The 72089-nt window shown below is 40.3% G+C and overlaps 3 protein-coding genes across 6 annotated transcripts; 1 reads left to right on the forward strand and 2 right to left on the reverse strand.

Annotated features, from left to right (window-relative positions):
* Positions 1-1849: 1849 nt before the first annotated feature.
* LOC127390143 (rho GTPase-activating protein 24-like) lies at positions 1850-3509 on the forward strand. Its single transcript, XM_051631374.1, has 2 exons — positions 1850-2005; positions 3215-3509. Exons 1-2 carry the CDS (start codon positions 1860-1862, stop codon positions 3420-3422), a joined length of 354 nt encoding a protein of 117 aa, XP_051487334.1. The 5' UTR covers positions 1850-1859; the 3' UTR covers positions 3423-3509.
* A 1550-nt stretch (positions 3510-5059) lies between these two features.
* Positions 5060-33941, reverse strand: MAPK9 (mitogen-activated protein kinase 9). 4 transcript variants are annotated; one of them, XM_051631367.1, is made up of 12 exons: positions 33843-33941; positions 29363-29537; positions 24936-25065; positions 23701-23759; positions 22553-22691; positions 20806-20971; positions 19488-19559; positions 15114-15296; positions 14288-14412; positions 13686-13749; positions 12743-12814; positions 5060-12020 (listed from the first exon to the last, which is right to left on the reverse strand). In XM_051631367.1, exons 2-12 carry the CDS (start codon positions 29482-29484, stop codon positions 11878-11880), a joined length of 1275 nt encoding a protein of 424 aa, XP_051487327.1. In that variant the 5' UTR covers positions 29485-29537; positions 33843-33941; the 3' UTR covers positions 5060-11877. The 4 variants fall into 4 exon arrangements, with proteins under 4 accessions (XP_051487327.1, XP_051487331.1, XP_051487328.1 ...); XM_051631371.1 differs by having other exon boundaries at positions 5060-12025; XM_051631368.1 differs by lacking the exon at positions 19488-19559 and adding an exon at positions 19788-19859.
* A 1542-nt stretch (positions 33942-35483) lies between these two features.
* GFPT2 (glutamine-fructose-6-phosphate transaminase 2) lies at positions 35484-52841 on the reverse strand. Its single transcript, XM_051631362.1, has 19 exons — positions 52782-52841; positions 47816-47923; positions 47091-47189; positions 46284-46409; positions 45651-45709; positions 45038-45172; positions 43825-43886; positions 42349-42428; positions 41943-42060; positions 41090-41253; positions 40492-40587; positions 40288-40385; positions 39844-39964; positions 39378-39535; positions 39127-39241; positions 38390-38517; positions 37515-37682; positions 36929-37090; positions 35484-36343 (listed from the first exon to the last, which is right to left on the reverse strand). Exons 1-19 carry the CDS (start codon positions 52786-52788, stop codon positions 36299-36301), a joined length of 2049 nt encoding a protein of 682 aa, XP_051487322.1. The 5' UTR covers positions 52789-52841; the 3' UTR covers positions 35484-36298.
* Positions 52842-72089: the final 19248 nt, after the last annotated feature.

Consider the following 72089-nt stretch of genomic DNA (forward strand, 5'->3'; position numbering starts at 1 on the left):
CAGCTCTCCAAATTTCCTGTATCCTGTTGATGTCCTTAATTTCACCCACATCACATTGCTGCAATCCTGTAACCACAAAAGGGAGCAGGAAGGTAGGACTCCTCCCGGTCCACCCGCTCTCAAACAGGACCCCTGGGCTGTCCTGCTTCTCCATCCTACCTTAGCAAAGGTGACAGACCTGCCCCCTACCAGCCTCCTGACAGGCAGCAATGCTGGGATCACTTCCTCACCAGACGAGTGGAGGTGCCTGTAGGAATCAGGGCCAGAGACATTCCCGGTTGTGCAGCAGCAGCTGCTGGTCAGCACAGCTGCTTCTCTCTCCTTAGCAATGGGGAGAAAACAGATTAATAAATGAAACCAAATCCAGTTCATCAGAAACAACAACCATCTGTTAACAGGCACAGAACTTATGTAAAGCACTGGCACTAATACTCCAGGAATATAATTTTCTGGAGGAAAAGTTGAGGTGAGCAGCAACTGCAGTGATACAGCATATCATCCTCAGAAGGCAAAAGCTTTATTTTTTATTTCATATTATCCTATCTTCCTTTAGATTTCTAAAGCATTCACCTACCTGCCTGCTCATTCCTAAAGATTCTTCTGACTGGAGTGTAGGTCCATGCAGGGATCTGTCTCAATAACTTCCCAGCCCCAACTTCTGCAAGGAACACATCACAGCCCTGTCAGGTGTGCAGAGTGGAAGCCAAGAGTGGTTTGTATGTAGAAGACCAGTAAAACAATTTTGTTGCACCATGAGACTGAACTGGTGGAATCAGGGAGAAGAAACAACTTCTTTTTTATTTTAAACCATCTCTTATTTTTGAGATGCTCATTAGAACTGCAGCAGTTTGCTCTTCCTTCAGTTGTAATCAAGTTATTTCTGAACTGTGCTTGATTTTCTTGTGAGAACAGGCAGCTAAAATAAACACTCCACATTTTCTCACATCAAATAGTTTTTCCAAGAGGAACTGAAATATAGCTGACGAGTGGCCTATTTTTCCTTAACCTTCAGTTTCTTGTCCTTAAACCATGGTGATGGGAGGATCTGGCCTCCCTCTCTTGCAGCAGGGGGCTGGGCTCCCTCCGAAGCAGACCCAGCAGATGCACCAGGGATGAGGCAGCAACCCCAGCCAAGATGACATTCATGCCATTTGTCTCATGCCTGACTGGCCGGATACAGGGCAGCAGCAGAGATGGAACTTGTCTCTTGTCTGATGCGTGCAAAGGGGAACACAAGGAGCCCTGTTCTTGCAGCGAAGCAGGGACCCTGCCCCCCCCCCCAGCCCAGGCCTGGGCTAGTGCTGCAGCTCTCAACTCTTCAGCCCAGGGATGAAACTAGTTAAGGGTGGACAGGTATAAAACGGGCCACCCACAGGTGTCAGTCAAACTACACTGAACAGATCGAGGGTAGGAAATCAGGAGCAGTTCCTGGGATGAGGAGGAACCAGCCATGACAAGACAGGCAGCGGGCGGGCGCGGCGGCTCCGGAGCTCAACCCGCTGCCTCCAAAAAGCAAAGCTGAAACAAGATCCGGGCTGAAACAAGTCCAGCAAAATGGACTATTTCCAACTATTTCAAAAAGCTTCAAACAGCTGTGGGAAGAAAACTCTCACAGTCCCTGACAAGGCAGAGCCAGACAGACCCGAAAACAAGGTCTCCTCTAAAACAGAAAAGGCATTGAGTCTCTGACAGCAGCCAGAGGGCCCAGGGGTGCCGGCTGGGCATGCTCACCAGGATCCTACTGCTCAACCATGTTTGATGAAAATCCTCCTTCAAGACTTTTGACAAGACATGCCCACCCAGAAGACCCTCAAGAAACCAGCGCAGCTCTAAGTCCTGTTTTGGGGGATCAGGAAAACATGGGCCACATCCCAGTGGACAACAGCACCAGCTCCGCTCCCTCCAGTGCCTCGGCAGCAGAACCAACCTCCCCCCAGCACCACCTGGCCCAGCTGAGGGTGCTGATGTCCCGGCAGAAGGCAGAGTATGAATCCAAAATTGCAAGGTAAAGGATTTTTACAACTCTGAGGCTGCAGGGAAGGCATCTCTTCCTACTGTACACACCTCCTGCAGGGTCCTCACCTGCGACTAGGGTCTGTGGATGCTGCTGCCTGATACCACTGTGAATGTCACCCAGGATCCAGCATTACAGGACTGGCAATTAGCTAATTACTGAATAATCAGCTGTTATTCAGGTATTTTAAATAATTTTCATGTGAGATGCTTGAGAAACTCCAGAGCATCTCTAATTTTTTTTGCAGGGATGTGCACAGCTCTTGAAAAGCTCTGGTTTATTGTGTGTTTTTCTCCTTTGCCTTAATCCAGTATTAAACTTTTCTCTGTGGAAAAACATGCAGCCTTCTCAGCAAGTCATTATTCTTTACAAATTGCAAGTCATGAATTTTAACAACTTGGAGGGAAGTGTTCATAAGTATTCTCCCGATTTCTAAGATTAGAAATTCAATAGAGATTTAGCCACAGCTTGCCATCAAGGGAAAAAAGCAGATATATTTCCAGGCTCTACCTTTCAAATACTGCTGCTTTTCTCATGTCGTTGAAAGGAAAGAACATTTTAAATACAATATTGTTCATCAGTTACAAGTATGTTGTGCAAATTGACTATTTGACTAAATCATAAAATACCTCAACATGGATCAGGTGCAACAGATGGCAAGTGGGTAATGCTGAGTTACACTTTACCTTGAACACTATGTAAAGAAAAAGAATCATTTGATCTTTAATTTCTGGAAGTATTCACTAATTTCTTCTGTGTAAAAAAAGCTCTTCCTAGGTTTTGGGTCTTTTTTCTTTTTAATCTCTTTTCTGTATTCTGCTGATGTTTTTCCTTGCGGTTCAAGGGAACTGAAATATAAGCAGAATCTTCACTGTTTCCTAAAATATTTTGCATTGCCATTTGCTGTTGGACTGTAGTGTTCCACTACGAAAAAACCCAACCCCAAAACAGACTCCTTTGGCCATCTGGTTATTTATATTATTTCAAATTTGGGTAACTAAATATGGCAGCTTTTAATATGTAACATCATACATTGGAAAAATATTGGGGATGCCAATACTTGTATTGATGGGAACATATGTGAAGACCAGCTTTAAAAAAGCCTATAGCTTGATTAGGAAAGGGGCAGCGGGGGGGGGGGGGGGGGGGGGGGGGGGGGGGCGGAAATCCTGTAATTTACAGTGTGTGTCTTTCCAACAGCTTGGAGCAGAGGAACAGGGAACTGCAGCTGGAGATTAAGGACATGCATTCGAAACTGGGACAGCAGAGAAGGTGGCACAGGCTGGCAGAGATGAAAATGCAAAATGCAGAGAGAGCAAAGGAAGATGCAGAGAGGAGAAATGAAATGCTCCAAAAAGAAATGGAAGAGTTTTTTGAAACCTTTGGGGAAATTAACAGATGGAAATAAACAGGACGGTGTTCAGTTTGAAGTTGAGCTAAACTGTAGGAGGGAGAAAGGCCCCATCCCCATTTCAGCACAGACTCCCACTGCAGAGGTGAAATAAACCCAACAGTAAAAGCTAGGCTATTGTAAAGGGAGCACTTGATACAAACTTGTTGGAATCCCTGAACTCCAGGAGCTCTGCACCACCCTGCTAATGCCCACGATGCTTTCTCTTACCACTGGAAGTCTGACAATTTGCACCACCAACTCCCAGGCCAGCCTATGCAGTGTGCTGGGGGAGCACTCTGGTGTTTTCTGGCCAGCCTTGTGCTGAGGCACTAAGTGCCTAAGTGGTTTTAATTATGGGGTGTCATGCTTGCTGAAGTCTCTTTAACCAGTCACCCCAGACATTCCATAAGTATTACACGAGCTTCAGAGAATGCTGAGCTCACACCTGCATCCCAAAGTCAGCTGTTTCAGTTAGAGACAGAGAAACAGCAAAAAAACACATTTCCATCTCTCACATATGTCCCTGTGTCTGGGATCCAGAGCTGATGTGTAACTCCTGTCCTCTTACTGAAGGGATATTCATTCCCAGAGGAGGAGGAGGTCTCTTACAAGGCCATTTGCTTCTCCAGATTATAATTAGCTTCCCTACAGCACTCCCATAAAAACACATTAGTCTTAACCCCATCACTGGTAGACTCCCACCCTGCCATCTCTCAGAGCTACTGCTCTGCACATGAGAGATGTGTTATGGCACAGTCACCAGGGAAGAACTTTAACAACAGCATCTGTATTATTAAACCTGTACTGAATTAAAACTTAAACATTGTATGATAAAAGCATGTGGTTGATTATTTGCTCTTCAGCAAGATTAAATGTGACCATCTACTTGGTAACTTGTATCTCACTAAACCAGCTCCTAACAGGTAAGCAGAAACTGCACAGATGTTCTTCTTGTTCCCCAGAGAGGAGTGAGCAGCTTGCTTTAAGATCAAAGAAGTGAATCAAAATCCCAGAGTTTTATCCCACAGGGTCCATGGAGTGAGGCAGCCCTGCCCTACTATTCCATGCCCAGGGCAATGCCACAGGCCCTTCCTTCATGAGTGCCTGCTGGCCAACCCCTTCCATTTCAAGGTAGCTGTACCTCTGTCTTGCGCAGTGAGAACAAAATGAAACACACTGTGCACAAAGCGAAGAGAAAATTCTTCCAAAGGCCTTTTACACACATACATACACACCTGTGCCTACACCAGTATCTTACCTGAAACATGCAAGGAAGCCTGACAACCTGGTTGTGATACTGCTAAAGCACAAAGATGGGAATACACACCTGTCAGTATTACTAGGCAAGCTTCTCTAATTAAAAAAAACAAAACACCCACATTTCAAAATACACTTGGCAGTAAAACCAAGGGCTGTTGCTGTGTCGAAATGTTCCAGCTGATCAGGAGAAAGCAGCTCCAACCATCTCTTAGAGCTGCTCTTGAATAATTTTTCACACTAATACTTACATTTTGGTTACCTGGAAGCTAAAGTGGTAACTGAAACTTTAAGTTAATTAAGAGCATCTGTCATTTTGGTTACATGTCATTTCACTTCAACACATGAAGAATCAAGAAAAAGAAAACACAAGTAAATAAGACAGACTGCTCAAATCATTTAAGTATACATATTTATTTATAATTTTACAGTGGCTTTAGTGCTGTTTTACGATAAGGTTTTTAAAGAAAAAAACCCAAAAGCTTCAGAATGAGGCTTTACTGGCACTTCAGAACTAGTTATTGACAGTTTTCTTTATGAAATTCTAGTTTCCTTAAAGAAAATCAATTCAAAACAAGGAAGCATGACTGCTGTCCATAAAAAAAAACAAACCAACAAACAAACCAAAAAAACCCAATTTTCTAATCATCCTGAAAACAAAGTCCAGCATCAGACAAAATAGCCACTGCATTGAAAGGAACATGTTCCTATTGCACAAGCATCAAGAATGAGATATGACAATCAAAGCCTAATTTCATAGGCAGAAGAGGCCACATGTATCTATATAATTAGATTTCAAAGCACATCTTTCTTCTGAAATTATATACCATACTGTAATATTAAGGCCATAAAATCAGAACACTGTAACAAGTGGTAGGGCTTGATGCTACTTTTTGTGACATTTGGTAAACAGGCAGGAAAGAGGGCCAAAACAAGACATGGAAAGCATTCTGAAAGGAGTTAAAACTTGAAGGCATTTCAAAACAAACCTAATTTTTGGAGGGGGTTTATTTGGATTTCATAACAAATCACTCAAGGAGTCAATTATCCTCCTTCATGGCATATGTTCTGGAGTGCACTATAGACTATATCCTCTGGAATTAACATTTGAATTGGTATGAAAACAGTTCATTTATTTCTATTTGTAATTACTTCTTTAAAATAGATGAAAACTTTATAATCTTTATAAATTATCTAAATGATCAGGTAAGGCTTCACAGGTATCTGTGATTTGCTCTTACTTAGGTATCTTGACTACATTAAACTGCTAAAACCACCTAGGGAGCCCAACATGTCATGTCATTTAAATGAAGAGATAGTTACATCTTGTTATCTTTTCTAATTGTGTTCATTTGATTAGTGTATCACAGACCTGAAAGCAATAGCTCCTAAGAAGCTGTAACTATCATGGAAATTTAAATATTTTGCTTTAAGAAAATCTGGGAATCTGATGAAGCTGAAAATGCACATTAGTCATTTTATAAAGTTTGGCTTGCCACCATTTAAGAAAATATAGTTATCAAAAACAGACAAATACACTGCTAACCATCTGTTACATTTTCTTTTAAAAAAAATTAGCACCAATTTAAGTATCTGAATTCATAGAAAAGCTAGTGATATACTTGGTTTTGTTCAAAAAAGTTTTTCCCCATCAGAAGACAATACAATAACATGGTCACGGATATTAAATTAACTTTGATATCAGTAACAAATACAACTTATAGTTCAGGTAGTGAACAAAAAATGTTGTTCTTACTCGACTAGTTTCTCTTCTGCTTTTGTTTTCCTAAGAAACTATGGAGCACTGACCTGAGAAACAAATACACAGGTACTTGCTTATGTACACCCTGGGAGGCCTCAGGGGTTTGGACTAGGATTTTGGAGCAGGGACAGTGTCTTCCTGTGGTCTTTATTCACTAAGCATCTATTTCAGTGGAGTCAATGAGCAGATATTCCGGCCTTACCACAGCACACAGACACAGCCACCTTAGGATGCATAGTCAAAAATTAGTAAAATGATTTTTGTTTGAGAAAAAGAATCCTAGTGCTCACAGCTAGCTGATCTAGCTAGAGGAACAAACATTGCTGTATATATACTAGATGGCTAGGTAGGCACAATCTATTCAGTTCAGCCTACTGGCATTTGACTACAAGGTGTTCCTCAAATCATCCCTCACCATGTGTTAAACTTCAGCCCATAAAAAACAATTTCTCATTTCAAATCTCTGAAAACAGGTTGATATTTAAAGGGTAGCAGAATAGTAAAGGCTGCAACCAAAATTTAAACATTTTTCAAAGTCATTCCTTTTTACACCACATACTGATTCTATTTAGAAGAATCCTAAAGTGCTTCAAACCCAGCAATTGATAAAGTTGATTTCTTTTGTGCAAAACTGCAAGCACCTTTTCAAAAAACAAGCAGCAGCATCAGGATTAAAAACTTACATAGTCAGCTGTATTTTCTCTATTTTGTTTTGAATTCTTGGACCAAAATAATTTGCTGTATTTTCAAAACCAAATTGTAGAAGAGTGTATTTGAATAGTTCAATTTTATACTGGACTTGTTACACTGTTTGAAATAGTGGACCCAGGAAAAATTATACCCAACAAAGCAACACTGTGGGATTGAAATCCAACAACTAAAGTTTTAGCTACAAAAATAGTGATTTTTATAGAACACAAACAGAAATGATGGTTCTCTCTCCACTTTCCTCCACCACTAAGATGAGAAAAGATGGTTTACTTAAAACGTTAGTTTAGCTCCAGATATTTTTAGCATGCAGAGCGGGCAAGAAAGAAAACTGATTGGGTAAGTTGTGTAATAAGCTTTTAGAACATCATTATCACTCATGTAATAGACAGCTTGAGATATATGTAAAAATGAGCCAGAATACACCTTTTCCTGACATATTTCAACATGTTAAAAAAATAATCAAAGACACTCTGAAAAATCAAAGAATTCACTAGATTCATCTACAGGAACTCAAGTCCAAATTCTGCATCTGGGTGCAGGTGCCCCTGGATCAAAACCAGTTTTGAGCAGGAATTACACATCCCAGGAAAGAATTTAGCTCCCAGTATATGGTATCACGAAGTTTAGCATCAAGCCCTGATAGAATCCATGTGACATATGTAGAATATACAGACAAAGGCTGCTCAGCATTTACCCCCCACCACACTTAAAGTACTTCCATCTCCTGTGGGACCATCCCAACAGCACCCCCAAACTGGGGACTCCGACCAACACTGTGCTCAGTAAAGATTTGTCTGCACTTGGTCATCTGGGCTTCCAGCACACACCAAACTAGGACTGCACTTCTGTCAAAAGAAGGGTCATCCCCTTCCTCCTTGGGTGTCAGTTGTATTTTGAATGTCTAAGTCAGTAAAAGGAAAATTGCCTTCATCCTGGCTCAAACCAGGACAGTCCCACTTCATTCACAAGATGATAATTTTAAGCCAAATAATATCAGATCTAAAAAGGAAACTGATTTAGCATTTAAGGTCCTTCCTTTAGGAAAGAAAAATTACTTCTTTTTTAAACATTAATTCTGAATAAACACATCTGCTCTGTTAGGACTTGAAAAAGACAAAGAAAACCTCAAGAGCCCTCTGGTTCCTAACAGGTTTTGAAATTTACCAACCAATTAGTTAATTTCTAGCTAAGGTTGAGTTTATTTTTACTATTTTGACAAGGAAATGCAAACCGTTACTGGAAACATTACAAAACTTCAAAGGCTGTTTGCAAACACCAGTTTCCAGCCATTGGACTAGTTTATTTTGTATGATCCATGCAGACAAAGCCTTATTTTTGACATTCATTTCTCATCTTTTTCAATAGAAAACTAGACTGGTCATATCACCAGTATTTCCTCAGAGCTCACTTACAGGCTGCTTATCCAGATCTCAGAACACCAAGCTTCTAAGATTTCTTTTTGAGGAAAAATGGTGCAAGCACAGATGAAATGAGCTGTTTAAAACATACTCCATTTCTGCAATGCCATTCAGCTACTCAGTGTTCATATATTTAACATAATGTTTCTGGTAGATAGTCTGATTGATAGCCATAGATCCCTCTTGGTTTTTTTCAGGTGAGCAGTTAAGATGACAGATTGTATCTATGTTGACCACCCCTTATTTTTAGTTGTATTTCATAAATTGTCTATGTATACTGCAGTAGTGTTAACACTATACAAAGTCTCTCATCAAGAAAAAGTAACATTCATGTTTACAAAATTGAGTAGGTTTTTTAATATATGTGTAAACACACTCACAGATTCTTAATCTTTAAATACATATAAATATTTACAAATGCCAAAGTGCAAAAAAAAAAAAAAGGTCAATTGCTTCACTTGACATACATTATTTTAGTATTAGGAATAAAAGGGATTATATTGCACACCAAACTCTCTAATCATGTGCATTTTGTGTTCCATAACTGATGAGGTTTTCATGGCATTGGAACCATTTGACAAAGGTGGCACTGAACTTCACCTGCAGCCAGGAATGCAGCTGCAGGAACACAATCTGCATGCAGGGTGGTGACAGTGTGCACTGACACAGGGTGGGGACTCCAACAGGTACCTCTTCTGCAGGCATTTCACTGACTCCCACCTGCAGAAGGGCCTTCCTTCAGCCCCATGCTCATTTCAGGTTATTAACAAACTGGGTTTGAATTCTACCGGAATCAAAATCCACAATATTCACAGATATTTCATGTGTGCTTTGAAGCAGCAACATTTCTGTAAGGCTTTGAAGCTTCAATGTATGCCACAGCAAGACAACATGAAAAAAATTAAGATACCAGACAGCTTTTCCTACAAAGAGGTTTACAAATAAGCTCAGTTAATCTCAGGGGTTTTTTTTGTTGCAAGAGAACAGACTCAAGCTAACAGTTTGTACTGGGAGAAGGTCAGATACCAGTTCATACCCTGGAGACAGGGCAGTTGTGTTAAAAAATAACATTTAAAGACAATTTGAATCACAGAATAATTTAGAAGAGACCTGGAGGTCATCTGATCCAAGCCCCCCTTGTTCTGAGCAGCCCAAGTCCAACAGGAAAAACTCAACTCTGTGAATATCCAAAACACATGAGAAAAGTCATCTTTTTGCACTAAGTCTTCTAAAGCAGTAACTGTTAAAATGAAGACAGCACAGTGCAACTTCAGTTGAAGCAGATGAAAATCTTGAAAAACGAAACCCAGCAGACTCCTACCATAGTGAATCACTAATGTGCATTTTGAATAGGTGTCTTCAGTTATTTTAACATACACAAATCAGGATTTTAAAAATGCAAAAGAACAATAACCTGTCCTGTTATGCTACATGTATGGTAAACAGGTATTTTAAAATATTTCTTCCAGTGACAAAAATGCACTAAAAATATTTCACACAGGTCAGCATCCAAAGATAAACTAAGATATCTGTAGGTTTAAAACCAAACAGCAAGGAAAAACCCAAGCCCAAATATCCTGCAATTCAATTAAAGAGAATTTTTAAAATCCAAGATTCCAGATGACAATGATCAAGTTAATATGATGTTAAGTACTTTGTTAAATTTTTTTTAACCTTCTGGGACAGCAAAATCTTAATATACTTGCTACAGCAAATCAAGCTATTAAAAAGAACTACAATTTGAATATAAAAGTGTGCATGAAGAGAAATCACTGCTTTTCAAATCCTAAGGTTAGAAACAACAGATAATTTTCTTTTACAAGAGAAATATGCAGTGGCTGACTGAGCCAGTATGTTTTGAAAGTTCTATTTATATATTCAAGTCAAGAATATCTTGATCAACAGCTAAATATAGTGCCTTTAAGAAAGTGGTGTTTTACCTCATCTTGCAAATCTCCATTACTCTTGCAGTTACATAGTTTACTTTCACATACATGCACACACAGAAGATCCTTTAGCAAAATTTCACACCTGCACACTCCAGAGTGAGTGTGCACAAATTCACAAGGGAGTAGGATAAAGCACTTTAAGACCTACTCTGCTGCAAACACATTTTATAATTCATCCTATTGTGCAACATAACAGGCCACGTTTATATTAACTGATTCTGAAAACTGTATTGATAAGCCTGTATTGAAACAGCAAACAATCTCCTCCTCTTATCAGCCACTGTATTTAGAAAATACATATTGAGCATGTTTTCCTCCCCTAGTACAGAGGGGGAGGAATGTGGGAGTAGAGCTAAGTTCTATTATCTAAATACTTAATTTACAAGTGACTCAAAACTACAATATTTTTATTTCTTTATTACTCACTAGATAGAATGGACCCATTAAAATAATGGAAAACATTTATGCAGCTCTTTCTGAGGCTGCAACTCTCTCCAATTCATCTGTCCTTTTGCCAGATTTTGCAGTGAATGAAGAGCATCACAGATACAACTTCCTTTCCTGTTTGTTTTTGTTTAAGGATCAGTATCAGAAGCTAGAAAATACAGAACATTTTAGCACTCCCCTCTCTTCTATGTAGGCTTTGCTTCACAGGTAAGTCACTCATCCTTCCTTAAGATTTAATTAAGCCACTGTATCTTCCATCCATCCATGTGTAAAAAATTGAGACATACTCAAGTGAAATACCAAGTAAAGGCTATATTCTTTCAACTTCACTCTTCTCTCTTCTACAAGAAGATAGTCAGAATCGTTGGAAGTGACAACAGAATGGGCTCAATTAAAAAAGTGCTATGTGGAAGAATAACTGCCCTTTAAACATAGTCCTGTTCAGTGTGAGAGCTCACATGTACAACACTCCAATCATTAAATAAAGCAAACTGTCAGTCACACATTGAAACATACTTCATAGAGACTATACATTCAAAAAACCTACTAACGAGCAATACTGTACTGAAATGTAAACAACCATTGTGTCACAGAAGCCTGCCAGCTGGGACTGAAGATTCATGAACCCACTTAAGAGAAGTTGTTGGCTAAAAGTCTAATATAACTGCTCACCTGAAACAGGCTGAAAAAAAGAAAAGCCTATGATAGTGTCTAAATTTGAATTTTTTTGTTCTTTAGACATTGATTTGCTTTCATTCTACAACATTAAGCAGGCAATTCCATAACAACTGAGTAAAAAAACAGGCATTACTTTAGCAGAACATGCAGAATGGAGTTTTTCTACTTGGTTCCATTAACTTACAAGCAATTCAAGCCCGATGGAAGCAAGAGCTCTTTTCCAAAGTCAAGTCTGCAATCCTGGCTGATCATCGACATCCTTCAAGGGGTCCTGTCAAGGCATCGAGGCTGCTGTCTGTATCTGAGGCCAATGTTTGCTCTGTTGACATGGATGAAATGTCATTGATAGATGATGACTGGGAAGGACTGGTGTTGCTATTCACTGCTGCATCTGTGCTAAGTAAACCAAACATAATAAAATCTGAGGCATGACAATACTGCAGGTACAAATAACCCCACTTCTAGGCTCTGCACATCACCTTCCCCACAGAAATCCTTTGAAAGAAACTAATAAACAGTAGAAAAACAACCACCAAGTTCCTTAGCACTCAGAACCCAAGATGAGTATTAAGAGTTTGTCTCTGAGAAGAAAAAAAACCACAATATATAATGTTAATAGTGACCTGAGTATCAAGAAATCTAATAAATAATAAAAGTCATTAATAAAAGACAGCACAATATTCCAGTGACTGAACCAAAAGAACACCAAGGATTCAATATTCAATACTTTGCACTGTTAACTATTTTAAAAGAAGGAGAACTCACAATATTTAACCCTGGATGGAAAGGACTCATTCCTGCATAGCCACAGAATAAGCAAAGCTGCAACAGTTGATAAAACCTGGTGCAAATGATTTCATTTGATGACTGAGCCGGCTGGGGAGAAAGCAGCTCAGGGTGTTGCACACCTAAAACTTCTTAAGTTTTTCTCCAACTTACTTCCTAACAACGAAAAGCTGCACATGGACCTCCAGAGGCTGATCAGAACCAAGAGTCTTACACATCAAAACTTTTGCCTACCTGCATTATTGAGCAGGATTTCTTCACTCACTGGTGCAATAGACCAGCACTATGGGTCACACTTACAGGAGAACTACTGAAACAATGACTAACCTGAGGGCTGATCTTTTACCACACCATTCTTGCTCCTTTCTTCCCAATCCATTACTTCTTTGTATATTAATTCTTAAGAGAGAAGGGTGGGAGGAAGGAGAGAAGAGACAAAAAAAAACACTAAGATTTGCATACCATTTACATTTGTGTAAAGGTACAATGACATGGTTAAGGGTCAGTCTGGAATTACAACTCTATAGGTTTGGGGTTGGGTTTTTTGCTTTTCTTTTTGTGGTTTTTTTGTTGGGTTTTGGTTTTGTTTTTTTTAAGGCTTAAAGCAACAGAGAATTCTACATGTTTTCTTTATGCATAACAGAAAGACACTCAGCACGTACCAAAATCATTGTACTTTTAAATAAAATAGTCCCCACCCCAAAACTTTACATATACCTGCAATACTACAGTATTAACTGCAATTAAAAAAAGATCAGATTTGGATTTAAAACACACATGCATAACCCTTGTGGAAATTTCACTTTGCTAACAAAACCATACATAAACATCTTAATTGTTAAAGAAAAATCCCCACAGATACAGTGAGGAAAGCCTGAGCTTTCTGAAGTAGATTAAACAACCAAAATATTTCATGAAAACCACCATTTACTAATCGAGGATGACTTAGGATACAGGCATCTCAACAAGAACAAAAAATAAACAGAGCTGTGACTTTAAAGGAGCATCCATTACTGTTTCCTACTGGCCACTTCTAGGGCAAAAGGATTACTAATACTGCAGAGCATCAGGTACACTTCGAGTTATATATATTTACTCTAAGTAGAACATTTTTTCCATTATGAATTTATTTTCATATTGGCACAAGCAGTCCTGTGTAACTGGAATAGTGGATTCCAGTCAGCTCCACAATCCAGCACGTGTCCTGCCAGCCACACATTAATAATAAAAGTTAGTACAAGAAATGTCACCTGTCGTGCTCAATTTTTACCTTTCCATTCTTCAATTGCATGTTCTCTTTCTTCCAATTGTGCATCATAGATTTGGGGTGGGGGCTACAAAGAAAAAAAACTCCATAGAGTTTATCTACTACATTCGGTTAACAGAACCAATCACAACTAAAAAGACCTGAAAATGACTGATTTTTAGCATTTTGTTACCTTTACCTTTGACAATCTATTTCTTACACCTCAAAATAAAATCCATTTTACAACTCCAGAGTCTGCTTTTAAATCCTACCTCCCACTGCAAGGCTGGTTAAAAGCATCAACTAAAATTAAACTAATCATAAGGCTTTATGGGGCCTTAGATAAAGTCCCCTTTTCAAAAAGCCCTAGATTACCACCACAGAGGCAGCTCTTTCCATAAAATAAAGGGAACCATCACCAATAACTACATGCAAAACTATTAACAATTTCACTCCAGCAGCTTATCTTCAGGAAATTCTGTCCTTAAAGTTGACCTGAAGACTCAACCTGAGACTTTTGCTAGCTAAAGAATGAGTTCCAAGCATGCTCCTGACTAAAACTTAACGTACTCTTTAAAAAAGTTATTTAACTCATAACTTAAAATTTATTTAAAATGCAAACTTACAGCTTCTGCTTCAGCAGGATCATACCAGACAGTAATATAAGGATGACGTAAGGCTTCATCTACAGAAATTCTCTTGTCTGGATCTACTACAAGCATTTTTGATAATAAATCTCTAGCTTGACTGGCTATAAAGTAAAAATGAAAAGAACACAAGTGTGAGAGAGCTGTGGAGGTTAATGCCTGACACAGAAAACAAATACTGGGAACAGATAACACACTGCAGCAGATTTTTTAAGCCTTTCAACAAGTTCCACTGGTTGGCGTGACATGAGAATACTTCACTTTTAAACCCACAGGGTTAGAGAAGTCTCACTGCACCCCCATTTTAAACTAGCTGTGAAGTACCAAAGCCCCACAATCCTATACTCTAAAAGTTATTTTGCTATTATTCAAAGCATAAACCCTGCAGCTGCCACCAAGCAACCTCAATTTTGAACATTTCTGTTGTCACATGGAACACAGCTGATTTGGCACTAATTACTGAACATAGGACACACTAAACATTATTAATAAACTTTAAAAAATACACCTAGGTAGAGTAACAACCCGAATTCTCCAATCTCAAGGCAACAGACATTATTCAATGCAAGTGAATTAAGAGAATGAAACAGAATTCTAGGAACAGGAAAATAGTTCTGCATTTAATGACTACTACTAAGACTCCAGGACATGTCATAAATTAAAAAAAAAAAACAAAACAGACATGCAACTTCTAACATGGACATGCACAGCATTAAACATTTTATATTTTTTGTTAATCAAGTGTATTGCAGACATTTTAAATTAACTTTTTTGAAAAAATAAAATTTTAAAAACCTCGCCTTACTTTTTAACTTGTCACGATCTGATTCTGATGGGAATATCCAGTCTGGGAAGAGCTCTTCAAATTTAATACCTGGATATTTTGGCCTGTTTTCTACATAATTCCTTACTGTAGGCTGGAGTTTCTTCATGAAGTCTGCAGATGGTGTTCCTAGTTGTTCAATAACTTTATTCCATTGATCAATATCTGCACCATATCTTTAGGAAAATCAGCTGGAGAGTTTGAAGTCTGCACTACACAAAAATATCACTTACAGAAAAGTTAATGAAAACTTGGACAAAGGACACAAATACAAACTTCATTCTAGTATCAACAGTATCCTGAGCTGCCATGCAAAAAGCTAGGCTGACATAAAAATAAGGCTCAGATTTTGTAACTTTAAGGACAGGCTAGAAGTGCTGCACAGCACATGATGCTTAAATATCTCCTGCCAGTTATTATTTCTTGGCCAGTATTGAAAACAAGACTTGATGCCAACTCCAAAAGAAGCTTTATTTAGCAACTGTAAAATAACAGAAAAGAAAGGCTGCCCTTGAATCTTCAGAATTGCAACCTTAGACCCACCATCTACACTGAAGATTCTTGAAGGTAAGGCAAAAAATACATGGAAAAACCTAAAGAACAAATACATCCCATTCAAAGTAAGGAATTCTGTGCCTGTCTCCTAAGGAAACTATGCCTTGGGTTGCAGGGGTTTTTAGGGGAATTGGTTGGACAGCTGAGGTTTTTTGTTATTGTTTTTTTTTGTTTGTTTGTTTGGTGTTTTTTTTTTGGTGTGGTGGGGTTTTTTTCCAACTTTAGGGAAGGTTCAAAGGCTTTCTCAACAATGTGTCCAGATTCCTGTAGGTTTTTAACAGTTTTGTGTTTTGTTTTTTTTTTTTTAAGTGCATCAACTGTGGTAACAATCCAAGACTACTCTGTTCTTAAAATCTGAATTGAAGTATTTTATGGGAATTGCATTTACAAGCAACAAGTTGAAATTGTGCCTGTTTCTTCTGGATTGTCCCTTCTCCCTCTTTCAAGTGAAGGCATCTCCCCTAGACACGGTGACACCCATTGGAGATACCAGAGGCTGCTCTCAACCAGCCTAGGTGGGACAACAAAGCTCATACACCCTGAGAAGACACTGCATTAGTATGACTGATATAAAATTTACTCAGATCTGCACTTCACAGTCTTTCTGATAAAAATAAGGTGCAATTGCAGCAGAGCCAAACCATCAACCTTGCAAACATTCATAGCTAAATCCGTAACATAGCAATTCCACTTACCCATTCTCATAGACAGATTTTGTAATAGAACAAATTTGCTGCACTTTGAATTAAGATGCATTTTAAAAACACTGAGGTGTTTTTATTTCAGTTAGTGGGCCAAGAATACAACTAGGAATATATGCACAGTCATTGCTTCATGCTAAGATTTCAGGCTTCTGATACAAAGATTGAAAATTATATTTGTTTACTGAATATATTCCAATGGAAAAACTACACAAAAATCAAAATTAAGAAGTCAACATTGTTAACTCTCATGCTGAAACAAAGCACATACAAATAAATTTTGAACATACATCAGGAAATTTTGTTCCAAGTTGGAGAACTGATTTCTGTGAGATCTCCACCAATCTAGATTCAAGAAGATGCTTTTTCTTTGAGTAACAGCAGTCTGGTTAGTCAGCTAATCAAAACAGAGTCCAGTTTGCTGTGACCTCAGAGCACTGGGGGGAGGGCAGAAAAAAGCTTAATGACTTAGCCCACATGAGTAATAAGAACTGGAAAAAAAAATATTAAAAAAATATCCCTGCTATAGTGCTGGGCTTGAAACAAGCTAAACCTGTTATCAGGAACCAAACAGGGAGAAAATCTCAATTTCAACGTAAAGCATGCAGAGTGTGCAACACGAACAAATCTGCAGGCAAAACTATCCTTCCTGTTCTGGTCACCTCAAGGTCAAAAGTAACCAGAACAGTTTAGTCCATGCCCAGTATGCTGGCCTATTTTTTGGGACTCTGGAAAAAGTGAAGTTGAAAACAGTTCTTATTATAATCACAATAAAGCATGAATTTTTCCAAGAAAAGATGAACACGCCCTCAGGCTTTTTGCATCAGTTGGGCAGTTTGTTTCCTTCACCACCTAGGCAGAAAGAGCAGTAAAAACACCCTGGTCCTGCTAGGCTTTCCCTTATTTTATTCTCAGCTATCTACAGTGCCTGGTTTTTCTACATTTCCCATTTCCAGTGCAACAGCAACTGCCAGTAACTCTGGCCAGTAACTGCAGGACCTTGTTCATTTCCCACAGCACCCATCAGGAGCAGGGCCAGGGCATCCAGCACCTGGCAAGGCAGAGCATCTCAGTCCAGCCAGACTGCTCCAAGGATCCCAACAATCCCTGCTGACCATACAAGGAAATAAACTATGGAGTCTAGGAGTTGGCTTTCTGGAAGATAGTCTAGGGCACACACTAGGCAACATATTGAACTTGGTTCCCTGCTTTAAATCCCCAAATACTAAGACATTTTAATATCAAAGTTAAAAAAACAAACAAACAAACAAACAAACAACTCAAGAAACCCTCAAAATAAACCTACAAAAAGATGGGAAGCTTCATGGCCCAGCACACCAGCAGCCCCCTCAAACCACACTCTCAAATCAATCTTGCAGCTGCAGGTAAAGGAAAGCAACAATCTCACTGAAGGAGTTACGCAGCCAGGAAAACTTTCAACCCCACAAGCAGTTATCAGGATTTCACATTAAAGAGAAGTGCAGCTCTTGCAAGAGGAAAAAACCCTGTAAAGTTGTGCACTTTGGTAAAATACCAGGGGAGGAGACTCCTTGAAACATAGACTGGTGGAGCTTCAGTTACCTCCAGAAAGCCACAAGTGATAACTTGCATCATCAACAAGTATTGACAAAATTTCCTTCATTAAATCATGATTAACTCAAAACAGCCCATGCTAACATGCAGGTGAAAGACACGTAACATCCATGAAGAATTGTGTTAGGTTGGTCTGAAGGCTTCAAAAGGTCAATCAATAAGTATAGAAAGGAAGAAAGGTGGAAAACAAAAAGACTAATTAAACAATTAATCATCTGTAGTACTAAATAATACATGATCAACTGCTGAAGATTAGTGTCATGAAATTTAGCATTAAAATTGAAAGTCCTCCTCTATAAGATACCCAGGAATCTGTGAACATGCACTTGATGCTTCTAGTGGTGGACTCAACTTTCCCTTGGTGACAAGCAAAAATATTACACTTTCTTCATGTGTATTTTCTTCTTGGATCACAAGTAGCTGTAGCTTCTTATGACCTACAGCCACAAAAGGCAATTGTGGTTTAATTACATTGCCTGGTTTCTCTCTACTTACTGATCAGTTTTGAATGTCTAGTCCTACAACACTACTACTTGGTACGGTTTTATTTATAAAGGATTAAATTGGGTTTGCTCCAATTTTTATAATTGGAACTTGATAATGAGTCAAATGTTTTAAATTTTATTTCTACAGAAATATTTTGAAATACATCAAAATCTTCCAAGAACATTTACTTTATTAAATGATCATTGATGTTCACTTATGTAAAGACTTGTTAGTGATCCAGTGATGTATTATTGAGATTTCCAATGGCTAAGCCATGCAAATATATGTACAAGGGGTTTGTTTTTAGTACAGAAAAAATTCCTACAATTTTTACTGCACAAGAAAGCAGAATTTTATCAAGACAAACCTGGGTCAAAAATATTGGAGAGAGGAATGGAGGAATAACACTCTTACAGAAAAAGTAAGCCCAAAACAAAATTTCCATAGAACAACAACAAAAAAAAACCTCCCAAAAGAAAAATTTTTAATAATAAATAATAGCAATAAAAAATACTTCTCATGCAGTGTGCTTGCAATTAGGACACTGCTATCCAGCAAATGTTAATAAGCAAGGAAAAAAAATCTGACTGAAATGCAAAAAACTGTACAATAGTAAAATGAGTCTATTGTTCAAAACGAATAGTAAGCAAAATCCATGCATAGTAAAAAGTAACTTTGTAGGCTTCTGCTTGTACCACTTATCTACAAAGAACAAGAGCAAGAAAATACACTTACTGCTTTTTATTTTTTAAACCTAGCAGTATCCTTTTTTAAGGTATACAAGCTAAAGCTCTTAATATAAATTCTATGGATTCAATCAGTACAAATTACATTAGATATGGTCTACTATGAAAATAAAAGGAAAAGGTCAACAATTTGGTTAATGACACTAATTTCAAATAGTACAGTAGATCTATTCAATCGTATTATTGAAAATATTGTTTATGCTTTTATACAGATCAAAATAATTGTGTTTCTGTTGGAAGTGGGATGGGATTCAAGGATGACTAGGGAAGGATACGATCAGTGCCTTGGAATATCACACAACCTTTCACCAATTCTCCCATGATGCACCCAACTGACCAGATATCAACTGAAAGTAAAAATGAAATGATCAAATTATGAAGTATCATGAACAAAAGTGAGGAAAAACAAACAAAAACATCTATCACCTACAATAAAACACAACAAGGTGGAAAACCAAACTGCTGGCATGGATTTTCAATCATATCAACACCAACTGACTGTTGCTAAATTCTGTTATTAGCATTTTCTGAAATAGAGTCAGTGTTTAAATTTCTGAAACAACCATGAAGGATACAATCTCTTCCTGGGAACAGGACTTTATGGAGGACCATTTCTGCCATAATGCACCCAACAGACCAGATATCCACTATCATATGTTAGGTGCAACAAGGACAAAAGATTAAAGAGGTTTTTTTAAATACCACCATGATGCATTTGTTCACTCACACTGTATTCCTACACTCCTGCGGATTATTTGTATTTTTTTCCCATCCAAAACAGCCTCTAAAGCTCTGATCCACATCAGCACTTGCTGTACTTGCACAATAATGAAGGATTATTTTTTTTTTCATTATCAGTGGCTCTGCAGAGTCCTGTGAGTCCCTTGTTTCACACAGCTGAAGTTACATGGCTACAAAAAGCATGGTAGCCCCAAGCCCCCTGTGATAAAGCAAAAGTATGCACTGGCATACAAGTGTGGAGGAGGCAGGGTAAAAATCAGCAGGTAAAACCCCCAGTAAGGCAAGTCAAGGACAATTTCCTTGCCAGCATTCAGTATCTTGTAGCTGTGGTGCTTTTAATAATACACCCAGCCTCTCTGAGTGCTATGCAGATTTAAGGGAACATAAAACATTGTTTACGACAGGGATCTGAAAGAGATTTCAATAATCTGAGCTGCAAAAGTGGACAGGCTGTTTAAAGAAGGTGCTTCAGAATAAAAGCACACTGATAACATTTTATTGTTTATATATTGACAGTTGTAAGGTTGTTTTTTTTTTTATATCATCCAATGTGTCTCAACTTTTTTTTGTAAGATGAAAAAAATGGCAACAAGGCAACACATGAAAGGATATAACAATTGCCAGGGGTAAGAGCAGTGTGTGTTAATTAGAGATAAGCACACAGAGCAGAAAACTATTCTATTCTTCACAATTATTCCACTTTAATGTTTTATTATTTCCAATCCTGTCATTAACACACTTCAACAACAGACACGGCAGGGGGAAAAATCTCTCCATCCCCCTTTTGAAGCTGTTATTTTGAGACAGTTACACTTTAGGCAAAAGATTTAAATCATTCCTCCAGCAACTTACCATTCTCTTTATATCCCATTCCAAGGATAACTTCTGGTGCTCTGTAATACCGTGTTACTACATATGGAGTCATCATAAAGTTAGTACAGGCTGTTCTTGCCAGTCCAAAATCAAGGATTTTGAGGGTACAATCTGATTTTACTACTATGTTGCTGGGTTTCAAATCCTAACAAGAAATTACTTCAGTTAAGGAAGGATCAGTGTACAGAGTAACAACACCCCCTCCCTCTCCACAGTCAACATATGCCACCAATTAACTTCATTAACAACTGCATATTCCTTTTTTGATTTATTTGCTTATTTATAAAGAAAAGGTAAATGCTGCACAGCAAAGTACTAAAAAAAATAAGCCACCTGCATTACAGTGATTCACAAATTTTAGCAGAATTATGATGTGAAAACACAAAGTTACCCAGTGATTGAGGAGAAAAATGAAATACTTTGGAAGATTCGCCTCACGGGAACAGTCATTAGTGGACCCAAAGAAATACAGAGTTAGGGAAAACTAGAATAATGGGGATTTATTCACAAAGTATCACAAGTAAACAAACTGCACATGTACTAGTACATTTAATTCTGCTTGTGTATGACTTAGTTTCAACCACACAAACAAAGTTTTCAGGTAGAAAACCTTTTCTTAGAGGAGATGGGGACATACAAATAGTCCACATGGGTTTACATGTTTTAGGAAGGAAATAAGTCTCCTGCTAAATACTACTTTGGTCACAGACTTGAGTATTTTCTAGATGTAATTCCTACTATTCCATTCCTTCTGGACTATCGCAGCTCTGCTCCCTTCCTAGCCTGGTTTCTTTTCAAAACCAAATCTCTCCATTTAATCAAGTTTCCATTCCAGAAAGATCGTTTTGTTTTGGTCCCAAACTAACCCAACCTAATGCTCACCACTTCAGCTTCTCCATTCAAATAAACTTCCTGCCTCTAGTTGGAGCAGCAGCAGTTCTGATTGCCTTGCTTGCTCCTGTGAGCCCAAATTTCTCAGCCAATACTGTGTTTCCCCTTGAGCTCCAAATCCCAGCCATATCAGGTGCAGTTCAGCTGGAGGTCCAGCCTTCCTCACTTCAGTCTCTCACACATCTCACTCCATAATTTTAGCAAAGCCCAGCACCATGACTGTCTGGATACAGACTTCAGTTATCTATATATAGAACTTCCTTGCTAATACCACAGGATTTTCAAGTTAGACTTTTTCACCAAAATAAGGAAGTAGATCTGTTGTAGTTTATACAGCTTCTCAATTAGATTTATGGATTGAACCTGAAGAAAAAAAAAAAAGCACACTAAACTAGAACTGGAGAGAGTTTTCAGGCACCAGGCAAAAAAAGAAAGAAATTTAATTTTAAGAAATTTAATTAAGAAATTAAAGGCAAGTGTGTCCAGGAAATAGGGAAAGGAAAGGAACAGAAAACAAAAGGAACTGTCAAACAGACCATGAAATAACAAAATAAACCAATAAAAAGACCAGCAGAGAGATATATTAGGTCTGCACAGGACTTTGAAATTCTGGTAATTCAAAAACTGTTATCTTTCGATAAGTTCAGCACTAATTAAATCCACAGAGCTAGCCTGATTTAAGATCTATTTACAATGTAGTCTTTATCTTTGAACTAGAAACAATCTTCAGGTTTAATAATATTCTTATGAAATGAAAATCCCCCTGCATTCCCCCCTGTTTCATCAGAACATCTGTGTTCATAAAGAGTATTGTTCATTATCTAATACTACCTACTCTGTGGATGATACCAGCTGAGTGGAGATGTTTGATACCACATAGCATTTGGTAAAGAAGATAAGACATTCTTTCATGATCCAATTCCATATGAATAACCTGGCACAAATTTGCATCCATCAGCTCCATAACCAAGTATCTAAAGCACAAGAAAGAAAGCATTAAGAAAACTTGAGTCTTACTTTTCATATCAGGTTTAAGCTTAACATGAGATGCTTAATAAAGGTCAACTACTTTGCTAACAGAAGTGTCAAAGAGCTTCTGATTTAAAAAACAAACAAAACAAAACATGAATGACCACAGTTCCAAGATGAAATTACCATCTATTCAGACAGTCTTACTATTAAAAATTAAGCGTTCAGCAGTCCATCCCAAGATTAGAATTCCACTAGTTAGTCCAACAGTAATAATATAAACAGAACAAATCTGAGTTTGTGCAGCATGAAAAACTAAGACTGAAGTTGATGCAGGAATTTCAGATGTATCAAAAAAATTATGCTTCCTTTCATTGTATTTTAGTAAAAAGAAAAAAGCAAATTAAAAAAGCACAATAAGAACAAAGGAATTTCCAAGTTAAAATATTATCTACTTACCCACCTCAGACACACACTTCCCCATTTACCCAAGAATTTATCCATTCACACACCACAACAGAATATTCACTTGAATCTATAAATACCCCATGAATTAAATCACCATGAATCCTTTCTAGACTGGCATAGCTTGCATAAAAAATAAATATATTTCATTTTTAATTGAGGCCAAAAATACTGTTGTGCTGATGTAACTGATATGGCAAAAAAATGATATCAGGTTATCCAGACCAAGTTATTATCCCAAGGTGACCCATTTAGCTAAAGGACAAAGCACACAAACCAGATGCAAACACCATCAGCAAAGTGTAACAAATGAATGACAGCTAAGCAACCTCTTTTTGATTATTTCCCATTTCCATCTTATGCATGCAGTGAAACAACTTTCTTGGTATTTCTTCAAGAACTCCTGAAATAGAGACTAATTATGGGCTAAATTCAGCTTTTAGCCACCCTCTGTTTTCAAAGTGTGAAGTCAGTAAGGTAGTGGAAATAGAGCTACAGAGCTTAGGGCAGTATTTGTAAGGAAAATGAAAGCAAAAATCTAGTACTTACACATCTTGAAATTCTTCTAGTGACTTCTGTGGTGTAAATACATTTAATAAACTAATTATCTATAAAATAAAAATAAACATTAGAAGGAACTGCCACTTTAATTCACATGAAAATCCACTACTGCAGAAGCTACTACTGAAAATCAAATGCACACTATCACTACATACAATGTGAATGTTACTTGGCTTCACATAATTCACATGTGCTGAAAACCTGCCAATTCACAAACAGTTCAAAACTGCAGCACATATGTCAGTGGAACCACAACAGAACAAACCCACTTGTTTTCTTTTTAAAGTCATGGGACATTTTATTTCCCTCCCCAGTGCCTGAAATATATCCCATTTTTTTCCCCCCATAAATATGAATCTCTACTTGTAAGTCACGTTTTGCAGTGAATTTCAGCCAAGGCTGCCCAACAACACATACACAGAGATGCCCCACACCACCCCCTTAAACTTAGATTACGATGTATTATTTCCAGAGCTGCTAAAATTACTCTGCTGCCATCCTTAATAAAAACCTTGCTTTTATTCTCTTACTTCTCAACTTCACCAAAAGCTGACTTGAAAATGAATCTTAAAAGGCTGATTGACCCCAGAAAGTTTAAGACCCAAGTGCACAACTTAATCATCAGTGTTTATAGCTCATGTCAGTATCAGAACGTAAGTCGCATAAGCTTTATTTCTTGTACTTGAACACTGAAGCATCGACATTAAGGCTTGTTATTTTAGAAGGTTCAAAGCTTTTAGAATATATTTGTATTGTTGATAGTGTTTCATTTCTGTTTAGCAATAAATTGTTAAACAAAGCTGCACCCCTGCAAAACCCCATGAGCTAAATGCTGTATTTAATAAAAATCTCAATTAAGCTCAGGAGATTTAACTAAAGCACCACTCCAAGAGCCAAACCCACAAACAAACCCACTGCCAAGCAGGCTTTGCTGCAGTATGACTTAAAGGAGAAAAAGCAATACAGCAAGGCCAGCTCTATAAAGCTGACACTGATGGCAAACCTACACCAAGGCAGCAAAGACCTTCTCCTGGCACTTCATATTCCAAACCTCTCACCCAAGAACTTAACCATCCGCTGTGGAGACCTGCATCATCTATAGCAAAACTTTCCAGTCTCTCATTATTTTTCCATTAATTTGGAAACAGCAAATAAGAGAGCAAATCCTGAGCTGTTTTGACAATTCACAGTAATGAGGGAGAGAAATATAAAGCCAGGCTTACATTTTTGTGATTGACACATTTTAAAAGCACAAGCTCTCTGTAGGCCCTTTTGGCATGGGTTTGATTCTGAAAAGGACGACTCAGCTTCTTCACAGCAACATTTATTCCAAGGACTGTATCAAATGCAGCACTAGAAGGTTTCAAAGATAAGTAGGTTAAGTTGAAGTCTGAGGGAGAGGAGAGGGGCAAAAGGGAGACAAGAATGAGGAAAGAAAACAAGATTTGACACAAATCACAACCACTAAGCTGTTTATATTAACTACATTTAATTTTCATTTCAAAACCAAACATCCTTTAAAATCCATACATTCTTTAATAAATATACATAGGTTAAACAGAAGCCACTGGCACTCAACAGAATTCCTCCTGCCCTCCTTTCTGTGTTAAGACCAAATCTGTTGACTCAAGACTCACATTCAAAATTGCAGGACCTAAAAATATTTCAAGCTTATTTGAAATCAAGAAGCATTTCAATTGACTAATTGTACATCTAGGATATTTTTGGACACTGCTGCTGGCTGACAATCATACAGGATTTGCAATAAAAATTTCTCTTTGCTAAAGAAGAATCAAAACCATGTCTCCATGATCCATTCTGCAGGCACCAGTACTCACCTGTATGCAGGCAGTTTACAATTATAAACAACTGTAGTGCCTAGCAGAAAATTACATTCATCTACTGGTTTTAGGAAAAAAATAACATCCATAGAATTGAGAAATATGGAAAACTCAGATTTCAAGGGCAATACAAGAGTCTAAATGACCACTAATGAACATGACCACTGATTTTATCTTGGGTTTCAGTTGTGCTTGCTCCTTCCCTCTACAGTTTGAGGTGCAGGTGTAAACTTGCCTTAACAGCTCTAAGAAGCTGAAGTTAAATTATCTATGTATCCAAGATGAAAGTGGAAAAATTCTTCATCGTTAACACAGACAATTTGGCAAAATATATGTGAATTCATACCACAGAATACTCTAGAACATCAATCTTTAAGTAGTTCCAGTTTTAAATACATATTTCCTCATTATTTTCATTTAATGTTACTTCCATAGTGTAGAAAACAATTCTTATTCTCATATATTTTCCAAGCACATTTAAGCTCCTTCTCTACCTCATCAAGATATGTATAATGTGACTTAAAAGGACCATCATATTATAGTACTCCTGAAAAAAATCCATCTCCTCTGTGATAACAACAATACTGAAGTTATTATATGAAGTTTATCAACACCAAACCACTGCTTTCACTACTGGAACAAAGTGATGTCACCACAAAGCACCAGAAACTCATGAGATGTGCTGTGGAGGCATGTCCCAAATTTGAATCCATGAGCCACTTGCACTAAAAGCTTGCTAGCATTTCTTTCACCTTAGATCTGTGCAATACATCACTCATTATTCAATGATTCAATCACTTTCAGATTTAAAGCCTTTATGTCTGTGCCAAACAAAACACAAAATGGGAGGAAGGCAACTGGAGACAGACAATTGGAGAAATTATTTTCCTTCCAGATATGAAAGCACTGATGCTTCAGTAATCACTTCACCAAGATGTTTCACGTAAGTTAAAAAATTTGGCAGATGTTAATGACTAACTACACCTGGGAACTAGTATAAAATCAATAACCAACAGGGTCTGCAGGAAGTAGCTGTTCAAGTCCATCACAGGTTGGCAGTGAACAAGGGAGCAAATGTAGAGGAAGTGTCCCTTTGTTATTTAACAAATCAGGCTCAGCCTGAGCATGTATGAGGAACTCCACCTGAACCTCTTATTTTGCTCATCTACATGGGAGTGACTGAGGTCAACAAACAAACCCTGGAGCTGTCTGTTACCTACACAATCCAAGGGGAAGAATTAAAAACAGACTGGTAGAAGAAAAAAAACCAATGGGTTAAATACTGTGTGAGCATGCATGTATTTAATTTACCAAGAAAAAAAAGGCAGAAGATAACCTGTATTGCTACCACAACAATACTTCTAAATATCATGTAATTTTACAGAAGCAAACAAAACATAATAATGGATATTGTTGCTGATAAGTTTCTTTCCCCATCCCTGCTCATTTGAATTCAAGAGATTTTCTCATCATGGCACCTGTTTCAGGCACAGATTTTTAAAAAGCAGATTTGCCAGAGTCCACCCAGTCATCATCTTGGCTACTAACAGAATGTCTAGAAATTATTTCAGCATTTGATACAATGGAAGCACCTCAATGTCTACCCCACCATATGATGAAATTGGAATCACTGTCAAAGTGAGTTGTAGTAGGGTCTTGACTGCACTTGTAATTGTTCTGCCTCTTGAGCAAACATTTAATATTAAAGAGTAGTGATGTGACATACATGAGGAAATTATTAACAAAACATTATGACCTAAATTAGAGGAAATCACAAATAATTTCTGAAGACAAAAAACCTTTGTTTTGAACTGCAATGTACTACTTCTGTAGACTCTTGCTCTGCCAGTTCCATTTCACTAATTCTTTCCCTGGTGTCTAAACAGGAATTTGCAAATAGTAACAAACTTATTCCAACTGTTTCTTCAACAGCAAGCATAAGGAAAGTTACCAACACAAATATGTGCTATCTATAAGATCATGGCTTTGCTGCATTGAAGGAGAAAATAAATTTGCTGGGACAGAAAAATCAGATTCACTATAAAATTCAGGAAACTCAAGGACAAGAAAGGAAAAAAGATGTCAGGAAGTTGAAGACAAAAATTATTTTAAGAGAGTAATTTTGTGTAAGCAATTAGTCCATCCTAAATATAAGACTTCAAACATGTTAACACTTTGCAACAAAGACGTGCAGAAAGTCTAGAAGTGCACTCAATATATAAATACAAAAGGTGTATCAGATTTCTCTCCTATCCTGTTTCCAGTGTGAGCTAGAAATACCTTCTACATAACAACTGAGTTAATTTTTCATCTTCCTGGACCTTTCATTTATCACTTTTCCTAAATAGGCATTTTTTAAAATATTCATTTTACATTTTAATATCAAAGGAATAAACTAAGCAGAAGCAACACCAACTCCTCAATGCAAGTCAAGAAATCAGATAATCCCTTCTTCCTCCCAGAAGATTGACCTTAACACAACCCTAACTTCATTTTGAAGCAAATACCTAGTATAAGTTTAGAAATGCACTGCTTCTATTGAAAGGAAGAACACTTACAATCACCCTAAATTCCTGCAAGCCACCTAGAACAAACATAACTTGAAGAATATTTTTACCTGGAAAATGAGCATTATGCTGAATGTTAACAAAAATTAATAACCAAGATCTAGTAAGCCTATCCACTCATCTCTCAGCCCACTAAAGAATGAAATATGGTGTTCTCATTTTGCTTACTTTTCACCTATTAGCAGGGTAATAAGGGTATCTAAATTATTTAAAAATAAGGGCACGTTCTCACAAAAATGCACTCTCTTCCTATATATATTACGTACTGTGGTTATGAAAAGGCCAAAAATACATGGGCACGTGCTGGATAAGGAATTGCTCACAATGTAAGAGTCATCACAGTTATTCAGCAAAATTAATAGATTAAGAGAAAGTGCAGACTGGATTTACTGCATGAATAGTCCCCCATGTGTTGTGGTTAAGTCTAATATTGAGAGCTTCTGAGCTTATCTGCTTGCTCCCGTGTATGGAATCGTAAAATCCTATCAATAAACATTTCTGCTGTTACCAAGTAATCTTTGCCTAACAAACTAAGGGCTGGCACTAAGAAGTGTAGAATGGATTGCTGCAGTCTAAAATACATTTGAAAGATTTTACCTTTAGCTGGCCCAGCGGTGTGGTGCCGAACAAGAGACTAAGGTTCAGGATCAGACTAATGACTCTCACGTCCTGGGCCAGCTGAGGCTGAGGTGACACACCAAGGAAGACGTGGCCAGCCCAATCCCTCACACAGCATCCCTTTCTGGGTAATCCATGGAGTGACAATGACACTGATTTGCCTCATCCTGCCAGTTAATGGCAAGGCACTGCATTGATAGCTCCTAGAAAGGGACGTGCGTGGTTGGGAATAAAAGAGGGGGGAGAAAGGGGCCATGATGAAGAAACCAATAAAACCCAGGATCTCTCCATCGCATCCTCATACCTTACACTGCAATATCATAACTACATGGGGAATGTGAGAACTAGAAACAGAAATAAAGTGGTTAACCAGAAGGAAATTTTTAACCATTTTAATCTACGCAGTTATCCAAATATTCATTTTCCCCTAAAACCAAAACAAAATAGGTTTGCACACAAACTACAGCAAGCAGGTGTTTTAGAATTTATTTAGTCCATAACCCTGTAGGAAGAGACAGAAATTATCATCAGTGTTTTACATTCTGGCAGCTCTACCAGGAATACATTCAAATTTTGTTTTGTATTCTTATCTTTTAAAATGTAAATAAAGCATTTATTACTCACCAAACAATGCCCTGTGCCCCTGATCCTATGGGCTTCAATTGCTGGTACCGTTTTAGTACAGTGAATGTTGAATCTGCAACTTGAACACTGTAAAACTGACTATCACATTTACTGTCACTCATGGTGTAGTGTCATGTAGTTTTCTCTCTCAAGGACCTGGTGAAGTTTTCAAGATCTTAAAGAAAAAGAAAACAAATGTTCAATCTCTCACTAATTTCAGGCTGACAAGATGGAAAAAACATCATACATATTTTAATACACAGCCATTTTTCAACAGTGTATCATTAAATAAACATTCTTTCAACTTCGTTTATTACCACCGGTAATGAAACACACTTGCAGACAGACAGCAAAAAATTATAGACTTCAAAGCCTTCAATAAATGCATATTTCCACTCCAATCTCTAAAACAAAAAGCAGCTAAGTAAACAACTGTAAAAACAAAGAAAAATACCCAAATCCTGAAGGCTACACCCCAATTTAGAATTACTACTATGTGCTAGGACTGTGTTAATTTCTATATTAAAAAAAAACCCCAAATTATGTCTTTTAAACACTAATAATATAGATAAAAGTAACAACAGAAACCTGTGGAGTCCACAGTCCTTTCAACCTAGTTCAGCAGGAAATTTCAAGCAGGGCTCTGCCTCCTCACCTCTGCCAGGCAACCTTTCCCTGATCCATACATATCAAAACCCACTCTCCCTCCCATTTTAAACACTCCATAACATCCTGTGACATCTGCAAGTGTACTTATAGTCCTACAAGAATTAAAGAGTTTTGTGCTAGTCTGAAAGAGACTTTCATGCCATAATAGAGAATAAGTTATAACCATCTGTCAAGAGTGAATTAGAGGTAGGTAATTACATTGAAGAGCAAGGTAATGGACTAAACCTCATTAGTTCTGAAGTGCTGCAGTAATGAGAGAGTAGAGACCTCCAGTTTTCCAGGGTCTCCCATCCTGCTCCAAACCTTACAAGAAAATTACCTCAGTAATTACTGAAGAGGTCTCTAACAAATTCTCCCATTTTTATTTTCACATTCACTATGACAAATAGTGTCATTAGAACCCAGGGTAAATTGCACAGTTGAGTGTTCCTTGAAACAGGAAATGAAAGCAGATCATCTTCCCCCAGAGCAGCTGTCCCACCACTGGCCTCTACAATGGCTGCTTCACAAAAGAAAGAGCTGTGAGTCTCCCTCTCTCTTTGCTGGTCTGTAGAAGATCTGGAAGCCAGAGCAAAACAAAGTCCCAAGAGCAACCCAGAAGCACAGAAGGGCATAGTCACAGAATAGCTTCTGGCTGCTCTAAGAATTAGAATTTGGACCTCTCTCTTCCTGGGTGCATGCAGGAGAAACAGCACCTTTTCCATGGCTTAAGCCAGCAGGTGAATTCCAAGAAATCAGCAAGTGAAACAGGTGGAAGACCTACAAATCCTAATAAAGACTGTGTTTAAACTGAACTGGTAATGGTCTTAAGAGATTCTCAAGAAAAGTCTGGAGTCCCTTTAGCCTTCCAGTTTCTCAAAATCAAAGTAGCATTTCAAAAAGTAGATCATCTATTTGGTCATCTATAGCAGCAATTCAGACAGTAAGTTTATTCTCTATTTTCTCTTAGAAGCTTACGCCAAAAAGCATAAAGGGTCAGCAAAAGGAAAATGAGAGCCACCAACCTTTGCCTCTACCACAGCAGTAGTAAGGGGGCAGAAGAGAATTACGTTTCATAGGCAGTATTTTGAGGGACAGTCTGATGCAGTTCCACCATCAGCTCACACTAATACGAGAACAAAATGATGCCACTTCTCCTACTACATCCCAGGAAAAATACCACTCTTCTTTCTGACCCTTTTTATTACTCCAAAGCCACAGACTCACAGGTACAAAATTTTTCAATAAGTCCCTGAGCAGCCCTGGTATTTCTAGCAAATCTTCATATGTTGGAAAAAAGGTATGGCTGGAAGGTCATGATCCTATTTCTGAAAAGGCTTACAGAACAAAACCAAAAAAATATCAATTTTGCATAAGCAGGGCATCAAGTTAATGACCTGTTAAGTTACACAAGAACTATGTGATACCTCTTGATGGGTTAATGACGTATTTTCTGTAACAGGAATAAGTAATAGGAATAAAAAAGTAGGGGGAAAGGAAGTTACCCTGAACTAGAGAAACCCTCCTGTTAAGGAACCTCATCTGCACAAAGCCATCTTTTAAAACAATCATTTAGAGATCAGGATAAGCTCTTTAGACAAGACCCAAAGAGGGAATTAGGCAGCACAACACACAAGCGTTATGTATTCTGACATACTTTGCAATTCAGCAAAGTACCCCGCCTCTCCATAAGCTGAACCCTCATTTTCACCTGGGCTGCCTGGATGCATCAGGACAGTCATTACTTCAGACGCAGACATCAATGTAAATTGAAGCACCATGGGATTGCAGTTGTTCACAGGACTTCAGACAGACAATTTATTTTGGGGGCAAGATGTCTCAAATAAAAACAGATTTCCCACTGCTCAAGGAAAAAGCATATCTGGCAAACAGATTTCTTAATCTTGAGATGTTACTCTCCTATCTGAAATAATCTGATTCATTGCTCCAGCTAACACACTCCACACTTCTCCTGTACAGGAATTTTTCTCAAGTAGGTATTATTTCCATTTCTGAAAGTAAATTTTTCATTTATGGCTTCCTATCTACAACAAACAGGACCAGCAGCAAAGGAAAAAGCCATGGGATGGTCAGCAAACATACACTTCTACTTTCTGATAACAACATGTTACTGAATCATAATGTTGCAAGATGCTTTTCTATTTTAGTATATGTGCAAGATGCACATCAATTGAGTGTGTGGTTTGGTTTTTTAATATAACTTGCTTGTACAACTGGGGAAAATTAAGAATCACAAGGCTGGCTGAGCACATCACATGCAGCAGGAAACTTACAGAAGTGGTTTTCAACCTGTAGTTCATGAAAGATAACAAGAAAAATAACCCACACACCAAACCTACCATCAGTAGGCTTATGAGCTGTTGTATGGAATTCCACTAAAGAATGTTTAGAAGCTGAAAGCAACTGCACTATAGCATACATTCTGTATTAAACAGCCAATTCCCTAAAAAATACTTATTAAAATGGCAACTTATTATTAACCAGATCTGTCCTCTGGATACCTTCAAGTCAAAAGCTTCTGAAACAAACAGGTTGTAGCAATTGGTAACACACTCCCAGGGTTGTTTTGGTTACAGAAATGTTATTACTGACAATGAAGCCTACAAACCTCAAGAAACTTAGAATATTTTTTTTTTAAGCTTCAAACTAGAATTCTACTGCTGCAAATGCAAAGGTAACGAACGTACATATATATGAAAAGATATTTAAATTCTATGCAAAAAAATCTCCCCCCATTATCTTATGCACTCTTGCAAATGCACTTCAAATTCAGATGTGCACTTTTAAGGACTATTATCTCATAGTGTTGGGTTGTTTGGGTTTTTTTTAAATCTTGACAGCAATATATATCAACAGGTATCAGTCCAACTACAAAAACACTGCAAGCTACTTCCTACCCCTCTACTCACAGCCCTTCAGTAGGTCCTTACAAAAGGCAGGCATGGCCAAGCAGCAGCTGAGTAACGTCCATGGGTCAGGGCAGGGTTTGGAGGTACTCTGCATTTGTTTAGCTCTTCGAAAAGTTGTGTTATTTTAAGCAACCCCGAACTGTTACTGACCAGCGATTTTGCCAACTACCTGTTACAGTGTCATTCACCTGTTAAACACACGCTGCGGACAAGCACTAGATGTGTCTCACATGGCGAGTTAGTGGAAAGAGGAGAAAGTTTAACCGTCTGTGACCAGCTACGCTGTTGTAAAATTAGGCAACGGCCCTAGACGTGAGCAAGAGCAGACTTCTTACATCTCTTTTAAAACTTTTTTCTGAGAAATAGCTGCGGCTCAAGAGAAGCCTCCGGTTCGCCCTGCTCGCCCGGGGACCCCTCCCCGGCTCGGCCGCGCTCCCCGACACCCGCTCCGGCCCCGGGGGTCCCGGGGGACGCCGAGCGCCGGCCCGGCCACACCGGGCGGCACCCGGGCCCTGCCGGGCGGGCGATCCCGGGCCAGGCCGGACACGAAGCCGGAGGGGAGCAGGCGGGAAGGCAGCGCCCGCCGCGGCGGAGCGGAGCGGGACCGGCCCTGCGGCACGGGAAGGGCAGGGGGCTCGGCCGGGGCAGCCCCCAAGGCAGGTGCGGAGGAGGAAGGGCCCCCCCACCCGCTCTGTCGCTCTCCCCGCCTCCCTCCTTCCCCGCTCGGCCGCGGCAGCGACACCCGAGGAAGCCCGCGCTCTGCCCGCGCCTCGGCGGGCGGGGCCCGCAGGAGAAGCCGGGCACTCCGGTCGCCACAGCGCCAGCACCGCGGCCGGGAGCTCGCCCCGCTGCGGCTCCGGCCGCACCACCCGCCGGGCCTCCCTCGCGGCGGCCTCTCTCACCGTCTGCTCCCTCGGTCGGGCTCCGGCGGGACGGGCCGCGGCGCTGCCGGGCCGCCACCTCCTCCTGCGGCGCCCGCAGCGGCCCCAGCCACAATGGCCTCCCGGTGCTCCGCACGGGCCGCGCCAGGCCTGCGCGCGCTGACAGACAGCCGCTCGGACCAATCGCAGCGCTCTGTCAGCCAAGATCAACCAATCGGGCTCCGCAGGCGGGACCTACCATCTGCTATATAAGGGAGGGCGTTGAAGGACTGCAGTGGCGACAGGGCCGTGCGGGCCAATCCGGGCGCGGCCCCGGCCCCCGGGCGAGGCCGTGGTGGGCGCCAGCGCCTCCCCGCGCTTGTGATGTCACCTCCCAGCGCTGCCTCCGCAGGGGCGGCTGTGGCGTCCGTCCTCGCTGGGCGCTGGCGCGGTCCGTTCCCGGCAGCCGTCCCGTGAGGTGACCGCCTGCCGCGCGGGAAGCCCTCAGGGCGCCGCAGCAAAGCGCCCCGGCACCGCGCAGCCCTGCCCGGGGGCACCAGGCTCACTGCAAAGTCGCGCAGCCCTGACCAGCTGGGTCTGCAGCGGCCCTGGGGAGCGGGGCACGGGCCCCACAGGGCTGTTCCAGGGGGATGGTCCCGAGGGATTCATTCCTCCCCCAGGTAGCCCGGCTATTTTTGACCTCACTCAAAAATCACAAGCCACGCACGAGCACACCATCTGCCTGGACATCAGCACTGCTTGTTCTCTCAAACAGTTGCTGCCTAAAAATAAGTGCAAAGTATTTCCCCACCTCTCCTAAGACCAACAGCAGTTTGTGATTTCTATTCTCACAAATCTGTAATACTTTTTTAATAAAACAATTTAATGTATCAAGAGACTAGATGATGTCAGTTTCCTTTATTAGCACCACATTTCAATGCGAAGAGGATGGTAATTGTAGACAAACAGTTAAAGGGGTCTTTGCCTCACTTACTACAACACATTGGATACAGTTACATACTCTTGGCACTTAGGTCGGATCATCACTATGCTTTTTTTGTTATTATTTGGGTTCTTTTGTGTGGTTATGAGAGCAGTTTCAAGCAAGAAGCTCTTGTTACAAAAAGCTAGTGTAAAACTTTCAAACCCTTAACCTCCATAAAACGTTCAAAAACTTCAATTTAGAAGCAAGCTTGCAAAGGAATACCATAAAGAAAACTCTACTAATCCAGGAACTAGTAAATTAAATGCAGAAATGAAAGATTATAACTTTCGACTGTTTGATCAAAGCTGGTGTGACCCACAGTAGGAGCTACAATCAGAGATGACACTGCTGTACCAGTGTGTGTCCAGCAAAACAATGACCAACGCTCTCCTAAGTCCATTCCCCTGTACTCATGGGCTTCAGAGAGAGTGATATGGTGCAAGCTACCTAAGACTGACACTTTATTTTGGAACACTGCTGCTGGGTGAAGAAAAGTCAGGTGTGTCCAGCGGGGAGACCTGCATGACACAGAAAGAACCAACTCTAGAAACAGAGGAAGCAACTTTGGTACCAGGATTTAGGCAAGACTGGGGCAGAGCACTGTCCCTCCTACTCGTATCAGGGCACTGTGGTCTTGTACCTGTCTTCAGACCCAAGATGGGGAATCATTGAGTGAAAAACAAACACACAAACAAACAAAAATTTAAAAAAATTTAATTGCATTCTAATTTCATTGTACACTCTTCAAACAGAAATGTCACTTGAAAGACTTCCAGTTCCCTTATTTCCTTGCACTGTACATGTTATGCAAATAACAGCCGGGGTGGCACACGAAACAAAATGTTGCTCTGGCTTTTCAAATAATTAATTGAAAGCAGCAGACATTTAAAACATAGCTGGGAATTTACAGCCACAGAAGAGCTTTGAAAATGACTGGTTAAACATGAAACACAGATGCAAAGAGGGGAGGGGAAGCTGGGGAGGAAGAAGGACAACAAATTTCCAGTTTGAGGCTGAAGTAGGAAAAAGACCCCTAACAACTGTACACGAGTGTCAACATGCTCAGTATTTACATTCTGAGCTTTACCAATGCTAGATAAGCAACATACTAAAAAAATAACTTAAAAAAGCTATACAATTGTAGTTATAAATACTGTATCTTTAAAACTAGTTAAGTAGTGTAGGCTAAAAAAATGTTCACAGTTACTCTGAAGAGAGCTGTACATATATATATTGCACAGTAGAAAAAGTTCATTCAGTATATCATGTGTAAACAATTTTTATCTTCTCCTTTGGCAATTTCAGGACTTAAAGGAATATCTGCTGTGAGCAAAAGCACTTGGGTACAAGGCACATCAAAAGCTTTTAAAGCTACAAGATAAATCCATCTGACATTTTCCAGTTCACACTGTCATTCTCTTTAGAAAAACGTGTACCTATCAATTCAGAACAACACATTTCTACAAGCACAACTCAGAGGTCTGGTGATAAAAACATCAGCTGTTCTTGGCTGTTATTCCACGGTAACAGATTTGGCCAAATTTCTTGGAAAGTCCACCTAGAACGAAGAGACAGATTTTCAGTATATGACAGCAATACTGACATTCTGCATTTGACAGCGTGGGTTTTTTTTAGACTTCCTGAAGAGTTCTGCTTTATTCTAGGCACATTAAGACACAGAAGAGACCGTAGATCTGCAGATAATGACTCACTGCTGAATTCACCCCTGCTTCCAAAACCTTCCTAACAAATAACATTTGTTTTTCAGAGTACCTTTCCAAAGCAGTCATCATTATCAAACTGACACACCCAGCCAGCATCAACAAACTCAGCTGTACAAGGCTCTGAACTATTTTATGTTAAAGTGCATTTTAAGATTTAGTTCTTTGAAAAATTCCTATCTGCACTCTTAACTGATCAAACAAAGCAAATGATTTTTGTCATTTTTTTTCAGAAGGATACCTTTAGAAAAATATAAATTGGCTCTGAAATGCCACCTCTACTACCACAGTCACTATCAGCTCCACTAATTATTACCCTAGTTCTTTGTTAGAGATGTCATATAACTGGGTCTCTCTCTTTACACTGGTAGGAGAAGGTTCAAAACTGCACTAACTGGAGTGCTAAATACAAAAGGACTTACATCATATCCTCGGAGAACAGCCAGGTGGAAAGAAAGCAACTGGAGAGGAATAACACTCAAGATTCCTTGAAGGCAGTCAACTGTGTGAGGCAGCTCAATGGTTTTGTAGGCAAATTTTGAGCTTTCTGTGTCTTCTTTAGAACACAGAATGATTGGACGACCCTGAAAATAAAATTGGGAAGCATTAAGTGAAGAGCTGGCTTAAAACTGCTTTGAAATACTGGTTCATAGTGTGCCTCTGATCTGTGTGAAGACCCTCAGATAGCCAGCAAAGACCCTGCCAGTGCTGTGCAAGGACTTTTGTCATTCACTGTTTTGTGCAACTTGAATGTTTTCACCCTGTAGACATTTAATATTATTCCATTTGCTTCAAAACAAAGAACCCAAACAAATGACTCATGTGCAACCAGTTTTCACTACTATAATTACTAGTGTAAAGACAACCTACAATGCAGATATACCATCTTATTTCTAATTTAATAATTAGATAAAATAAATATCACCAATATGTCCTTTTTCTGCTGCAGTCAGCAGCAACACAATGTGCACAATCACTTTCCCTACAACATTTTATTGAACAGCTTACCTGTCGAGCAGTGACCTGCTGCAGAGCATTCTGGCACTTGGTGAAACAAGGATCCTTCATTATCACCATGATAACAGGCATTTGTTTATCTATTAAGGCTAAGGGCCCATGTTTCAGCTCACCAGCCAGGATGCCTTCAGAGTGCATATAGGTGATTTCTTTTATTTTCTAAAAAAACCCCAAACAAAGAAAAATGCCATCAAGTTACTAGTAAGTCAGACAACAAATAAAAGCCACACACCAAGGCTGTTCATCTGCTACATAAATACAGACAAATGGCATCAAGTTGGTATTTTCAAAGATCTGCTAATAGTGGAAACAGACAGGCTTGCCTGCTGGGATTTCTAGCAGGCTGCTGGTGGAAGCAGAGCTTGCCTGTGCACACCCATTTGCAGATAAAGGAATGGACTGATCAACAGGAACTGTAAGCACTAAACACCCCACACAGCCCTGGCTAATGCAGTCTGCCTGTACCATTTCAAGCCTCTGTGAGAGATGGATGTGCATCCATCCCACCAGAATGTTCATAGCATAATTTATGAGTTTCCTGCAGGAGCATCTCCTCTGAACATCAGCACATTGTGTTTTTCTGGTGTTATTTTTAAATGGGTCAGCATTTCAAGTGGTTTGTTGTTTTGTTTTTTTTTTTAAATAGACTCATTAAACACTACATTTATTATGTGAAAAAAACCAAGAAACTGATATTATATCCAGGTTCCCCTTATGCATGTGTTCAATCCAACAGGACTCTTAGTTATAGATGCAGTTTTGCTGACACCAAATTAAGTTGTAATGAAATATTTCCAAAAACCTATGTTGCAGAAGCCCCAAAAGCTCATTTTAAAGAACATCCAACAATACTGAGAGGTTCCTACCAGAGCTCCTTCCAGACAAGTGGCATAATTATACCCACGACCCATAACCAGCAGTGATCTTTGTTTGTACAGTTCAAGAGCCAAATCATGTATCTTCTCATCCAAGGACAAGACTTCTTTAATCATCTCTGTTGGGGCACACAAAAAGCACATATTAAAACTTTTTAAAAGGAAAAAAATAGTTTGCTTGTAGCAGGATGTTCTAATGATCTATCAGGAGAAATACAGTCAATATAATTCAACCATTATTTTTGCATCTTGGGCTGCAGTTTAAGGATATTTTCTCCAGCCTTATTTCCAGTAGTAAATTTAGAGCAACTATTCCTTTAAGTAGTGCTCATACATCTAATTTGTATGTCTAAAGGAAGTTGTGAACATCCATTTTAAAGTCACTTTGCATTTGTTTCCCTTTATCTAACCTGATTTAAACTGAAAGGCTTTAAAAAATTCAAATCATCAATTTTGTAGATCAAGTGATGTTTCTCAGATAAAACTACCTTATTGTAATTAGAAAACCCAATTGATGAAAATTCTGATCCTCCTACCAAGTTTCTCAGAAAGGCACTTGTAAAATTAGCAATTAGTGCAGAAACTAATAGTCCATTTTTCTTCTATTGTCTAGCTTTCAGGAGGAGGAGAGTGAAACTTAGATGAGAAAGAAACATCCTCAAGTAGTATTTTATCTTCCCCATTAAACAACATCCCTAGCCCTCCTAAAACCCAAAATATTGATTTACCTGGCAATGATTTTAGTCCACTAATGATTTCCTGTCTCCTTTTCTGCAAGGAAATTCTGTCTTCAGACATCATTAGGCCAAACATTACAAGAGACACAAATTGGCTGGTATAAGCCTGCAGACAAAACAAAACATTTAGCAGCTCAGTCTGAGGAGAATTAATATGATCTCAGTTTTAAGCGCTACAATTAAAATTTTAATTGGATTCCACAGAGCTGAAGTATGAAAGTCAAACACTGAACAGCAATTACCTTTGTGCTTGCCACACCTATTTCGGGTCCTGCATTGATATGCACACCACAGTCAGTCTCCCTGGATATTGAGCTTCCCACTGTGTTTGTGATGCCAACTGTCAGAGCCCGACGCTCCTTACAATACCGCAAGGCCATGAGCGTGTCTGCAGTTTCACCTGGAAAACATTTACATCTTGACTTCAGGTTGACACAGGACAGAACTGATTCCTGAAGAGCAGACAATTCTACACAAGTGTGTTCTAAATAACTGCACCCACACTTACCCAATGCAAAATGCAACTGAAAACAATCTTGCAGCACTCACTCATTGTCCTAGACATTTGAATCAAGTCTTTCATTCAAGACAAATCTGGCCCACGAGCCATCATCCTCCTTTGCAACGTGCAGAAAGTAATTCATCTTTGGTGTTCAAAGAATTTTCTAGTTTTCACTCAACTGAAGACAAACAATAAATGCAGCTCACCTGACTGACTTATAAAAAAGCACACGTCATCTCTGAATACAGGTGTGTTTCTATCCAGGAAGTCACTGGCAAGTTCCACCATCACTGGTAGTTCAGTTAATTCCTCCAGTACTTGTCGAGTCTGTATTCAAAAGCAGCACACGATATTTGTTAACATTGCCACCCTTAAAGTTCTGACATCTTAAGAGCCAGAGACCATCTAAATGGATTATTACAAAAACTGATAATTACAATTTACCAGAGCCTTAAAAATCAAGGTGAAAAAAAGTTATTTTCTAGCATGCTAAGTAACATTGGAGCATTAATACAGAACACAGCAGAAAGGAGAAATAAATAAAAGGACAAGACCCCTCAATGCAAGGCGAAGTTTGAGAGTTAGAAGGAGAAGCAGATGAAGAGCTGTTGTCTAAAACTCCAGCAACTAGGAGCTAAGGGTGCACATACAGCTACTGCAGCATGGTAACTGGTCCCACAGCCAATAATGATCAGTCTTCGGCATCTTCTGATTTCTTTCAAATGATCCTTCAGGCCCCCCAGCAGAACTGTAAATAAACAAGCAAGCATCTATAAATAGTGTATCTTATTTTCCTAGATTACATATTCAAAATCTGCAGGCTTAGTGCAGCTCAAACACCTGTTGCAAGTTACCTGTGCTGCTCTCAAAATTCACCCTGCCTCTCATCGTGTTGACGACTGATTCCGGTTGTTCAAAAATTTCCTTCTGCATGAATGCACTGAAGTTACCTGTTCAGCAAAACATTAGGTACATGGTTTGGTATCTGAAGCCTATTACAGTTACAAAGAGATGACTTTTAAGACCACCTGTGGTAGCAACCCAATTTAAGTTGATGTTGTTAGCTTAAATAAAAGCTTGGGAATAGGTGAGAAGAAAGGAGGGATTTGGTAGTTGGCTGGTTTCATTTCCCAGCGTTGGCAAGGTAACTGAATTCCTTTTCAAATTGTCAAAATTTGCCAAAGACCACAAAAACATGTTAACATTAGTTATATTTTCACCAAGTACTGAGATGAATAGAAGTATGTAGGACTTTTCCAAAGCTAAAAGTGGGTAAGGTACCATACCAGCCATCTTCCCTTGGTCTTTAAGCTTGAAATTGTCAGCTCCCAGCACAAACGGCCTAAATATCAGATCATTTTCACAACAAATTACCAGTTTTCTGTTTTATCTGCTACACAGTCAGTAACTATCCATCTCTGATGATACTCGTTTACAGATGTTTCAACCCACCCTTCATGATTTGCTGCAATTCCATCTGCAGTGTTTGGATGGCCCTGGAAGGATCATCACTAGCTGAACGCTCGAGGCGGTGAATTGAAAGTTTCCCATCAGTTACTGCTGCAATGTCATCATCTTCTAAAAAAATGACTCTGTTGGTGTGCTCAATGATAGCACTACAGAAAAAACAGAAGCAAGACAAACCTGATGTGTCAGTAAGCATTGGCAGCACTCCTCAAAGCAAGTAAATATGCCACACAGCACTTCCAGCCTCCCTTCCAGCTTATTTTCAGACGTAAATACAGATAGATCAATCTTAAAGGAAATGGCTCCATCTGCTGCTCCTCCCGCATTCTCACAGGAACTCTGAGCAGAATATTCAGGAACCACAGCATCTCATATCTGCAACTCCCCACTGATCTGATCTTGCCTCACAGTACTTCTGATAGACCCCTAAGGTCACAATCTTGTTTCTGAGATGAATGAGTACCTGATGTCCATGTTCCTGCTAAGTTTGAAACCACACCACCATTTCCTCCTCTGACAGCTGGACTAAAATGCCAAAACCCAGACTGACCTATACTCAGCTGATGGTGTCTATTTGTACCCTACTTACCTTCTTACACTAGCAGTATTGTAGAGGTTAGCAACTGGCAGGTACTGCACTTGTTTGCAGTTCAAGTGCTGATGTCAAGCCATCACATTTTTCAAGTACCTTAGCATGGAGACTTTATGACATTACCTGTATTAGAAGCTATTTTATCAGAAGGCAATTGTAAAGCAGCAAGACAGCATAAGACTTCCAGAACTATCTCACTTCTAAACAAAAACAGTATTTTGAGAAACACAGAAATACTTTTGCTACCTTGCATCTGAAGCAAAGAAGAATTCTACTGCCTTATCCCCAACAGCATGAAGGCAGGTAGAGCTGTCCAGCCTTTTCATTCGTGAATTGCATATGTTCTTCACATTCTCAATCTTGCCTGTTAAAGAAATGAGACACTTCAAATGCAAAAGCAGATCTGTTCCAACTCAAGATTACGGACTACACAGGTTCAAGGTGTCACAGTTATGCCAGTATTTTGGGAGCATGGGACTTTTACTGGAACTATGCATTCAGTAGCAGAAAATAGAATATCCTCAGCTAAGAAGCTATTTGGGGCATCAGCTGGTAGTTTTATAGCACAAAGACCAATTAACCCAATTCCTGATCATAAAGTAACAATAATTTTAGCTCTTTAAAAATAATGAAATGGAATTAATCAACTTACATGTTCTATATAAAACAGGAATCTGTTCAGTGGAGAGTTTGTACTTGCTTCTAACTCCAATGAGCAAAGGACTCCCTCTCCTACAAAGGGAAAACACACAAGTTTATAAAGAAAAAGGTGCATATAAAGAAGTCGAAGGACAGCTGTGAAGTTGAAATACATTATCCCATCTAGCTTCCTAAATAGGAAGATCCTCCCCAGTCCTGATCCAAAAGCCATTACATGGCAGAAATTGTCTGAACTTGGTTTGTTTCTGTAAGATTCAACAAATATGATTATGTATTATTATATATTAATAGGTACCATATGCCTTGGTGATCCTTTCCCCCTGAACTACATCCGGAGAGAGGAAAATGTATATGAACTCAAGTTGTTTTCCTTCCAGTAATCACAAAACATCTTAGCACAGGCAAGCACAAATTTGAATAAATTTTTTAAACAAAACTTACTCTGCCTCTGAAGTGAGCCAGCAATAAACTCTATAGCTCTTTACTATTGAAACACTTTTCCAACCTTTACCCTTTTAAACTCAGAAATGTCAGCTGCACCTCAGGAACTGTAGAACCTTAAGAATGTTTTTTAATTATATGGGTCAAATGCCGTATTGAAGAACTTATTAAAAAAATAAAAATCTCACAGGAATAAAAGAGTGATTCACTCCCCCAACACCTCAGATGACAAGTTTAGCTTCTCTTAATCCCTGCACGCCTAAAAGCCCAAACCTGAACCACATACAGAACAGTTCATTTCAGAAGATGTTCTCCTGCTAGAGAGATGGTCCAGCTGGCTTCTTCAAAGTTTTAATATAGTCTCATTCTACACCACAGAAGCAATGGGGTTTTTGATTGTAGTATAAAACAGTCTTTATTCCCACTGCTACTTCACTTGCCACTTTAATATCTTTACACTTCCTGAAAGTTGTTTTCCAAGTCATAAATAAAAATATAATTTATGCAGAAAAAAACCTCATAAATGCTATGATATCTATAGAACACTATTTGTATAATTTATTAATATGGTGGCATTTCAGCCAACCTGAATATACTTCTCTCAGTCTTTATTCAATATGATGTAAAATTGAACCATAGCCTTTGCTCTCCCCTTTAAGACACAGGAGAAATGTTAGTACACTCCTAATGTAACTTAAGAAACAGAAGACACAATGAGCTCCTTTACTGACACACTGGAATGATAAAAAGGACAAGACTAGGAGGATATGAGTTTGTCAGTGGTATGTTCTTCTCAGTGTGTCATTTGGACAATCTCCAGCTGAAAGTTTTGAGTTTTGCTGCACTTCACAAAGATCACACTGGTGCAACTATGAGTCTTGTGAGTTTTGGTTAATTAAGCACTTTAAACATCAGTATTCTAGTCTGTGTGTGTACATATATAAATATATATTTTTAAGAGATGTTACTTTTTCCTTTTTAACCTAAAAAACCCCATGAATTATGTATAAAATGGGCTTTTACTAACCTGGTAGCAACTGCTTCACCTGGGTAATGGATGCTCTTGAAAACCAATGCAAAAGCACCTTCCTGGAAACCATGCAAGCAGAAGAGAAAACATTAATGCTTAACAATTTATCTCAATTAGTTACATCTCATCAGACTGGGGCCCCTCTTCCTGAGAAGGCTGTGAAGGAAAGCTCTTTACTATTATCAGGAATCTCTTCCTGGAGGGCAGTCTGCACCTTTAAAGGAATTGGTCAGGGAGCAGAACAAGCCAACATGCACTTAACAGTGCATCAGCTGAACTATCAGGAAGAGAGCACTCAGCCTCTCTATAAATAAAACCAATAACTTCTAATGCAAGGGTTAAGAAGATCTTTGAGATGTTCTCATCATCCACATGAAGACTGTTATTAGATACTTACTTGTAATAAGAACATACAAGTCACTCCTCCCCTCATCTAGGTGGCTGCACCACAAAATTCCCTCTTGATCCACACAGGCTTTTGCTTAGTGTATATTCCAGCCCTGCTCTAGGGGAACCCTACAGAGTTGCTTCACAGGGAAGGAAGGGGAGGTGAAATGAGTGTAAGAAACTGCAGGAAGGGGAGGGCAAATATCCGCCTGGAGACTGGGGGAGGAAACAAAGCAAGCTTTTTCCAAGTTTGCAATGCATCTATCAAAGTTTTTAAGCATTTACATAGTAAGTAACAGTAGATTCCCACTTCAGGGTTTGGGAACCAGCTACGCCATGAATCAGTACAGCTTGTTAGATCTATTTCCAAATATGGGAGCCAAGGCTTATTATTAGGCAAACTTGAATCACAGCAGTGTTTTAACATGATCATAATAGCCTTTAAGAACACACTGTCCTTTATGAGATATCTCAACCCCAGAGGCATCTGATTTTTTTTAAATTGAGCTGCTTCATTAAAAAACCTGCGATAACCTCTTACGCAAACAAAAACAAACAAACAAAAAAAACACCAAACAAAAACACCAAACAAAACTCACTGCTAATGCAATCTAAATATGTGCTATTGAAAAAAACTTTGAATTTACCAAAATTTTCATCTCATTTCTTGGTCTATTACGCATTGTTTAGAGGCCAAAAAGTGTTATTTGCAGCACCTGGTAAGGACTCCTGCAGAGGATCTAAATGCATAGATGCCAAATGCTGAGGAACCCCACAAATAGCTTTTACTGTAGTAAAGTGAAAAAAGGAACTTCCCACTTACCAACTGTTGAATAACTCTTTCTACCAAGGCTGAAAAACTGGTGTCCTCACTCTCTCTGTTGTCATACATGTATTTGATCAATTTTGGGATTGTTTCTGTGTCTGTTTCAGATTCAAATTCATAGCCTTTGCTCTCCTGAAATATAAAAGAGTAAAAAGTGAAGAGCCTTTCAGCTGCCTCCCACCAGAAATTGCACAGTAAGACAGACAGCTTGGAGCACTACACTGGACTAGGGGATATGCATCACTGTAGGCAAAATATAAAGACTTACCCTGTCCTAGCTACTCTTTTGGAAATACTGTAGCAAGACATGTAGTAAGACTTGATTAACATCTGTCAAGCAACGAAAGACAGGAGGGAGCTCACTCCACAAACCTTCTTCAAGAACTTGAGCACAAATTACTACTGTACCCATAAGTATGTTGCATTTAGGATTACAAGAACACACTACACTTCATCAGCTCCCAACTATCTACATTAGGCAGACTCCTGCACTCTACTGTTAGATGATATCAAGAAACCTGAATTCAGATTCCAACAGTCATGAAAGATCTGATAGCAGTTGGTGGAGCATTTGCATTCTAGTTTTAGAATAAAGTTGCCACAGACTCACCAGAAATTTTCTCAGGTCTTTGTAATTTGTGATGATTCCATTATGGATAACAACAAATTCTAAAAGGAAAAAAAAAATATATGTTAATCAGTAATGAAAAACTAAGATATTTAACTCAGAACACAAAATTAGAGGTGAGAAAAATCTACAAGTACTCAAGAAACTACCTGCTATACCTTTCAGACCTAGAGTTTATCACAACATGGACAACAAAAAGCAGAAGCTTACAAATTCTAAAGTTTACACAGGTTGTTCCAAATCCTTAAGACAGTTTTAAACTACACCCAGCAGAACAGCACCAAGCCATCTCAAGTGAAAAACAATACGAAATCTCTTTTTTCCAGCCCAGACAATATTGATGAATTTATGTTTTCAGTCTTGCTTTTTAAAACAAGGATGTTCTACTTTAACTTGTATCAGTTTTCAGGGAACAGATCTCATTAAACTTTTACAGTATTACTGTGGCCTCAAAAGAGGCTATTTTATTGCAAATAAACCTAGATAGAATGGCAACAGCTTAGCTCTAGTATACAAAATAGATACCAAAACACTAGGAAGAAGAGAGAACACATGTACTAAGTGGACTGAACCATTTCAATTTGATACAGTTCCAGAGTGCTGAAGATTACATACCATTCCTTTTATCTGATCTCTGAGGGTGACTGTTTATTGCACTTGGTACTCCATGGGTCGCCCAGCGAGTATGAGCAATTCCAAAATGTGTTTCAAAGTCTGCTTTGGAATCCAGATCATCTTGTTCTATACACAAGAAATTCAGTTTACTGAATATTTACAGTTGAGTCTCTCTCACACACACAATTAATAAAACACTAAGGAAATCCCCACAGGCAAAAATATAGAAGTTATATTTTGGCTTTTTTTAAAACCATTTCCTTTCTTGACATTGCACTTCAGATAGTTCAAGCTACTGTGACTCAAACTTCATTTCCCAAGACTCAGGCATTTTCAGCCAATACCAACAGCTAGGCCAACAGACCACATTACTACAGATTATAATGTAAACGTATTAAAACACAATGCCGGTTCTTCACAGATGGAAGCACTGCATAAAGCAGATTGTGATGACAGCCAGATGCTTAAATGCTTGTAAATTCTGTCAGAGTCCATGCTCTGACATTTCAGTTACCAAGCACAGAAATTATCCAAGTAAAGTACCAAGGGAGCCCAGATCTTGAACAAAGAAGGAATCAAAAGATGGGAAAGTAGACTGATAGTTTCACAGCACTATACCTAAAGACCAGCTTGCTTTTCAAGTACAGACTTGAGGAGCATAAATAATTTAAATGGCATTGGATTACTCCATGCAGTTATTTCTGGTACAAAATCATAACTATAATTTAATGGTCTGACTTTCTGCTGAGATGCAGATATTATCTGCCTGGGAGGCCAAAGCAAAGGGATAATTTTTAAGACACTTACTGTACAACTCTTCTTCCAGGGCCTTTACTTTTCCTCTTTTCTTGACTAGCTTGATGAACCTTTCTTTATCTTCATTATTATTTCCATCAATTGCCACTCCTACAGTATAGGACACAGTCACAAGTGTTATTTAAAGCATGAAATATGCTGGATGAAAAAAAGACTGAGGAAACACCAACAAGCACACACTAGTGAAATAATAATTTTTAAATTATCTTCAAAGGGACTTACCTGAAGTCTCTAGCTAGAACTGTGTATGTTCAAATCAAGCTAGATCAAGTCTATATCCACTGCATGGATTAAAGTATAAATAAGCCATCTCAAATTTTGCTCAAACATATGCCATCAGGCAAAACTTTTGCCCAATGAAATCAGCCAACTCAAATTTAAACACAAGTTGACTCTTCCTCATGCTTTCACTGGGACTCACATGCACAAAAAAGGCTGAGACACAAACTACATAATCCTGTATGAAGGTGGTCTTCCTCACACCCCGTTTGCTTTGCATATGTGTAGTAAACCTGAACCACATCTGATTAAATACCCATTTTAATGTCCACAGGGAAGTCAAAGGGGAAACTCCAAGAATCAAGGTAATTAGTTCTGATCTTTCAATTTGCAGGTTTAAAACAGAAAAATCCAACACACAGAAGTTGAAAGTACCCAAAAAGTCATGTAAGTAGATACTGGTTGCTAAAATTAATTTGTTGAGTTGGTTTACATACCTGCAGAATCATATCCCCTGTATTCCAGTCTCTGTAATCCCTTTATCAAGGTTTCAAATATTTCTTTCCGAGTCCGAGGCACTCTGTAGTTTAGATAAGCAAAAATTCCTGTTTAAAGAGAAAAGGGGGAGGGAGGGAGAGAAGCAAGGATTTTTTTTAGAATTTGCATTCATTCAGACTCAGTTTAAAATCTTTTAAAACACAGACCTCATCACAGAGAGGTCCTAGGGGCACCCAGCCTCTCATTTAGTGCAGTTCTCCCTACTTGGTTTTTAAATGGAAGGAGTTCAAAAACAATAAATGAAACAAGATCTTCATTTTCACCACAGAACACAGACACTCTCCCAGCAAGTTTTGCTCTCCTCATGTTACCCAGAGTTAAACAGTTTAGGAAGCTTAAAAAAAAATAAATCTACTTTTCATAAAAACCGCAGCTGAAAATGGGAACATTTTGATCTATTTCATATCCAGATCTAAAACTAGACATTCAAAGAAGGAATATATTCACCAGTACTAACACAAGGAGACTTTTGTAATCAAAGTCATGGCCTTAAATACCCATGGTAGGTACTAGGCACAACATCTATTTCTGAAAGGCTCCAGCTTAATCCTGAATACAAGTCACATCAGCAGGAAGAGAATAGAGAAGAAAACATAAAGGAAGGGGAAGAAGTCAAAAGGATAGGACAACAAAGGGAAGAAACAAGATACAGAAACAGCACACCCAAAAAACAAGCATTCTCCCTTTGCTCTGCCTCAACACAATGCTGCCTGCCAAGCCCAGCTCAACAGAGGCACAAGACCCCTTTGCTTGCCCCGTGTTACTCAGGTCAACGCTTACGGAGACATCACAGGAAAGACGTGAACCCGCTCCTTGCCTACTTGGCAATCAGAGCCTGGAAGAGCCTGCGAGTCTGATCCCACTTCTCTTGAATAGACCAGTCATCAACTGAGAAGTGGCTTTTTTAGTTTTCGGATTGGTTTCCCTCCCTCCTACCCCCACACGTATTTTTTTTTAATTTTTTTTTTTGGAAGGCAGAAATACAGAAGATTTTTTTTCATTAGAAGGAGTTTGGGGGATATTGTTTTATCTTTAGACAAGGCATAATAAAAAGTAACGTGCAAAGGAAAACACAACTATTCCTTTTCTCTGCCTACTGCTCTTCCTGAGACTTTTGATAGATTAGGCTTTTAATAACCCTTGCAAATCTGTACCCCAATGAAACAGAAACATTTCATTCCACTGTTTCAAGAGTTTCTCCAAGCAACCAGTCAGGACTGGAGACTACAGTTAGCAACAAACAGATTTTAGGAACTCAACAGATAAGCAGTTCAGACAAACGAGTGTTTTAGATAGAGAAATCCTTTGTTTGAAATTTAACACCCTTTTCCCCTTCAATTATGGTTCTTAAACTGTAAATGGCTGCAGTGAAGAAGCTGTTACGATGATCCACCAATAAATCTCCCCTATAAATATTGTTGTGAATCTGGTTACTCCACTGGTTTTATGCCATTAATACTGTTCATTTGAAAGTGAGACTACAAGACTATTACATTGGTCTGTGAATTTATCTTAGAAGGATTAAAGGGTGGAAAATGCTCTTCTGCTACAGAAGTGAGATTTATGAGGAGCTCAGGCTAATTATTTCTAGATCATCCAACATTAACAGAGATATAAAGACAACAGTTGCATTTAAAGAGGTATTTGGGAATTGAACAGCTAAATACTGTTCTTCATGGATGCTTTGAAAAATAATGCCTCCAGTTATGTACAGTCACCTTAGACTGAGAGCTTGTTGATCATTTTTCCAGACAGATATTTGCCGTTCTCTGGCACTAACCATGAACCTCAAGAGCAGCATTCTTCAATTTCTTCAATAGAAATTTCTCAACATCATTCCAAAACATTGCTACACACCTCATTTCAAATCCAGCTCTACTTTCAAGGCCAGATTTCACAATTTAAGACACATCAGCCTTCTATGCTCCACGTGGCATCTTTGACTACACAGAGCTCCAGGAAAAACTTTCCCTTGGGACCATCCTTACAATGCTACCAGTGTGCTGCAATTGTTAAAAGATCCTTGTTTCCAGGGAACAGTATCTGTGCTTCCACACACATGAATTAGAAGACACAGAAGTTGCCAGAGGTGATTTACAATGAAAGCAATAGCTGCAGCCTGATTTCTTAAGGAATATATTATCAACTCTTTCAGTTAAAGGAAATAAATCTTAACTCTCAGCACTGTTTCTCTGGTACTTTCCTGTTTCATGATTTACCCACTTGCATATTTTTTCCCTACTCAGTCACCATTTTGGCTAGATTTAAAGCACATTGCTCAACTCATGTAGAAACAACTTTTGATAAAGGCTTCTTAATTCCTTCTGGAAGCAAATCGCTATGACTGAATCATACTCATGATAAGAGAGTCCTGTGATGCTCACAAGTTACTTCATAATGGCCTCTCCAAGCTAGTGATGCCATTTCCAGAGCTTGCATGTCTGCTTCCCAATGAAGACTCTCTAAGCCAATGCAATACTGAAGTAGTATGTATCAGGTAAGGTAGTGTTTATTTGTCAGCACAGCATAAGCAAGGAAATACCTTCCTAAGTCACACATACAAACAGAGAATCCAATGAAAACATTTAAGAAGTGTTTCACTAGTGCATTGCTCTTTTGACCTGAATGCTACATCTCATTTATAACTTTCTGTAATTACAGAGTTTGCATAGAAACATGAGCAAGGTCAATCATGTCTGGCTTACCTTTAGAAACAAGACTCTCAACAAAAGTATGTTAAAACATTACTAAAATCAGCTTTAATCAGGTGCAGACACTGAAAGCAAGGCTCTCCCTTTACATACATATCACTTCCCCCTTACCTTTCAGGACTGCAAGCAGAGCATCAAGAAGAGGGAAAAAGTTCACTGAGTATATTTTTTGTGGGAAAAATCCATAAGAACTCTTGCAATTGCAAGATTTCACCAAAATCAAGAAGGGGGCAGCCTATACCTGAAGTCTGAACTAAATTAACAATTTAAAAAAAAAATAAAAGCATATCTCTACTGAGGTAAGCACATCGCTGATGCCAGAAACTTAGCTTTGGGAAAGTTACATTCTCAACTTCATATCCTGATGAAACTGATTTTCATTTAAAATCGCTAGATAATCAGTTTAAGAGCACCTCACATGGTTTTTAAACCCTGCATACTTTTGCTATACTGTTTTCTTACAGGCAACTGTGGTAACATCTCAACTTCGTTTCCTGAAGAGCATGTTTATGGCAGTATTTAATGTCTGATGTATTTTCAAATAGAAAACAATGGCTTTAAATCTTCACGTGCTAACAGAAAACACAACAGGACACGTTTTCAAGACTTAAACACAGAAAGATATGCAAAAATAAATTAAAAGAAGCAACGTAAAAAACATTGGTTGCAACCTTAAGAACTCCTGCACTTTCTACAGCAGATCAGCATAGAAAGGAAGATGTGGGACATCTTTCATGATAACAAATGTCACAAAAAAGGTCTCCAAATGTTGATGGGAAGAAAACCAGCACTATTCTCACTGCACTTCATGAACTGCTACTCTCCTTGCCATTCCATATTGAGTCAGTTACTCCACCCCAAGCTAAATGCTTCACCAAACTCATTTAACACTGTTAACACCCTCATTTCCCAATTGATATACAGCCCAGATATGCTAAGTTTTTGATAGGACCATTACAGGTCTCACTGCTTAGTGCTTGTCACCAAAACCTTTGGTCTGCTTAGGCACTGAGCCAAGTCTCTCACCTGAAAGGGTTTTGTTTAGAAGACACCGAGTTTGTGTCATTGATAGCCACCTGAGAGTCACGTAGGAGCTCAAAAAATATCCCTTCGTGTTACCATTCACACGAAAGGTGCTTGCTGGACTCCTCGCTCTTTCTGAGGGCACAACTAAAGAGGATCTGGAAGCAGGGAAAAGATATCTAGCTCAGAAAATACATTTTTGGGAGCCGTAACCACGCACTGCCAGGCTGCCTCTTACAAAAGAGGGTTTTGTTCCCTATAGCTAAGAAGGACAAGCAAGAAAAATTTTTTTTCTTTAAAAAAAAGTAGCCTTCCAGACCTGAGAGGAGGTTTCAGAGAAGGGATAGGGAGGGTAGTTTCACTTCTTGGTTTCACTAAAATTTCTTCTATAAGTAGAATACATTGCATGAGCAGCTTCTGAGCCCACAGTTTGATTTTAATCTGATCCAAGCGTACCCGAGCAGCTGTACAACGCGATGCAGGGATTATCTTCACCATCTCCTCTTCGTTGGACAAGGGACAGCGAACAAACCCTCACCGACTAAGAAATAAGCTCTTTCGGAGCCTTTGTTTGAAAACCCACAAACTCTTCCTACCGCCGCAGCTGGGAAGTGAGTCAGAAGCAATTCCTCGTCCCGGAGGCGGGAAGGCAGCGCCAGGCGCACCGCGCAGCCGGAGCATCCTCCCGAGCCGCGGGGCAGCCGGGGCAGCGGCCGAGGCGAACAGCGCGGCCAACACCCCCCGGAGCAGCCGGCGCTGGGAGCGGGGCCTTTTTCCAACCACAAAACCCAGGGACGAGCCGCCGGGCACGGAGGAGAAGCGAGGCTGCCGAGAGACCATCTCCCTTCCGCGGGACGGAGCGGAGCCCGACCTGCCGCCCCCGCAGGAGCCGGGCACTCTCCCTTCCCACCGCCACAACACGGGTGCAGCGGGGCCCGTCCCGGCCCGGCCCGCTGCGGGGGAGGGTTTCCGCAGCCCCGGGACCCGCTGTCAGAGCGGGGCAGCCCCACAGCCCTCCGCTCGCGGGGAGCCCCTGTCCCCCATCCCAGCAGAAGCACAGCCCGCTTCGCCCGCGGGCACCTCGCTCAGACCCCCCCCCCCGCCCCATCCCGCCCGCAGAAGGGCTGCGAAGGGCCCGGGCTGCTCCGGCCGCCGAGGCCCCGCCACTCACCGCACATGGTGGCCGCGCACGGTCCCTCCCGCCGGCAGGAAGCGGCTCCCGCCCCGCGGCCTCGCCCGGCACTGCCGCCCGCCCGGCCGGCCCCGGCTCTTATAGCGCTCTGCAGCCGGGCCCTGCTCATTGGCCGCTCCGCCCGGGGCCCCGGCGGGTCCCCGGCAGAGCCCCGGCCCGGGGCGGCTCCTGCCCGGCCCGGTCCCGCCCCGCGCTCTGCAGGCGGGGAAAGCGGGACCGCCCGTCCTGTCGGGGCGGCGTGGCCGGCCCGGAGGGCCAGGGCAGCCCCCTCAGAAGCCGCCAGGGGCTGGAGTCCCTCGTTTTCCAGCCTTTTCGGCCGCGAGCGCTTAGAAACACGCGCCCTGCCGTTAACTTCATCCGCTCGGGAGCCGAGCACCTGCTTTCGCGCTCGGCTGAACGAGGGCCGGAGGCGAGGGCCGTCGGCCTTGCTCTGCGGTAGCAGACTAAGGTCTCGATCTGTGTGGTCTCTTCCCTTCACTCGGCAAGAAGGTGCAGTTCAGCTCCAGGAGTCTCCTCCAGCTGCTTCTTCCAGGGCCGGGCTCTCCCGGGGGCAGACAGGGGGAGGGAGGCCGCAGGGCTGTGGCGGGGCTCGCCTCGGAGGAGCTGCAGCCCTGACCCACAACGCAGCGGGCTCCAGCTTTATCTGCTTCTAAAAAACCCTTGGGATCCCTTATCTCAGGGAGCCCCCTCAGAGCGAAGGGAACAGGGACTTCAAAAGCGAGTGCCTTGCAGCGCGCTCGGGACGGCGAGCACTCGCAGCAGTAGCTCAAAGCTGCTACTTGAACAAACATTTCTTAAAAATGCATCAAGTCTCATGGCGATTCACCCTGCTTATCATTTCTCCTTATTAAAAAGCAGTGCAATATTTCATAGATACGACCCTAGTTATCTCACACACAGAGTTACAGAGATGTGAGCACGAAGCATCTTATTTCAGCTTGAACTCACAGGCTCATTTTCTATTGCATTTCTTCTCGTCTTTTTTTACATAAAGTAAAAGTTCCTTTAAACTTTGTCACTTTTTATGGAGAGGTGGAACAAAAGAAAGATTGGAAGATCAACCTTTCAACTATGAAAACACTTTTGGATTTTTTGGGGAGGAGATTTTTGTGCTACTTGAAGAAAGGGAAACTATTGTCTAACTTTAAGGCAAAACTTAGTTGAAAATATTTTTCAAGTCACAAAATTTAAGGAGATTGTTTGGAATTCTGCTTTGAATTACCCAAGTGATAAATTTAGTGTATTTTTGACTGCTTGTGTGGTGTGAAACAGCTGTGCACATGATGTACCATTAAAAAAGTGTTTTCTTTCCTCCCTCACCTCCAGAATAAGACCAAACAGGCCCATGATTTGTCACTGCTGTAGTCCCAGCTGTGTCACTGTCCTGCCATCAAGCAAGTCATGTTGACACTCCATTCCAGTTTGACTTGTCTGTTTAGGTTACTTTGCTCCTCCTCTGAAGCAATTTCTGACCTTTTTTCCCCCAGACCAGCCCAAGCAAAGGAAAAGGTTCCTATTGTCAGTTCTGCATGTTAAGTACCATTGCTATTTATATTAAATTATACACATTAAAGATAAATTTTTTTTGCTCCCTGTGCAACACGCATTTTAACTAATGAGTGGTGCAGAGACTGAGAAAGAAACACTCTTTAGCATTGCTACACTCATCTCCAAAGATCACAAGTCAGACACCAAGATTTCACTCATGCAAGACATTTCATGTTTCCATGTGACATTCTTAGGGAGAAAACTAAACAAAAATGAGACTCCACTGCAAGTATGAACTGCATTAATTAGCGGTTAACATGTCATTTTAATAACTTTGCAGTCAACACTTCCCAGATGCATCTGTCTAATACCATTTGGCTTTTTCATGACTTTCTGGACATGTATTAGAGAATGCCTGATTGTATTTACTAGTGGGTTCATTTGGCTTGAAGGGACAGATTTTACAGCACTCAGATGAGGTGATCAAACTGATCCCATCTTGCCTTAAAACTTGTTAATGTCTAAAAGCCAAAATACATGAAAACATCATCTGCCATATTCAACACAAGGATAGAGCAATTCTGCTGTAGCTCCTGCTTCTCTCAGGAGACCATAAAAGAAACAAAACCAGATAGCAGTTTTGACATAGTTTGTAAATTGAAGGTTGCTGTTCTCATGCTGTAAGACATCAAGGGATATAACTGCCCATGGAAGTCTGAACACCAATCTGAGTGTTACTTTAGGGATCAGGAATTTTTGCCCAGCAACTTTGTTTTTCCTGTCATTGCACAAGTGATGAAAAATAAAAGTAGGGGACAGTAGGGTGGTCTGGAGAATGCTGTATCACTGTTTTAGCATCAGGTAATGAGAAAGTTGCCTGGGGCACCTTTAGGCAAAGGCAAGGAGTGATGGAAATCATTCAAGATGTGGTTGGAAAGAAGAGGGTTTTATGCTTAGGTCCTAGTTCATACAGTATTTATGAACTGCCTTCAGAAGCAACCAGCAGCATTTAAGGACAGATATTTCAAACTGTATTTGCTTATCCAAGAGATTCAGATGTGTCTCTAAATACTTTATTCTGTTCCCTGCCAGGCAGCAAAGGGGACTGAATTTCCTACAGAGGAGTTTCAGTAAATTCAGTTGTCCCAGGGGGTAAAAGGACTAAACCACTCATTAGTAAACAGGTGCAGGAAAAAGGTAGTAGTGGATGTGAACTGCAAAAAGGAAAATCTGTGATAAATATCAGGAAAAAACTGGGAGGAGCAGTTGTGCAGCAGAACAGGCTGCAAGGGCTGGTCTGTGTTCCTTTCACTGGTGACACTGCTGGCATCTGTGTCCAGTGCAGGGGGCTTTGTGTGACCAAATGGAAGTCACTTCCAACTCCAGCACTTCTGCGAGTATAGGTGGGTTATAAAACTCCTTTTAAATTACCCTTTTTGGACTCCTGGTTGAGTGGCTACTACAGTTTCTGAGAACAAATAGTCTTTTGCTACATTCATGCTAGGATACACAGCACAAGTTCTTATATGAACAGTGACAATTTTGTTCTAGGTTTATCTAAGTATATATAAGAAAGAAATAAGCTGGACAAGAGGAACACTAGGAAGGATTCCCTTGAAGAGTTTTTCTAGCTTAAAAATGTGAAAGTCATGCATCCAAAAGCAGCCATTGTACATTACAAATCATCCTCCTCAACTAGAGTCCTGCAATTTTGCATTTTTACATATTACTGCCACTAAAAATATTTAAAGTGTTGAGAAATGCTGAGCACTCCTATCACCACCATTTTCATTTTAACAAGGTGGGACAAAGCTATTCCCTGCTGAAGCTCTCAAGAATATTTGAGCTGCCAGCTTGATCTGAATTTTTCTTAAATTTCTTTCCAGACTGATAAGGGTGACCACCATTAACCAGGAGTCACTCCAGTGAATCTGAGTTTCACAGAGAGAAAAAAACAAATGTAGGGGCCTGACCTTGCTGGCATTTGAAGGAGATGGGGCTGTGCACAGCATAGCCCCTGAGTGCTTCAGGACAGGACACAGCTTGGTAGGAAAGGCCTCCTGCCCTCTGCATCCATTCTGCTCCACAGCAAATCTTGAAGATAATCAGCAAACATCTCTGAGGTGAAGACAGCAACACCTTTCTTCTGCTGAGCAGTTCAAAGGAGAGGAAGATGTGATTGTTATATTGATGGTTCTCTCAGCAGAGGTGTCACTACTAGCTGTTCACCTAGGATCTGTCCAGGACTGCAGAGTTGGTGTTTTCAGTTTAAAAGCATATAATAGTAATTAACAGCTTTTCATTTGAGAACAAGGCAAAGTTAATCATCATTCCTTGCTGTCAGAGAGTTGTCTTTCAAGTGCTAAAAACTGTGTGTGTGAAGAGGAGCTACACATTAACATGAATCAACATCATACCTATGGTTGATAATTAAGTAACTGTGGTTTAATTCAATGATGGGTTTTCAGCCAAATTGTCATGATGAGCATGTGTAATATAAAGCCAGCCCAGCTAGTAAACTAGAGCTGAAGTACTTTATAAAAACCCACAAAGGCACATTTAGTAATAATTAATCTAAAGCATTATATTTTAAACAGCATCAAGTGGTTTCCTGAGTTTTTTATGTAAATTCTTCAGAACAGGAGTTGCAAATAAGTTAATGGGAAGTGTCAGGGAGAAAAAGAAATGTTTGGAAAAGTCTGGAGTTTTTTTTCAAGTAAGCTAGCTTTTGATGCTGGATTAATTTTCTCAGCCTGTTGTGTGGTCCTTCAGGTCAGGAGTGAGAAATGCTGACAGAGCAATATGGATATCTGTATACCTGCCCTCTCCTGCCTCATTTCTGGGAATCAGGACCATCCACTCAATATTTTACTTAAACACAGGATTCTCACACATTACATGGGGTTGGAGGGAGCAAAGCTAGCTACTTACAATAGCTGGAGAAAGCATGCTCATGGAAGAAGTAAAAAAGCTTACATTCCAAGGATAGGGAAAACATTAAAAAAATCCTTAGTTCTTTCCAGCATACACCAAATTACAGCTTCACTGAAAGTGTTTGAACAAGGAGCTGACTGTAAAATCAAAGTACCACAGCATCTCCATATGGCCCATACAGCTAAATCACACCACAGGGCCACCCATAACATCACCTCTTACTTCTCCACTGAAGGAAAGCCTTGCACCCCTTCCCCAGTCCCCACAGAGCCCTCCAGGCTCTGCCTCCAGGCAGCAACCACCACCCTCCCCGTGCAAGAATTTGGTGCTTCCCAAGCTGCACTGGCTCACTCAACACCACAGAGCAGGGCAAAGAGCAACTTCTACACCACTCTGGTTAATTTTATTTCTAAACATATGAACCTATCTTGCTATTTTGGTAGGAAAAAATTAATTCCATTCTTCTCTCCATTTGTTTTCACAGCCTTAATACCTCAAGGATTTAAACTGGCCTTTGAAAGGAGCACCTTTGAAGCTAGAAAATAGTTTTGCTGCTGGCTGCCCTCTGGTTTGCCCTTTAGACAGTTCTCTGGCAAAAAGCTTCTGATTTTGCAAATCAAAACCTGCTGTTATCCAGAACACATACCTGCACTCTCCACAAAGCAAGGTAAGCTGATGCTAAACAACAGTCCAATTTTCTCTACCCTGTCACCCCCTCAGCATTGCTTCCCTCACCATTGCCCAGCAAAAAGCAGTTCCAACTGGAAGGAGCTGAAAGGAAGCAAGGTTCTGGTAGTACAAGTGGCTTCCAGACAGCTTCAGTTATCAACAGTCCTAGGCTAAAACAAATCCAAATTTCTAAAAGCAGCCTGTGGAACAAGATGCATCTGGCTTTACCTCACACATTCAAATCTGCTGTCCCTTTCACTTCCTTCTACAATCAAGCTAGACATCAAAAATGTACATCCCAGGAACTTCAACATTACCCTTCTTCCCCCTTTTCTCCTACTTGTGAGTAAAATAAATGAATTAAGGAAGCCAGATTAAAGATACAGCAGCAATTTTTATGACTGGTGTATTTAACATTGCAGCTGATGTGTAATTGTTTATTGAATAAGTAAAAAATATATAAGTACTGTACTTTCAATAAAGTACCTCATGCCCCAATACCACTAAACCTCCACAGGTGACCAGATATTCCCCAGATTTAATAAATATATTAACAGTTATGATAGGTATCTGGTTTTATTGTCTAGCAACTGATTAATAAATTGAAGGAAACTTCTCTCACAGGTGGGTTATTTTCAGTCTTGGAGTCACAGCCATTGCACTGATATCATCTCCTGCCAACAGTTTCTATATTTTTCCTTTTTGAATGCTTTACACACATCACAGCTACAGCTTCTTTCAGTTGTTTTTGTAACAGCTTATGATCTTTCTTTTGGCAGCTTATTCAAAGAAGAATGGCATAAAGCATGCTTAAATAGAAGTGTTCATTTTCTTTCACTGCCAATAAATGACCCCTCTATATCTGTTTCTAGATTTTTGGGGTTATTTAATCTACCAGTTGCCAGAATCAGGGCACATTTGCACACAGCCATCTATCACCAGCTGCATGCAAACCCAGTTCAGCCCTTGTGCAGTTCCCTCTGCACTAGGGATTAGGAAGCACCTAAGAAAAAATAATGCAGAGCATCAGTTTCCTCACTACATACATAGTATTGACAGGGGGACAGAGACTGCTGAGCATAAGTGACATGTAAATAAATCAATGTTGTACGACCTGTGGGAAGCGTGCAGGATGTTACCACTAGAGGAGCAGGAAATTGAGGAAATGAAGGAAAAGGTTTTCAGCAACATGGCAGCTCTCCCCCCCACACACTGTGTCACCAGGAGAGCCTGTCCCACACCAACCCCACACCAGCCCACCTCTGCCACACACCCCCCCCCCGTCAGGCTCAGGTCCAGCCATAAATCCATCCCCTGACCACTTCTGCAAACTACACAGTTAAACAACTGTTACAATCAAGCTAGGAATTGCACTGCTTTACTGCCAGTAAAAAAATCCTCATATTTTCTTTTAAATATAGTTTTCCTTTCTATCAAGCATAGGATTTTTGTGTTACAGTAAAATTAAAAATGCCCTTTGAGGTTCACTCACTCAGATGGACTCAAGCTACTCCTAATAGCTCCACCTACTAACTGGATATAGAACCTCTTGCTTAGGTTCCAACATGAGGTGCATGAAAGGAGGACACCCCTGTGGGGATGTTTTTGCTGTTGCCCTGTAAAGTTGCCTTTGGCAACCAAAGTTGCCTGTGGTGTTGTCTTTGGGCTGTGATTATTTTGGTGTGAACCAAATGAAGTAAGCTGTAGGTTGATTGAAAGCAGGAAATCTGGTTTTGAAGCAAAACATTGTCCTGAATTTACCCCATCATTGTATCTAGGCAAGTGGGAGACAAGGTGATGGTTCACTACAACCTAGACAAAATTTAGGGAAGAATTTGGGGGCGTGCAGGAGGAGAGAGTTGCCAGAAAACCAAAAAGGAGATCTTTGTTTTCTGTATTTTAGTCATAACTTAAAATGAAGAGTTTTTTTACTCTTAAAAAATATTCTCTTCCAATCATAGCATTTAATTTCAAATCAGATCCAAACCTTTTAATTTAAGTTGTAAATTTTCACAGCAGACACAGGCAGTTTTTAATTGAGTTGACCAAAACTGGCTGGCAAACTTGAAACCAAAACATCTAAACCCCTTATTTGCACAGCTGCATGCCACAGACTCTCCTCCACCCCCCATAAATGATTGTGCTGCAGGACATCAACTCTACATCAAGGCAGTTAGCAACAGGTCCTGTAACAGGCAGATGAGATGATCATAAGTCTCCTCTGACTTTGAGCTCTGAAGGTTCTTCCTATGCTTGAGGGAACTAGTGCAAAGTCTTTCACCCACTGCAGTGTTTCAACAGGTACTTCTATAGCTACACAGGTGGCAATGCCTAGGAGAGCATCTGAATGCAATAGTCAGTTCAGGTTCAGAGCTTGGCCTCAGGTATTGTTAGAATACAGTTTGATTACATCAGATTAACACAAACACAGATAGGTGTTCAATTACAGGCATGAAATGCCAACCTTTAACAGGAATATGTGCACTTATAAATCCACTTGGTATGAAAGACTGAAATTACTTCTAAGCAACCCAAATTATTGCAGTTTCAACTTGTATGTGCTAAAACCACCTAAGTTCATGAGAAGTTTTCAAATAAGGAAACACTATTTTACATTGTATATCTTCTGAGCTCATATACAACAAGTAGCACTAAAAGAAGGCAGAAGGAACAGCTTCAGTCCATCTTGCATCTACCACTGGAGTTGGAACAAGAATTTCTGTGCTGGGAACTGAAGGCAATGCTCTTAGGGATGACTGAATTCACACCAGCACCAAGCACCAGCACCCTTGGCAGTAGGGACCAGCAATTTGCTACTTCAGCAGGTACTTTACTTTCCTCTGAAGTGTCATTCGCTTTTTGAACAAGGTCACGCTGAGGAAATCCCAGCTAAGAGTCTTTGCCTTTTCCAAGAAAGAGAGGATTATCATCTGCTGTAATTACACATTCCAGTTTACAGAAAAAAAATCCGATTTCATTTTCTCCAAGTCACATTGTTTACTGGCTGTCCTGGAGCGAGGAGCACAGATGTTAAGTGAAGTGACACTAAAGATTAGAAAAGAGGGGTTCCAAGGGGTTAACTAGTCCTTGGCTCCAACTGGTGAGAGTCATTATCCTGTCCAGATATGGACAAAGCTTTCCTATGACATGACTTCTGCTTTCAGGCTGCTAAGACACATTAGTCTGCTCTCCCCCATGTCTGAATGTGAGGATAACCCCTAACTCAGCTTGGAAATCCAAGAGGACTAAACATGAGAAGCAGTAACGGGGATTTTTTCAAGCAACTGAGTCTCCCAACCCCCAAGGAGTTTACCCAACACTCTGAAAGTCCCAGGCAAAGCAGTCTGGTTAGCCTGTATTTACCTAAGGCTTGAAGGGTTTCCCAGACTGTAGGTGCAAGCAAGCCACCTCAGCATTCACAAGCAATACAGCTACTAGAAGCTAATGTTGAAATACCCTTTGTAGAAGACCCACAGTATTTGCTGAATGATTTTTGCAGGAAAAGGTTTCACACGCATGTTTTCTCTTTCCACCTCCCCTTTACTTAGGGAAAGGCTCTCTCCAAAGCTCTGTTAGTTGTTACTGTGTCACTTGTGCTTGTCAGAAAGCTGTTGGCCCTGGACCAGAGCCCAGCCTCTCCCACCACTTAGCATCAGAGGAGTGTAACAAACTAGGAAATAGTTGCTGTCTAAATACTACCGGGAAGTAACATGGCAGGGAAGGGTGGCTCCTTGGGCAGGTTTGGGGCTCAGGACATCAAGGAAAATGCTCTAGAAATTAGTTGCCAGGAGCTGGGATAATGTCATTGCTCCTCCAAATAGGGGGAGCCTGAACAACAAATCTAGATGGTGGGAATGGATGAAAAACCTATGAAGTGGAAGAAACAGAGATGAGACACTGAGAAGGGAGAGCTCAAGGCAGAACCTGGCTAAGAGCCCTGTGCCAGTGCTGGGTTAGGAGGGCTGCAGCACTCCTGTACTCTTACTTATGCAAACGTTATTTTCCCTTCCCCTCAAATAAATCCTATTTCAGCTTTTTCCAGGTAGTCACATTATTGAAATGCTGCAGTTTTCTCTTTCTAAGTCCCTAGAAAACAAAATTACCCCCAAAAAACACAAGCACAAAATTCCTCCTTTGGTAAGACACAGCACCACGTGCCAGGACACACTGTCAAAGAGCTTTGCTCCTGTCTCAAGTCAGAATGTCACAGGGTAACATTTGCCATGCAGTTTTTATTTCTGTGCAGGGTTCCTGTGTGTTTTTTGGTAAGAGGAAAAGAGATCCTTGTAGGGAAAATGACATAGGTTGAACTTTTCAGTGAATAAGTTAACATTACTTCTCCTGTCTCCTCCCCTTTCCTCTAGGAGGTTAGCACAACTGCAGTCTTTAGTAGCAAGTATCACATTGGTGTTCTCCAAATAAACCTGAATTCCAGAGAAGCTCTTAAGAGCTCCTCAGCAAAGCTTTGTTCTCACAGATAAAGCAAACCAGGAAAAAGAAATTCACAAGTGTATGATTTTTCTATCCAGTCACTTATTTGCTGAAAGAGAGCAAAGAAACTCTTTCACATCCCTCACTGTGAATTTTCAGCTCTGTTTGCTTTGACTTCTTGTAGCTAAGCCAAGGAATAAAAAAAAAAAAAAAAGAAAACAACCCACGTCTGAAAATTTCCACTAATGAATTCCAGGCTTCTGGACTGCAAAACCATCTGCTTTCTCCCAAGTCATGTTGTCAACAACTGAACTCAGCTGTATGAAGGACAACAAACTATAATACAGTTACTCATGTTTCTACACCCCCAAATTTGTAGGCTTATTGAAGTACATTAGAGAAACCCACTAGGTTCAATGCAAGGCTTTGCTGCCACCTCTGCCTTTGCAAAAGCCCTGGCCACACTAGGCAGACAGGTAATATAGCTGGCCTGTCTTCATTGGTTGCACAGTCTTATAAGAAAGAGCCAGCAGACAGTCAAGCTCGCCACCAGGGTTTTTATAATCCGACTTGGGAGGCAGGGCTGGGATGCTACACTTGAATGCTATCAAATAGCTCAGTCTCTCCTGTTGTACCTGGGTGGCTCTGCAGCTCTCAAGGAGACATTATTTGTGTAAACAAGAAGACAGACCATTAAGCTTATGGTGTTTGTCAAACCAAATCACTGCAGTAACATTGCAAAAAACTGGACAAATTCTTTTGTCAAGCTCTGAGCCTATCAGTGACATCCAACTACAAGTCTGCTAATTACTGTGTGCACTGCAAGGCAATAGCTTGCTTGGCTACCCAGAGGTGCTGCTGGCTCCATGGAACATCCTCTGCATGAACAGCAACCACCACCCACCATCAGCCATTTGATGGAAAGAATCTGGTTGAAGCACCAGCACTAAACCCTTTCCTCCTTAGGAAAATAGCATTGCATCTTCAGTGACTTTGAGAAGATCAAGGCCTCCACACTGTACCTTACCTGCAGACACCAGCTCCAGCAGCAAAGGACTCCTGGGCACTTTGGGTGTTGTTTCAAGACAAGGGCATCATCTGAGAATCAGCAGCAAAGGCACTAGGCTGAGCCAGTTGTCAGTAGCCCACAGCTTCCCACTGCAAATTTTTTTCTTTTGCCTCCAGGACATAGTTGCTGAGTAAACTGTCTTCAAACACACACAGCTGAAGTGATTTCTTCTTACCTTCAGTCCAGTGAATACATCTTCATCAACTGCAGAGTCACACAAACAATGAAAGAGCCTCAACCTGAGGCAAATTAAGTTTTTGCCAAGTCTAACTCTGGTACCTTTTAGAGCTCTATCCCCAAGTCCAAATTCTTGCATTTATAATTTTTAAAAGAAACACAAACTATGTAATCAATACAATTAATAGAGGTATTTCAATGATCTAATAAGAGGGCAAAGAGAGCTGATACTACTGAAGGCTTCCAACATCCTCCCCTGTTCTCTGGGCAAACTTGTAGAATGCTTTTGACTTTCAGTTTTCTTCACTTCCTTTCTTTCAGCCTTCCTTTTAAAAAGGCACAAGGGAAAAAGAGGCATTGAGACAGACATTTAAAAACTAAACCCACATCTTTAACTTAGAGCCTGTCAAATATTTCCAGTCAGAAATACCCAGCAAAGCATAAACAGCTCATTCTTCAATTATTACAGCCTACCTGAATATATCTTGATAGGTAGGGGAAAAGCACAACTCAGAATAGAGCTCATCTTTCCTCCTAGGGGCAGAGGTCCTATAAATTTCTATGAACAGGAATAAATACTATTTCAGTTATTTTACAGACTAACAAGATCCAAAACCCAGTCCTAGTCCTCTTCCTCCTACTCTATTAATAGCATAAAATCACAATGCAATCTTTGCCTTGAGCCTGGTAAGTCCCCATTAGCTGCTAGTACTGAACTAACTTCAGCTTCCTCCATACCCTTCAGATTGGTACATCTAAACATACAAAAAAATAATTGCTCCTTTACATGCATCCCAAGCCAGGTACAGCTTGAGAGGTGGTGGTAAAGACTAGAACCCTTAAATACAGCCAAACATTACCCACTAACAAGAGAATTTCAGCCACACAAGAGAGTAATTTACCTGATCTTCACCAGCTGAGAGCAGCTCAGTTAATTCACAGATGGAGACTGTAAGTTTTTCAAGGGAAAAAAACCCCAAGCACATGGCTGCTTTGGGAATCTTAGTTCCATTTTCCATAGGTGGCTAATGGAGTTGGGATGACCTCTGAGCTTTCAGAAGCATGAGTTACCTTTGTGAACGTTGCATCCATCAGGCTCTTCTGAAAATGACTGAGAGGCTCCCACAGTAATGCTCCACACAAGCAATGACCTGTGTTGTACCCTGCTGCACCAACCTGCTGGTTTTGCCTTGTGGCTAGCAGGACCTGACCCCAGGGTTATCTCATGTATCACCCCTTGGGTTAAAATAAGTGAGAATGAAGCTGGAGCCAATTTCTTCCTTTCTTGTTCAGCCTGGTGGTTACTTGCGTTTTATTGCTTCTTATCAGCTCCTGGCCAGGTGGTCACTTCCTTGATCCAAGGCTCACTGCTGGCCTCAGGGAGTCCCTTCCCACTGATAATTGCATCCAGTACCTGTGTGTCTGTTCACACTCATATCTGTCCTTAGACAGGCAATCAGCTGCTAGGAAAATTCCTAAGAAAGCAAGTCTTTATTGCTGGGAGTTTCAAAGCACAGAATTGTGGTGCTGGGGACAGAATGCACACTATGTCCCCTCAGTAGGCTGGGGCAAGGGCTGTCTTTTATAGGCTGGGATCTCAGATCTGTGCAGGTGGGTTTTAATGAGCAGAAATGTACACAGGATAGTTTATTCACAACACCTACAATTCAACATTTGTATTTGGTTTTAAGAGGGCAAAGCATTTGCAGAGGAGATAGGTCTTGCCAAATATCCCAAAGAAAGCCAGAGGCAGTACATGATGCTGTGGATGGAGCCCCTGCAGTGTCTCTGTCCCAACCACAAGATTTTCTCTCAGCTCACCCTTGAAAACAAAAGGTGATTTAATATCTCACTTTTCCATATGAGAGGTCTCCCAGATGAACTACAGAGGTAGGACCTGCCCTTTACATTTTTAGCTTATGAAGACTAACTCTTCTTACCTTGCAATTCTTACTTATTGGTGTGTTACTCAGCACTTGAGAAAACACATCCAAGAACAGATCAAATGCTTTTATTGCAGGCAGCAAAAATAAAGGAGCAATTCCAATACCCTTCTTCTCTTTACCTATTCTTACTGTCCTGTGATACACATTGCTAGTGAAACAGGACCAAAATGCAATAAAAACTTCTCCTTCTTTGGCAACCTCTTGGCAACAGAAAGAACTAAGAGGTATCCCCTGAGTAAGCTACATCCAGTTCTTGTTCCTCTTTTATTAAAGAATCACCTCTAATACATAGCTTTTATTGAGAACTTAGAGGAGGTTTCAGTAATGTTTGTCTTTTCATGAATCTGAGCTCTGTTCACTGGGCAGAAAATTAAAAGGCATGTCTGCAAAATTAACAGGAAATACATCCTTTTTTGGCATGAAAAATACAATCCTTTCTACTAAATTTGGCTTATATTTTAAAAAGCATGTTACACGGATGGAGATTCTTTAAAAAACAAATTAGCCATCCTAAGCTAACCAAGCTTTCATGGTGCCAGTAGGACAGTAAGATACCAAATAAACTAGCCACCAATATTAGTTGTATTTTCCCTTTTCTGTCAATGTATTGCTTGTTGGTTGATTGTGTTTTATTTATATGGACATAACTGCTAGAGTTATAAAACTGCAAGGCAAAGTTGAGCCTACGAGTTTCTGAAAATGCTCATTTCCACTCTTTGCAGTACAATATTTGGGTCAAATTGATTCTACAGAAGAAATTTCAAAGTGTCAGAATACAGAAATAGCGAATTAGAATCTGCTTTTTCCCTAGGTGAATTATCTGATTAAATGCTATTTGTACCTCTTTGAGGAGTCAAACTTTTTTCAGAAATCAATGCTCAGCCATTCCAATATTCAGCCAACTAATGGTCTTTCTTGTGCTAATAGCAACCAAGTGAATGGATTTTTTTCTGTTCAATAAAACGATGTGTTCATTCACCTTTAGCCTCATGTATGGAAATAGTTAGGTTCCTCTGCTCTCCATATTTTGATTCAGGAGAAGAAATAAGCTGGTCTTTTGATCCTCTACTGCTCAAAATGAAACTAAAGCCACAGAACATTTTTCCAGATCTTTTGTGGTAAAGCAGTATCCTCTCTGTTGGAAACCAGCCTTTCTGCTTCCTTCCACAAAGTGAGACATCAGAAGGATGCTGCTGGGAGAGGAAGCTAACAAGAGGAAGGTATCTTCAGTGCAAATTATTTCCTTCTTCAGTCTGTATTTAGATATGTAAAAAGCTTCCAAGAAAATGGCTCAGCACATGCATTATATTCTCCAGCACCCCAGCTGCTAGCAGCTGGATGCAGTGTTTCAGCAGTCACTCTTGTAGGAATTATAGGAGCAATTTGCAGTAATAGACAGTAAGTACCCATGGATATAGACTAGGAGCCTAATTTTGCAATATGGGCACCCCCCCCACATGACTTCTCTTTGAAGCACAATCCCACTAGTCAAGATGCTGGAGCTCCCAGTCTGTGAACTGACTCTGTTCAGAGCAGGCTCTGAACAGCTGATTCCCTGACCTTCAGACAGTGCTATGAAAGCAGCATGTACCCCTTAAGGGACATGAAATACCTACCGAGTCAGCTTTCTACTTAGAGGGGTCTCCAAGGTGAACCCTAGAATTGAGCTCGTGGCATTTTACTTTAGCTCTAAAGGCAACTTGGAAATGAAAGTCCTGAGCCTCTAAAAACAATCCAGCATCATTTCCAGCCCTTGGTAGCCACGATTTCAAATTTTGAATGGGAGGAGAACAGTTAAGGAAGTAAGGCTGTCCTTGAGGAACTGGGAAATAAACCCCATTGAAACATCAAAACTACCCTTGAATGGCCTGATCTGGAAGATGTTCAGATGATAAAGCAGCTGCCTAATACATCTGTTTGACCTGATAATGTATCTGACAGAAGGAAGAGGCAGTTCCTTCTGCCAGAAGAGCTGTAAACCCTCTCCCAGATGCCTGCAGGTACATACTGTACCCCATCCCTTCCCAGCCAAACCCATCTTATGCTCATGTTCTCCTGTAGTCCCTCCAGCTCTTCCTTGCATGGATGCTCTGTGTTATCCCTTTTCAGTGCAGGAGAACAGATTCAGTTTCCTGGTCCCTGCCAGTGACTGTTCCCTGGAACCCTTTGTGTGAGCCCTCTGAGTTCAGATGATGAGGGCCCATCTGTACAAAATGCACTGGACAAGAACAGATTCTTGCTGAGAGTTACTTTAGCTTTAAAGCAAGGCTGAATGATTCTGTTCCTCAGAAAATCATCTCAATATTACATTTATTTCCCTAGCTGTTTTTTTTTAAGTATTTTGATGAAATCTAGTCTGGAAAACACTTCACATGACTATGCCAATAACGTCTCTGAATGTTCTCTCTAGTGAAAAGACAGACAGAAAAAATGTAATTCCTTCCTCACTAATCACTCTGCTCTCTGCCTCTCCCCTTGTGCGTAAAAACTTAGTCAAGTGATGGGATCATGTGCAATTTAGTGACAAATACAACTAAGCTAATGCAGGAAGAGGTTGTATTGAAGATGGGAATGACATGTTGATGTTGTAGTGTCAAGTCTTGCACTTCTGGGAATTACATCTCATGATCTTCTACAAAAAATGTAAGATCAAGAGCTGAGTCAGCTAAGCAAGAAGCAGGAAAAAGAATTGCCCTACAGAAAGTCCAAACCATCTTCTAGCTAACCACTTTACATGAATGTTGGCAAATTTGCACTGATTATTAGGATCAACCAATGGAAAGATAAGAGTGCAGGTACCAAAGGCCACAGAAACAGGCAGTGTCTTTTGTGCAGTTTCTGGGAATGTTGTAGTTGTGGTGCAGAATTGCCTGTAGATCCTCAGAGCAGAACCCAGCTGATTACACAGAGAGGATGGTGGCATCTTCCTGACTTCTAGTGGCCACGACTCGATTGACTTTCTGCTGTCTACAACCATACTGTGGGGAACCTGGCCCAACTTCTGAGTCCTCCTTTTACCGGGTTTTAAACCTGTCTAAACAACCTAGAACTGTAGCTGAGCTAAACCAGCAGCATAGGTTGAGCTGTGTGTTAGAAGGAAGGGCTTGCATGAAAAGCATTGAATAGCACAACTTGGGAAAGAGCTGAAGATGAACATTGTGTTTTGTACGTGATGTTCCCAGTGAAGACCAGTAGTAGAAGGCATAATTATTTGTGCCATCTCAGTTGGCAATGATGGGAAGTTTTAGGTTTCTGCAGCAGAAATGAATCCTAGAACACAGCTAGAGAGGTCATTTCAAGTATCACCATTTTTAGATACTCAGTTTGAATCACTATCACCTCTGTAATATCTGGGTTTAGCTGTAACTCCAACTCTCTAAGATCATTGCTGCCTTTGCAGAAAAAGGTCTTTAGGATAATGAGGATCCTCTTTTTAAACAAGATATGAGACAATAGCACTAGATCAGAAAAGCCTCTCATACAGACACCAGGTTCACAGCAGGGTGAGCCATCTTACTAGACACTAATTGTAGCAGACAATAACTTCTTCAACACAGAGATAGATTTTGGGGGTGGGAGAGCTGGCATTATGACAGCTCAATAGCCTTCATTTGCAATGCAAAATCTGTCAGAATTGTTTTTTTAATCTGACACTGCAAATTACACAGCAGTTTTGACCTTCATAAAAAGAGTCTTCTTCTTGATCTTCACCATTTGCCTGAGCCAGTCTTAAACTTTGCCAGTAGGGCACACAGATGAAAACAGGACACGATAGTAGGTTCTGCTTTCTGTACAAATCCAGACTTGAACATTAGCTGAACCATATTTGCTGGAGGGGAGGAATTGTTGATTTTTTTCTTCTTCTTTCCCATCTGTTTTTCTTTTCTCTGGGTCATCCATCCTAACATTTAATCCTAACACTCTGAGCAACAACATCAGCACACACATGATGCCACCAGTGTGGTAGGGTTCCTATCACGAACATCAGCAGCAGCCAGAACTTTACCCTGTGAGCAAAGTTCCTCAGTGGCCATCTGAACATTTACACTGAATGTTTTCTTTTTCAACTTCCACCAAAGAATGTTTGTTTTCACCTACTCCTTTTATTTCCTCAGTAGCAGCAGAGACACTTTGAATAAAGTAAAGGGGATACTTCTGATTGTTTGGATTCAGTTCAAGAAGGACAGATTTATATGTTTACCCTGGAAATGACTTATTGAATCATATTTGTGAGCAGAGCCAGGGAGCCCCCTTGCCTCCACCTCCCCCAGCCAGTCCTCAGGGCTCTGCCACAATGTGGTTTTAATTATAAGCAGGAGCCACAGCAGCATTTTCTTCCTTACTACAGTGTTTTTCATTTTGAGGCTGGAGAACAACTAGGAAAATCAACCTCTGTTAAGGAGCTGATTAAATTTATCAGGGGACAGAAATGTAGGTGTATTTGTGTTATATACATGTAGTTGTGTTAAAGATGTGATGGAGGAGGGGAGTGCAGCCTTACCCTGTGTCTGACTGTAGTGCAGCAATGTGATACGTAGTAAGGATTCATTGACAATGGACCTCAAGGCTCAGTTTGGATCTTTGCTGTGCCCCAGGATATTGCCTGCAGTTCAGGCATATTTATTCAATTTGGCTACTTTGGTAGTCAAGGAACTCTTCTGCTTGCCAGCTCACCACCTCAAAGCAAAAATGATAAACTGCTTCTTAAAAGATTAAGACGTTGAAGAAATTCCTCTTCAGTTTCAGCTTTCCTTGGGCTTTATTTTTTCCTGCCTTCAGTACATGAGGGTTAATCAAACCCAAGATATCTCTCTTGTTTCTGTCACATCACTATAATGCACTCTGCAGGAGCACCAGAACATAAATGTTCACTTTATTGCCTGGAGGGTGAGAAGACAGAGGTCCCATGGGTGAAGAAATACTTGCCACTTTTTGGTGACAAAAACATTCATCCCTGTAACTTGCTGAGTGACTTTGCTTTCAAAAGGCTTTTTCTGCCAGCTGCATTCATGTCACATTTGCTCTGGCATGAGGGATTAGAGCCCAACTGCCTCCTCAGCAAACCTATCCTGTAGTTATATTACCTGCAAAATAGCTGTGGCACAAGCAGAGAGATGCATCTTGTGCATTTCAGCCCCTTTCACCTCAGTTCCCATCTGTGTTTGGCGCAACACTGGCCAGGCAAAGGAGACAGCTTCCTGCAGCCCCCAGGGGTCCATGGGTTGCTGTGAGCATTTCAACACCATCTTGGCCCCATGGAATTGTCCTAATAAATCCTAAAAATAACATCAAGGCTTGGAGGGTTTTCTACTGCCAGAGCCTGTCAATATAGATCAGTTTGAGAGGCTGATATATATCGCATTACTGGTGTTAGCATCGTGGTAGAAGAGAAAATCCACTGGCTGAAAGAAAGATCTCCTGTTACCTTCTTAAGGGGAGAAGAAGTGAAGGGTTGTAGGGCAGAACTGCTTCCTGACATGTCAAGTTACAGCCATGGGAGGTTATCTAAAACATCCACTGTTGTTTTGCATGACCATGGCAGTGGACACTTCACACAGGGGCTTTGCTTGTGCCTTTCTTCAGCTTTCTCCTTTTCTTTTTCATCTCTCACTCCTTCAGGATGAGCTAATTTAAAGGAAGTTTTACTGAGTGATATCCTGTTTTATATGATATTTTTACTTGGACCCTACCCAGAGCAGTCAGTCATGAGACATGAGAGAGTCTTTGATGCATGAGACACAACAGGGTCACCTTTCCACAAAAAGAGACATTCCCAAATTCACATATTTTCTCTTCTGATACTTCCTTTTCAGCTGTGGCTTTGCATGAGATAACCCAATCCCTTGTTTTTTTTAAAAAAACACAAAAACTAGCATATATAATGACTTAGAATATTGAGCAAGGAGCCATTTACCCCACCATAACTACTTGAATCATCTCCAGATGTACCATATTAAATGAAAACTCTAGGGCAGAGAAGACCAGCTGCCATGTCTCTGACAGGAACAGCACTGCAGAAGCTCTTCTAGAGCCCCATTTTCAGTCTAATAGTAAAGCTTGGAGCAGTGTGACATTTCTTGCTTTGGGTGGGACAAATGATACTTCATTAATCACTGCTTGTTTTGGAGTTACATCACTGTCTATGAAACTGAAAAACAGAGTACATCATGTAGTGTCAGTAGGTTTGACCATCAAATTACGCAAGTGATCAGTAGCAGGGGACTGGAACAGGCCACCCTCATGGTCATAAGGTCCAGTGCAGTTTTTTGTCCAACCTCATGTCCTTTTCTATCTGAAAGTGGCTTTGTCTAAACCACCCTGAAAATGACACAGCTGAAAAATAGTGTCATTGAGTTCTGCCTTACCCATGATAATGTTGAATATGCAATCTGTCCCAGCAGAAAGACTTCTCTTTTTCATGTGTTAAAAATCAGATATAGAACTCTTAGAGTGAGGCCAGTTAAAATTTGTCAGTGACATTTTAAATAACCAACATTAGGGATTTTTGAAACTTGCCACAGTCATGCACAGGCAACACATACCCAACACTGCAAATTGCCATCTCCTTTCCGT

This window comes from Apus apus, chromosome 13 (assembly GCF_020740795.1).
Source record: "Apus apus isolate bApuApu2 chromosome 13, bApuApu2.pri.cur, whole genome shotgun sequence".
Classification (NCBI taxonomy): domain Eukaryota; kingdom Metazoa; phylum Chordata; class Aves; order Apodiformes; family Apodidae; genus Apus; species Apus apus.

What these genes read in the sequence shown, in the direction of transcription:
- LOC127390143 (XM_051631374.1), top strand. Translation starts at nt 1,860, where the DNA reads ATGGGCCACATCCCAGTGGACAACAGCACCAGCTCCGCTCCCTCCAGT. An exon ending in TATGAATCCAAAATTGCAAG is followed by an intron (nt 2,006 to 3,214) that starts GTAAAGGATTTT and finishes TCTTTCCAACAG; the next exon opens with CTTGGAGCAGAGGAACAGGG.
- MAPK9 (XM_051631367.1), bottom strand. Translation starts at nt 29,484, where the DNA reads ATGAGTGACAGTAAATGTGATAGTCAGTTTTACAGTGTTCAAGTTGCA. An exon ending in CAGCTGGTATCATCCACAGA is followed by an intron (nt 20,972 to 22,552) that starts GTAGGTAGTATT and finishes ATTTCTTGTTAG; the next exon opens with GATTTGAAACCCAGCAACAT. An exon ending in GATATTCCAAGGCACTGATC is followed by an intron (nt 15,297 to 19,487) that starts GTATCCTTCCCT and finishes GATATGGTGCAG; the next exon opens with ATATTGATCAATGGAATAAA.
- GFPT2 (XM_051631362.1), bottom strand. An exon ending in GAATTTTGAGAGCAGCACAG is followed by an intron (nt 40,386 to 40,491) that starts GTAACTTGCAAC and finishes GTTTATTTACAG; the next exon opens with TTCTGCTGGGGGGCCTGAAG. An exon ending in CTTTTTTATAAGTCAGTCAG is followed by an intron (nt 39,536 to 39,843) that starts GTGAGCTGCATT and finishes AATGTTTTCCAG; the next exon opens with GTGAAACTGCAGACACGCTC.